The sequence below is a fragment of the Phacochoerus africanus genome, chromosome 16 (assembly GCF_016906955.1).
Source record: "Phacochoerus africanus isolate WHEZ1 chromosome 16, ROS_Pafr_v1, whole genome shotgun sequence".
In the NCBI taxonomy this organism is placed as follows: Eukaryota; Metazoa; Chordata; class Mammalia; order Artiodactyla; family Suidae; genus Phacochoerus; species Phacochoerus africanus.
The window spans coordinates 6,477,309-6,531,676 of NC_062559.1; the positions used below are offsets into that span (position 1 = coordinate 6,477,309).

The 54,368-nt window shown below is 46.1% G+C and overlaps 3 protein-coding genes across 8 annotated transcripts; 2 read left to right on the top strand and 1 right to left on the bottom strand.

Moving 5' to 3' along the window:
- The first annotated feature begins 350 nt into the window (after positions 1-350).
- Positions 351-5,564, top strand: LOC125117597 (GTPase IMAP family member 1-like). Of its 2 annotated transcripts, XM_047763579.1 has the most exons (3): positions 351-473; positions 3,199-3,247; positions 4,281-5,564. In XM_047763579.1, exons 2-3 carry the CDS (start codon positions 3,205-3,207, stop codon positions 5,135-5,137), a joined length of 900 nt encoding a protein of 299 aa, XP_047619535.1. In that variant the 5' UTR covers positions 351-473; positions 3,199-3,204; the 3' UTR covers positions 5,138-5,564. The 2 variants fall into 2 exon arrangements, with proteins under 2 accessions (XP_047619535.1, XP_047619534.1); XM_047763578.1 differs by lacking the exon at positions 351-473 and having other exon boundaries at positions 2,904-3,247.
- An 11,315-nt stretch (positions 5,565-16,879) lies between these two features.
- On the top strand, positions 16,880-25,868 carry LOC125117397 (uncharacterized). Of its 4 annotated transcripts, XR_007132611.1 has the most exons (3): positions 20,135-20,168; positions 22,732-23,029; positions 23,469-25,868. XR_007132611.1 is itself a non-coding variant. In XM_047763238.1 (2 exons), the coding sequence occupies exons 1-2, from the start codon at positions 16,966-16,968 to the stop codon at positions 23,485-23,487; spliced, it is 711 nt and encodes a 236-aa protein (XP_047619194.1). In that variant the 5' UTR covers positions 16,880-16,965; the 3' UTR covers positions 23,488-25,868. The 4 variants fall into 4 exon arrangements, 1 of the variants encoding a protein (XP_047619194.1); XR_007132612.1 differs by lacking the exons at positions 20,135-20,168; positions 22,732-23,029; positions 23,469-25,868 and adding exons at positions 16,880-17,657; positions 19,957-19,984; XM_047763238.1 differs by lacking the exons at positions 20,135-20,168; positions 22,732-23,029 and adding an exon at positions 16,880-17,657.
- On the bottom strand, positions 23,353-37,339 carry GIMAP8 (GTPase, IMAP family member 8). Of its 2 annotated transcripts, none has more exons than XM_047763237.1 (6): positions 37,213-37,339; positions 36,587-36,787; positions 33,645-34,305; positions 31,055-31,100; positions 27,640-28,266; positions 23,353-25,287 (listed from the first exon to the last, which is right to left on the bottom strand). In XM_047763237.1, exons 2-6 carry the CDS (start codon positions 36,652-36,654, stop codon positions 24,623-24,625), a joined length of 2,067 nt encoding a protein of 688 aa, XP_047619193.1. In that variant the 5' UTR covers positions 36,655-36,787; positions 37,213-37,339; the 3' UTR covers positions 23,353-24,622. The 2 variants fall into 2 exon arrangements, with proteins under 2 accessions (XP_047619193.1, XP_047619192.1); XM_047763236.1 differs by lacking the exon at positions 37,213-37,339 and adding an exon at positions 36,902-37,180 and having other exon boundaries at positions 23,354-25,287.
- Positions 37,340-54,368: the final 17,029 nt, after the last annotated feature.

The following is a 54,368-nucleotide window of genomic DNA, read 5'->3' on the forward strand; positions in this document are numbered from 1 at the left end:
TAAGGGTCTATCTATGGACCCCGAAGGCCTTTACTAAGTGAAATAAGTCAGAGGCCAGCAGCCAGCGGCAGCTCCAATTTGAGAAAAAAAAAAAAAAAAAAGGTAAAAAGAGGCCAGAAAGAATATCAGGCTTCTTCCCCTCGGAGGTTATAGCGCCAGTTGGGGATGAGATGCCGGTGCCACAGGAAACTGGAAAACATCACCCAAGCCCAAAGCCCGGGGGGGGGGGGGGGCGGGGGCGGGATGCGCAGTGACAGCATCCAGTGGGGCCCTTAGCTCGGAGGCCAATGCCTCTGTCTCTTTAAGTGATCAGCACAGGGCCCTCCCTCCCCGAGCTCAGAGGTCTGAGAGGCTCAGAGACTTCCTCCCGGTTTGGGAGGAAGAGTCAGCTTCACCTACAGTCGCAAGGCAGGAAGTAGGTCAGGAGCTGCTCAAAGCCAACCTGAGAGCCTGTCACCAATTCTGCAGGAAAGGTGAGCCCACGGGAAAGGGAGCCGTCCTGGGGGCCAGGGTGCGCGTGCGTGCGTGAGGGTGCGCGCGTGCGCGTGACCTGTGAGGAAGGGGAAGAGCTGTGCCTGTCGATGCTCGCCCCCGTGAGTCACTGCATTCTAATGAGCGTGAGAAAGGGACGCGGGATCCAGACACAGTCACTTCACAGGTCCAGGTTTGTAAGGATGTTGAGTTGCAAACAGAGGAAGTTCAGTAGACGTGTATTCCCTACTCCCTGAATAAATAAGAAAGGTGTTTGTTTTCTAGAACTACTGCAGGGAACAAAACACACTTTAGAAAGCAGCAAACCCTCCCCACATGCATATGGAGCAAAGGCCAAATAGATTCCTGGGGAAACAAATCTAACCTCAGAACAAGTTCTGAAGTAGAAATTCTGTCTCTATCTGAGCTGAACCCTCCTAAAACACTCACCCTCCTTAGCACGGGCCACAGTCGCGTCCCGGAGACAACTGAGTTTATCAACACAGTTTCCCACCCCACCGCACGCCCTTGAACATCTGCCCCCCAAGTCCAGGGCTCTATGGGCTGCTGTGCCATCTTAATTTCTACATCTCATTTACGTAATGAAGGGATGGGATTAGGGTTACTGATTCAAACCCTCAGGCCATGGACCAAATGACTTAGAATCATTCGGCATGGCAGATACTTCCTTTTACTAAATACAGATATGTGAATAAAAATCCCTAGGAAATAGACATTTTTAATAAGTCCCTAAAGAATTCCAAAATATGCCAGATTCAGGAAATGCAGGACTAGCGAAATAAACTTTGATCCCTTGGCATTGTAAGAGAAAGGATTCTACAAGTTTTATATTTTCCAATAATACACGTCTTTGTAAGCCCAGATTTCAGCCGTTAAGAACATCAGAAGAACTCTTCAAGTTTCATTCCAAACTTTGGGGGGAGTTCCGAAGGGCTTACGCAAGGGATCCCCTGTAGCTTGTCTTCAGTTCCACCTTTGGCCAGAACATCTTGCTTTAGCTAAATTGTTCCTCTTTGCTTTGCATCTTTTCTCTTCAGAGTGGGGGTGGGGGGCAGAGGTTGCCTTTTGTTATTGAAATACAGTGGATTTACAATGTTGTAATAATTTCCGCTGTATAGCAAAGTGATTCAGATATACATAAGAATACATAATATATATTATAATATAATGTATAATGTATATAATCTTTTCCATTATGGTTTATGTTAGGATATTGAATATAGTTCCCTATGCTATACAATAGGACTTCGTTTATTCTTCCGTTTGTAAAAGGGCATCTACTCACCTCAAACTCCCAGTCTTTCCCTCCCCCTCCCCCTCCCCTTTCTCCCTTGGCAATTCAAGTCTGTTCTTGGTGTCTAAGAGTCAGTTTCTGTTTCATAGATAGATTCATTTGTGTCCTATTTGAGATGCCACATATAAGTTATATCACATGGTGTTTGTCTTTCCCCTTCTGATTTATTTCACTTAGGATGAGAATCTCTAGTTCCAGCCATGCTGCTGCAAATGGAATTATTTCATTCTTTTTTATTTGCTTTGAGTCTCGTTGGTTGTTTCCTCATTTCTGCTCGGGGTCAGTTAAGGGAGGTTGTTGGTTTCCATTTACAAAATAACGCCTCACACGATGTGATTTGCCCGTGGGGTGAACTTCGCTGAAGACTTGGTGGGATGAAGGGGGGTTACTGCAGAAACACAAAGACCTTCGGATTGAGTTCTAGGCACACCTGTCACTAGACCTCTGGCCAAGCTCTGCCTCTGATTTCCTTTGTGTGTGCTGCCAACAGGGGATGATGAGAAGAGGTGGGATTGGAAGTGGCTGGGGACACACAGACAGGACTCTGGAGAAATGGGGGGGGGTGAATGGTCGCGGGAGTGACACCACAGTGGGGGGTGGGAAGGACCCTGAAACCTGCTGTTTGTGGAGCAGCCGAGGGGGGAGAGGATTAGTTGGGAATGAGGCTGGAGAAGCAGTCGGAGGAGAGAGAGGAGGCGCTTGTGTTCGGGTGCTCCTGTGGTCAGGCCACCTTGCCCACAGAGTGGGGGCCTGTATTCGGTAATGTTTGATTGGTTGCAATCCATTCCGTTTGAAAAGCCTTCGATCATCAGGGGTTGGAGGGGAGCTTCCCAGTCTCCCCCTCTTTAGACATATTAGGACCAGCCAAACGCTGGGCTTCTCTGAGAAGCCGTTTGGGAAATATGTCTGTTTTCCAATGTCCAAAACCAAAACGCCCATTTTCTTTTTGTTAGTTCCCAGGCCAACAAGCTTAAGCTGGGTCCCTGACACGCTGAGCAAGGAAGTGTTCTTGTTCTCAGGGTTTTGCAAAGTCTCCCCCAGCTGCTGACTCTTCTGGGAAAATGCAATGGCTCAGCCAATGTCACTGGCATAGTTTTTTCCCCAGAAAAAAACTTCTCTCTAGAGCTTTCTCATTGACACAGAGCAAGTGTTATATCCTCCCGTCTGCTCTTTGCACTCGGAGGTCCTGAAGACAAAACCAGGCTCAGCGAATATTCTCACAGGGTCATATTCCAACCCTGACCTGGCTCCTCCAATGTCTTCCCCAAACTCTGATGCTCGGGGGAGGGCAGGAACTATGACCTTGTCACTGTGGTGTCCCCAGCTCTTTGGAATTAGATTGAAGCATTGTAGGTAGTTATACCTATTTGATGAACGAGTGAATGAACAAATTGTGTTTGGGACTCTTTCAGTTAATCATGAGAAGACAGAAGACAGCACGAAATGAAGAAAATCCCCATGGTAAGAACATACCTCATAATGCGTATCTGCCCCCAGCTGTGAGCTCTGGGTAACAAGGAAGGGGGCTAAGTCAAGACTCAAGAACAGAGAGAAGCCCCAGAGGTTTCTCGATGCTGGGATAAATCAGCAAGGGCCTTGGGGTTGGCATTAGACCGAGATCTCTGTCCCTGCCCTGCTGTGAGATATTAAGTTATTTGTGTCACCTGCACCTCCGTTCCTAACGTAAGACGAAGAAAGTACACCTGCTGTGATCTCCACAGAAGGGGACGTGGATGGCATCGAAGCATGTGCTAGAGGACAGGGGGCTCCCCAGGTCGAAGGTGTCAGGGAACAAGGATGGAGGGTTGAGCATGTATCTCCTTCGGCAGCAGGTTTAAGAGAGAGGAGACAGAGGAGGAGGAGGGCGGAGGAGGAGGGAAGGGGGATGGGGAGGAGGGGGAGGAGGGAGGGCAGGAGAGATGCTCTCCTCTCACCCTCTGCAGCCCTGTGAGGACAGCGCAATGTTCTCTATTGGTCTCGTTTGTGCAGAGGAGCTTTCACACTGAGGCGAAGCCGCTTCCCAGGGGGACACGGCTGGCAGGGGGTGGGGCTGTGATCCAGACCCGGGGCGTGGGACTCCAGAGAGCCCTGGCTGCCAGGCCCACTGCCCCTCCTGCCTTGCTGCGGTGGGAGGGTGTCTGGGAAGGCATGGCCGAGGCCACTGAGGCTGTCGCCTGGGGACCAGCTCTGCGCAGTGTGGCGGATGACCGATGAGGTCAGAGGGCGGGGCGCCTGTGTGACAGAGGGGCGTCCTCCCGAGGAAGCCTCACCGGCTGGGGGCGCCCCTGCAGGGGCAGGTGTGGCGCCAGACAGGGGAGCAATGTGCGAGGAACGCTGTCCCGCTCCCGAGTTGAGGGCTCCTAAAGGTTCGGTCCGAAAAGCCAAAGGCGGGGGGGCCCCTGTTCCCCTTTGTTCCAAAGGAGTCCAGGCGACCCACGTGCCGGGCGGCGCGCGCTGCTTTAAGGCCCGGACTGACAGATCGTTGGTCTCGCAGGTTCTGAGGACCTCCAGGCGGCCCTGCAGGAGCCCAGGCTGCGGCTCCTCCTGGCCGGGAGGACGGGGGCGGGGAAGAGCTCCACGGGAAACAGCATCCTGGGCCGGAAGCACTTTGACTCCAGGCTCAGGGCCACGTCGGTGACCCGAAGCTGTGCCGTGGCGAGCGGCAGGTGGGCGGAGTGGGACGTGGACGTCCTTGACACCCCGGACCTTTTCAGCTCCGAAGTCGCCCGGACAGACCCCGACTGCAAGGAGAGAGGCCGCTGCTACCTGCTCGCAGCCCCCGGGCCCCACGCCCTGCTCCTGGTGACGCAGCTGGGCCGCTTCACGGCCCAGGACCAGCAGGCCTGGAGGGCGGTGAAGGCGCTGTTCGGGGCCGGGGTCTCGGCGCACACGATCGTGGTCTTCACCCGCAAGGAGGACCTGGCGGAGGGCTCCCTGCAGGATTACGTGCGCGACAGCGAGAACCCGGCGCTCAGGCAGCTGGTGGCCGAGTGCGGGGGCCGGGTCTGCGCCTTGAACAACCGCGCCACGGGTCCCGAGCAGGAGGCGCAGGTGACGGAGCTGATGAGGCTGGTGGAGGATCTGGTGAGGGACCGCGGCGGCGCCCCCTACACCAACGACGTGTACCGCCTGGCGCAGGCCCTGGGCGGCGTGAGCCCGGAGGAGAGGCTCCGCAAGGTGGCCGAGCGAGTGGCAGGCCGCCAGCTGAAGCAGCGGTGGGGCTGGCTGCTGGCCAGTCGGTGGAAGTGGCCCCAGGCACTGGGGACGTGGTGGAGCCTGAGCCTGGCGGGGCTGCTGAGCGGGGTGATCCTGCTGTACGGTTCACACTGGCTTTGGGGAGGTCGGTCCTGACCGACAGGCTGTAAATAAGACTTGGACTTAATCAAGTGACACCAGATTCATCCCTGGTGCTCTGCAGTTTCAGCGCCCACATGCTCTCCTCTCTTCCCTCACCTGCCTCTTCTACCAACTTCAGAATCCTGCCAGGTCCCATGTCCCTCCTGAAACATTCCCATGTGACCTGGAGGTCCCCAGGCACTCCCCTTCCTGAAGCCAAACAACCTCTGTGCCTTTGCCTGCTTTCCCCTGACCTCGGACTGCCTTGACTCTCTCCTGTCATTACATCGTCTTGGCGCCTGAGAGCAGGAGAGGAGCATTTGCTCCCCCGCCCCCCACCACTTCAGGCAGGATGGAGGGCAGAACCGTCCCAGAGCAGAGCCCTGAGTCCATACTGGCTTGTTTGAGTTGAACTGGATTGAATAAATGAATGTACAGGAAATCAGGTCATCTTAAAAGACGTCAGTATTTGCCAGTCGTTGTTCACCTGCCTTATATGCCCAGTGAACAAAGATGATACTCTATCATTCCTAACCCCAGCTACAAAACCCATATGCCCCTGCACCCCACACTCAGTTGTGTGTCCGTAAGGGCCACAGAGGTCCTGCAGTACAGCTCCTCCCAAGGAGGCATTTTCTCACTGGCTTAACACACACTCAGGACAAAGCAAGGGTATGCTTTTCAATTCAGGGACACACTTAAAAATTTAAGATATTTAGAAAATTATTTTCTTTTATTGCGATCTCAAAATAAAGGGTGAACAGGTCTTTACGGGATGAAAACTGGTGATTGGCTGGTGGGTTTCCACAACATCTTCTCCTGTCCCGTGCACATCTGGGAGAATCAGCTCTCTGGGCCAGGTGAGGTGAGTCAGGTCAGCCTGTGTTCAGTCCTAAATCTGCCTCCCTATCTCTCCACCCACATTTGCTTGGTCTCCGGCACCCCCACAAACACAAGCTCGTCTCTCATACAGCTGTGTCATCCCAGGTCTCTCCCCTACAGTATCCTCTGTCCACCACCTTCACAGCCAGAGACGCTCGGGTTCTTGAAGACCTCAGATCACTAAAGAGACATGTAAAAAGGGAAAAGAATCTGCAGCAGCTGAACACATATTGGAAAGAGTGGTCCACAAACCCTGCCCAGAAACCATTGCAAACACTAACAGGACCACCGATGCCAAATGCTGAGACTTGACATTTCTTCAGCCACAGAGGTTGCTTTGGTTTAAGGGGTTGTGTGCAGATCCAGCAGAGGCTCTGATGGAGGTTCTTGATTTTGGTCTTGTTCATTTTTCAACATACTCTTGACATCCACAAGCAAGATAATGAGTTTGGATCCTTATCTTGAATGATCTAAAAATGTACAACAGATCAAAGACCTAAATATGAGTCAAAGACTACAAAGCTCTTAAAAGAAAACACAAGTGTAAATATTCATGATCACAGATTAGGCAATAGCTTCTAATATACGACACCAAAAGCACCAAAGAAAAGCAAATTACATTTCATCAAAATGTAAAACTTCTGCTCATCAAAGAACAATATCCAAAAAAGTAAAAGACAGCTTACAGAATGGGAGAAGATATTTGCAAACTATGTATTGGATAAAGATCTAATATCCAGAAAATATGATGGACTCTTACAACTTCACAACAAAAAGATAAATAATCCAATTTTTAAATGAGCAAAACATTTAAATAGGAATTTCTACAAATAAAATACACAAATGGCCAATAAACACATGGAAAGATGAAAAACATTAGTCATTGATATGCATCATTAGGGAAATGAAAGTCAAAACCAGATAAGATATGGAGTTCCCGTCACAGCTCAGCAGTAACAAACCCAACTAGTATCCATGAGGCTGTGGGTTTGATCCCTGGCCTCTCTCAGTGGGTTAAGGATCTGGCATTGCTGTGAGCTGTGGTGTAGGTCACAGACTCAGCTTGGATTCCTGTTGCTGTGGCTGTAGCTGTGGCCAGCAGCGGCAGCTCTCATCCGACTCCTAGCCTGGGAATTTCCATATGCCACAGGTGTGGCCCTTAAAAAAAAAAAAGCGAACAGATAAAAAGAATGGAAACAAAACAACCCAAATGTACATCAATTGATGAATGCATATAAACAAAACATGATATATTCACACAAAGGAATATTATTTAGCCATAAAAAGGAAGGGGGTATAGGAGTTCCCTCATGGCTCAGTGGGTTGGGGATCCAGCATTGTCACTGCCATGGCTCTGGTTACAGCTGTGGTGTGGGTTCCACCCCTGACCCAGGAACTTCCACATTCTGCAGACATGGCCAAAAAATAAAATAAAAAGGGACATTTCTGGGCTTGGTCAACACTCATGACACTGCAAATGAACGATGGAAAAGTAAGGAGAAAATGGCCATTTCCCTTTTTCTCCTACCCATTTCCGAAGCCAATTTCCTTTGTTGTTGAAGCGAAGAAAGGGTTTTCCCTGCCCCACATCTGTGTCCTGGTCCCACCATCCACACACTCCTTTTCCACCTTGAGTGTGATGACTTTGCCCAAGAATGAGCAAAATTGGTCTCTCACCCTTGGCCAGCCTCTACCCACCACGTGTGACAGAGCTCACCCCGTGGGCATGATCAGCTGCGACCGACATTGGTGAAAATTCTGAGAGCAGCTGCCTGGTCGGGGTAGACCTTTCAGGCTATGCCAAGAATCAGCCCCACAGGATGCTGGGAAACTCCGTGGGTCGGATCCCTGAGGAAGCGTGAACAGCATCCGCCCTCCTCTCCCTGCTCAGAGTGATTTTGGGGCTCTGGCTTTGCTTTCAGACAGGAGACAGACTACAATTTCTTTTTTTTTTTTTTTACAAAAGAGAAAACGGAGCCCCAAAAATCTTAGACGGCATATACCAAAACACCCCCTGTGCAGGATCTGGAAGCATAATCTAAGTCTTAGAATTCATCTTCCCTCTGTCCCTTCATGCATTCTTCAGCCACCCCCCCCCACTCAACCCTAAGATTATAGGAAGTGGGGAAATGAAACCACAAGTCAGAGTTTAATGGGAAGAAATCTGAATTATGAAGCAACTTCTCTTCCCCTGTCTGAGCACAATCATAGGGGCAGAAAGGAAATTAAAAAACATTATTGAGTAAGGAATGTTGAAATCTCCAACTATAACTGTGGATTTTTTCTTTTTCTCCATTTATTTCTGTCAGTTTTCACTTCTTGCATTTTGAAGTTCTCTGGGGTTTTTTTTGAGGTTCAGTTGCTTAGGAGGAGCGTCTCACGGCATCGCTGTGTCGTGTTGATGAATTACCCCTTCACCATGAAGAAGGGTCCTCCTTTATTCCTGGTGTAGAGATGGCGTGGTTCTGAGGCCACTTTGACTGATATTATAGCCAATGCAGGTTTCAAAGGCTTCATCTATACTCAGTATATCTTTTTTAACTCTTCTACTTTAAGCTATCTATGTCTTTAGAGTAGGATTTCCTCTAGACAGCATGCAGGTAAGTTTTGCTTTTTTACCCAATCCGTCTTACACTTGCAGAATTTAGACAATTTATGTGAAATATGATTATTGATATGGTTGTGTTTAAATTTGTTATTTTGCTATTTGTTTCTAATAGTCCCTTGTTCTTTTTTTCCCCTTGTTCTCGCTCTTTTTTTTTTTTTTTTCCTGGTGATTTTTTTTTTTTTTTCCAGATTAGGGATAGAACCTAAGCCACAGCAGTGGCAGCACTGAATCTTTAACAAACTAAGCCACCAGGGAACTCCTTCTGGTGAAATTTTAAATTTTCATTTTATTTCCACTATTGCTTTGTCAGCTATGCTTCATTTTATTTGTTTAGCGGCTACCCCACAATTTACAATATGCACTGTTAACGTATCACATCCTACCTTCAGAGACTATTATATCACTTCATGTATCCCAGAAGATCTTTTTTTTTTTTTTTGTCTTTTTGCCATTTCTTGGGTCGCTCCTGCAGCACATGGAGGTTCCTAGGCTAGGGGTCGAATCGGAGCTGTAGCCACTGGCCTACGCCCGTGAAATCAGGAACTTAAAAAGCAGTTCCAAGTGAAGTGCCCAGTGAGGAACCAAGATTGGAATGACTTTTAGAAATCCAGCTTCAGGGGAGTTCCCACTGTGATGTAGTGGGTTAAGAACCCAACTAGTATCCATGAGGATGTGGGTTCCATCCCTGGCCTTGCTCAGTGGGTTAAGGATTTGGTGTTGCCACAAGCTACGGTATAAGTTGTAGATGTGGCTTAGATCCCACCTTGCTGTGGCTGTGGTGTAGGCAGGCAGCTGCAGCTCTGATTTGAAGCCTGGGAATGTCCATATGCTGCAGGTGCAGCCCCCCGAAATTAATACAATACAATAAATAAAATAAAATAAAATAAATCCAGCTATAGGAAACAAACAAGTCATGGAGTTCCCTGGTGGCCAAGCAGTTAAGAATCCAGCATTATCACTGAAGTGGCTTGGGTGTGGTCCCTAGCCCAGGAACTTCTACATGCCACAGGCATGGCCAAAAAAAAAAAAAAAAAAAAGGGACAAACAAGTCACTGCTCTCAAGCTGTGTAAGGAACCACCCCAGAATATGAAACCACAAGACCAAAAAACCAAGCCATTATCATAAAGAGTCGCTAAAAACAAAGGAAGGGAGTTTACATGGTGGCTCAGTGGAAACAAACCCAACAAGTATCTATGAAGACTCAGATTCAATCCCTGGCCTCGCTCAGTGGGTTAAGGATATGGTATTGCCGTGAGCTGTGGTGTAGGTCACACATGTAGCTCGAATCCCACATTGCTGTGACTGTGGTGTAGTAAGCTGGCAGCTGCAGCTGCGATTCAACCCCTAGGCTGGGAACCTCCGTAGGGCACTGGTGCAGCCCTAAAAAGACAAAAAAAAAAAAAAAATTTTCTTTAGAAATTAAGGAAGCATGAGGCCAAAAGCTGAAAAACAGGAAGCACATCACATGATATCTCTCAGGCAACATCATGGGATCCTGAGATGGGGTGTAAAAAATCAAGAACCTAGAAAAGAAACTGAAAGCAAACAACTTGAAATAACAGCAAACAGCAAGGAAAAAAAAAAAAGGAAAAAATTCAAAAAGAGACAAAAGTTCTCCAGGGAGTAGAAGAATTGAGTTTTTAAAATATTCATAGAAAGCAGGTTGGGTACCAGAAATGAGTCCAAATATACCTTCTTCTTCTTCTTTGTTTTTTTTTTTTGGGGGGGGAGTTCTTTTTTAAAAATTATTATTATTTTTTAATAGTTATTTCCCCAATACAATTTTTTTCTACTGTACAGCATGGTGACCCAGTTACACATACATGTGCACATTCTATTTTCGCACATTGTCATGCTCCATCATAAGTGACTAGACAAGAGTTCTGAGTGCTACACAGCAGGATCTCATTGCTAATCCATTCCAAAGGTAGTAGTTTGCATCTATTAACCCCAAGCTCCCCAACCACCCATCTCCCTCCCACTCCCCCTCAGCAACCAAAAGTCTGTTTTCCAAATCCATGATTTTCTTCTCTGTGGGAAGGTTCATTTGTGCTGTATATTACATTCCAGATATAAGTGATATCATATGGTATTTGTCTTTGTCTTTCTGACTTACTTCATTCAGTATGAGAGTCTCTAGTTCTATCCATGTTGCTGCAAATGGCATGATGTCATTCTTTTTTATGGCTGAGTAGTATTCCATTGTGTACATATACTACATCTTCCTAATCCAATCATCTGTCAATGGACGTTTAGGTTGTTTCCATGTCTTGGCTATTGTGAATAGAGCTGCAATGAACATGCGGGTGCATGTGTCTCTTTTAAGTAGAGTTTTGTCCGGATAGATGCCCAAGAGTGGGACTGCGGGGTCATATGGAAGTTCTATGTATAGATTTCTAAGGTATCTCCAAACTGTCCTTCATAGTGGCTGTACCAGTTGACATTCCCACCAACAGTGCAGGAGGGTTCCCTTTTCTCCACAGCCCCTCCAGCATTTGTTATTTGTGGACTTATTAATGATGGCCATTCTGACGGGTGTGAGGTGGTATCTTGTGGTAGTTTTGATTTGCATATCTCTTATAATCAGAGATGTTGAGCATTTTTTCATGTGCTTGTTGCCATCTGTACATCTTCCTTGGAAAAATGTCTCTTCAGGTCTTTTGCCCATTTTTCAATTGGGTTGTTGGCTTTTTTTGCTATTGAGTTGTATAAGTTGCTTGTATATTGTAGAGATTAAGCCCTTGTCGGTTGCATCATTTGAAACTATTTTTTCCCATTCTGTAAGTTGTCTTTTTGTTTTCTTTTTGGTTTCCTTTGCTGTGCAAAATTTCGTCCGTTTGATTAGGCCCCATTGGTTTATTTTTGCTTTTATTTCTGTTGCTTTGGGAGACTGACCTGAGAAAATATTCATAAGGTTGATGTCAGAGAATGTTTTGCCTATGTTTTCTTCTAGGAGTTTGATGGTGTCTTGTCTTAGGTTTAAGTTTTTTTTTTTTTTTGTATTTTTTGCCTTTTCTTGAGCTGCTCCCGTGGCATATGGAGGTTCCCAGGCTAGGGGTTGAATCGGAGCTGTAGCCACTGGCCTATGCCAGAGCCATAGCAACATGGGATTGGAGCCGCGTCTGCGACCTACACCGCAGCTCACAGCAACGCCAGATCCTTAACCCACTGAGCAAGGCCAGGGATTGAACCCGAAACTTCATGGTTCCTAGTCAGATTCGTTAACCACTGTGCCAGGACGGGAACTCCTTATGTTTAAGTTTTTAAGCCATTTTGAGTTTATTATTCTGCATGGTGTGAGGGTGTGTTCTAGTTTCATTGATTTTCATGTAGCTGTCCAGGTTTCCCAGCAATACTTGCTGAAAAGACTGTCCTTTTCCCATTTTATGTTCTTGTCTCCTTTGTCAAAGGTTAATTGACCATAGGTGTCTGGTTTTATTTCTGGGTTCTCTATTCTGTTCCATTGGTCTGTATGTCTGATTTTGTACCAGTACCACACTGTCTTGATGACTGTGGCTTTGTAATAGTGCCTGAAGTCTGGGAGAGTTATGCCTCCTGCTTGGTTTTTGTTCCTCATAATTGCTTTGGCAATTCTGAGTCTTTGGGGTTCCATACAAATTTTTGTATTGTTTGTTGTAGTTCTGTGGAAAATGTCATGGGTAATTTGATAGGGATTGCATTGAATCTGTAGGTTGCTTTGGGTAGTATGGCCATTTTTACAATATTAATTTTTCCCACCCAGGAGCATGGAATATCTTCCCATATCTTTACATCTTCTTTAATTTCCTTGATTAACATTTCATAGGTCTCAGCATATAAGTCCTTTACCTCCTTGTCAGGTGTATTCCCAGGTATTTGATTTTGTGAGGTCCAATTTTAAAAGGTATCGTATTTTTGTATTCCTTTTCTAACATTTCGCATACAAAAATGTGACTGATTTCTGAATGTTAATATTATATCCTGCTACTTTGCTGAATTTGTTGATCAGTTGAAGAAGTTTTTGGGTTGAGTCCTTAGGGTTTTCTATATATAGTATCATGTCATCTGCATACAGTGACAGTTTTACGTCTTCTCTTCCTATTTGGATGCCTTTTATTTCTTTTGTTTGTCTGATTGCCGTGGCTAGGGCTTCCAGCACTATGTTGAATAACAGTGGTGAGAGTGGACATCCTTGTCTTGTTCCAGATTTTAATGGGAAGGCTTTCAGCTTTTCTCCATTGAGTATTATAGTTGCTGTGGGTTCATCATAAATGGTTTTGATTATGTTAAGGTATGTTCCCTCTATACCCACTTTGGTAAGAGTTTTTATCATGAATGGATGTTGGACTTTGTCAAATGCTTTTTCTGCAACTATTGAGATGATCATGTGGTTTTCGACTTTTTGTTAATGTGGTGTATGACATTGATTGATTTGCGTATGTTGAACCATCCTTGTGCACCTGGAATGAATCCCACCTGGTCGTGGTGTATGATCTTTTTTATATGTTGTTGGATTTGGATGGCTAAAATTTTGTTGAGAATTTTTGCGTTTATATCCATCAGAGATATTGGGCTATAGTTTTCTTTTTTGGTGATATCTTCGTCTGGTTTTGGAATTAGGATGGTGGTGGCATCATAGAGTGTCTTTGGGAGTGTTCCTTCTTCTTCAACCTTTTGAAAAGTTTAAGGAGGTTGGGTGTAAGTTCCTTTTCGTATGTTTGGTAGAATTCACCTGTGAAGCCATCTGGTTCTGGACGTTTATTTGTAGGGAGTGTTTTTATAATATATTCAATTTCATTTCTAGTGATCCGTCTGTTCAGCTGATCTATTTCTTCTTGATTCAGTTTTGGCAGGCTGTAAGTCTCTAAAAAGTTGTCCATTTCTTCTAGGTTGTCAAACTTGTTGGCGTATAATTTCGCATAGTATTCTCTCATGGTTTTTTGTACTTCTGTAGTATCCATTGTGACTTCTCCTTTTTCCTATCTTATTTTGCTTATCTGGGTTTTTTCTCTTCTCTTCTTAGTGAGTCTAGCCAGAGGTTTGTCAATTTTGTTTACCTTTTCAAAGAACCAGCTCTTGGTTTTATTGATTTTGTCTATTTTTTTTGTCTCTATTTTATTGATTTCCTCTTTGATGTTTATGATTTCCTTCCTTCTGCTGACTTTAGGTTTTTCTTGTTCTTCTTTTTCTAATTCATTTAGGTGGTGGGTTAAGTTGTCAATTTGAGATTTTTCTTCTTTTTTGAGGAAGGCCTGTATTGCCATGAATTTCCCTCTGAGCACTGCTTTTCAGCATCCCATAGATTTTGAGTGGATGTGTCTTCATTATCATTTGTCTCGAGGCATTTTCTAATTTCTTTCTTGATTTCCTCATTGACCCATTGGTTTTTCAGTAGCATGTTGCTTAGTCTCCACGTAGTAAGTTTTTTCTCATTTCTTTTCCTATGGTTGATTTCTAGTTTCATGCCATGTGGTAAGAGAAGATACTTGAAATAATTTCCACACTCTTAAGTTTGTTGAGGTTAGCTTTGTGCCCCAGGATGTGATCAGTTCTTGAGAATGTCCCATGTGCACTTGAGAAGAATGTATATTCTGATTTTTTTTTTTTTGGATGTCATGTCCTGAAAATGTCAATTAAGTCTAACTTTTCTATTGTGTCCTTTAGGATCTCTGTTGCCTTATTGCTTTTCTGTCTAGAGGCTCTGTCCATTGCTGTGAGTGGGGTGTTAAAGTCTCCTAATGTGATTGTATTCCCATTGATTTCTCCTTTTATGTCTGTTAGTATTAGCTGTAGGTATCTGGGTGCTCCTATATTAGGGGCATAGATATTGATGATTGTAATATCTTCTTCTTGAATGGATCCTTTAACCATTAAATAGTGTCCTTCTTTGTCTTTCTTAATGGCCTTCATTTTAAAGTCTATTTTGTCTGATGTGTGTATTGCTACTCCTGCTTTCCTGTCTGGTCCATTGGTATGAAATATCTTTTCCCACCCCCTCACTTTCAATCTATATGTGTCCTTTGCCCTAAGATGAGTTTCTTGTAGGCAGCAGATTGAAGGTTTTTGCTTTTTTATCCAATCCCCCACTCTGTGTCTTTTGATTGGAGCATTTGGTCCATTGACGTTTAAGGTGATTATTATTATTATTATTTTTTGTCTTTTTGCCTTTTCTAGGGCCGCTCCTGTGGCATATGGAGGTTCCCAAGCTAGGGATCTAATCGGAGCTGCAGCCGCCAGCCTATGCTAGAGCCATAGCAATGCGGGATTCAAGCCATGTCTGAGACCTACACCACAGCTCACGGCAACGCTGGATCCTTAACCCACTGAGCAAGGGCAGGGATCGAACCTGCAACCTCATGGTTCCTAGTCAGATTCGTTAACCACTGTGCCATGACAGGAACTCCAAGGTGATTATTGATAGCTATTTATTTACTGCCATTTTAAACCTTGTTTTCCTGTTGCTTGGATGGTTTCCATTTATTTCATGCTTGAGTACGTTTCATTTTTTTGTGAATGTAATGTTTGGTTTTGGTTTGTAGTTGCCCTGTTTTTTAAGTATGTTAACCCCTTCCTATATCTGCTTACTTTATCCTGATAATCATATAGGCTCAAACCCATCATTAAAAATAAAAAAAAGAATATATTTTTTCTCACGTCCCTTGCCCACATTGTATGATTTTGATGTCTTTTTATTTTTTAATATCTTCATGTTTAGATCTGTATGCTGGCTTATAATTGCTTTCCAATTGTGGTTTCCTCCATCCTAATTCTTTTTTTTCACTTCTTTCTCTCTCTCTTTTAATTTAGAGAAGCCCTTTCAGTATTTCTTTTAGAATGGGCTTAGTATTGCTGTACTCTTTTAGCATTTGTTTGTTGGAGAAATTCTTTATTTCCCCTTCTAATTTAAATGACATTCTTGCTGGATAGAGTATTCTAGGTTGCAAATCTTTTCCTTTCAGCACTTTCAATATATCTTGCCATTCCCTTCTGGCCTGTAGTGTTTCTGTAGAGAAATCAGCTGATAGCCTTATGGGGGTTCCCTTATAAATAACACTTTGGTTTTCTCTTGCTGCCTTGAGAATCCTTTCTTTATCTTTAACTTTTGCCATTTTCATTATACTATGTCTTGGTGTGGACCTGTTTGGGTTCAGCTTGTTTGGGGTCCTCTGTGCTTCCTGTGTCTTGATATCCGTATGCTTTAGATTTGGAAGGTTTTCAGCCACAATTTCTTCACATATATTTTCAATCCCCTTTTCTTCTTCTTTTCCTTCTGGAATTCCTATTATGCGTAGATTGGCCTGCTTTATATTATCCCATGGAGCTCTTACATTGCTTTCATGTTTTGGCATTTGGTTTTCTGTCTGCTGTCCTGACTGGGTGATTTCTATGATTTTATCTTCCACGTCACTAATTCGTTCCTCTGCATTATTCATTCTGCTCTTTATTGCCTCAAGCTCAGTTTGTAGCTCTGCAAATGAATTTTCTAGTTTTTCTTTGTTCCTCCTTGTATTTTCTGGTTCCTTTAATGCAGAATCTGCATTCCTGTTCATATCCTCTCTTAATTCCTTCAGTATTTTCAATACCTCCCTTTTGAACTCAATGTCTGTCAGACTGCAGAGGTCTGTTTCCTTGTTGACTGCTTTAGGGGAATTCTCCTGTTCCTTTAACTGGGAATGGTTTTTGTGCTTCTTCATCTTGCTTGTGTTTTTCTGTGAGTTCGGGGAAGCCAAACTGTAGTCTTGTAAGGCTACTTCTATGAAAGAATACCCCTTTGTATTTTTTGGGGGGGTTACTATTTATTTTTGGTGTGGGAGTTTGAATATTTGCTGTCTCTTTCTTCGGTGTGAGCAGGCTTTTGTTCCCAGGATGCTCAGTGTGTTTTCAGGGAGAAGGAGGCAATGGCTGGGGCCAGCAGTCAGTTCCTGGTGGTTGGGCTCTCAATAGCAGCAAAGACCTGCAGGAAGGTGGCACAGGCTACTCGTAGTTGCAGGGCCCTGGAAAGCGGTAATAACCTTAAGGCAGATCTTCAAGGGGATCAGAGCATTTGGCAGGAGCAACAGCAGGGTGATTCCCAGGTGAGTGAGAGCAACAACGGCTTGTGTTTGATTGCAATGCCCTCCTCTGAGGTGATTGGAACCGCAGGTGGCGCCTGTGCAGGGACCCCTATTGGGAGGAGGCCATGACTATCTCTAGAGTCAGTGATAACTGTGGTGGTTTGCCCCTGCCTGCAGACCACGCAAGAAGCACACTGTCCCACTTAGCCCATGCAGGAGGTGCTGCACCAGTTGCTCCTAGTTGTAGGGTCTTGGGAAGGGACAGTGACCAAGGGTTCGGGGTCCCCCAGAGAGTTTAGCAGTGGCAGCTGCAGGGTGGATGTGTTCCCAGGGGAGTGAGAGCAACAGCATATGGTGCTTGGTTGCAATGCCCTTTTTTTCTTTTTTGGCAACCCCTGGGGGGACTGGGGTCACTGGTGGAGCCTCCATCACAGGCCCCCAGTGGTGGCAAGCCACACCCCCCCCCCCACAGTCCGTCCCTGCCACCTGTGGATCGTGCAAGAGGCACCACGAAGCACTTAGCCCCCTGATGCCCTTAGTCCACACAATAGGTGCCTGGCCACCTGCAGCCAGCACAAGTGCGCAATCTCCCCTCAACAAGCGTGGGAGGGGCGCCTGCGCATGCGCAGCCCCACACAGGAAGTTTCTTACGGCGCCTGCGCCTCCTCCTCTCCCGTCCCCCGATAATGGCGCCGTGCCTCTCCTGCCGGTCTGGATGTTCTCCCGGGTTCCCTCTGCCCTGGTGTTCCCCTCCTTAGCCTGTGGTGGTCCCCTCCTTAGCCCCTGGTGCACTGCTGCTCAGCCCCTCGTGCCACCCCCGTCCTCTCCCTGGACCGACCTCGGAGCCTGCGTCTCAGCGCCCCGCCCCGCCCGCGCGTCTGAGGCTGCGGTGCCCCGGCCTGCGGTTCAGCTGGTCTGTGCGGCTCTCACTCGGCTTTGCTGTCCTCAGTCCAGCGGCTGCGCTTTCTCGCGGACTTGGAGGTCCCACCGACTCAGCCCATCTTTGCTCAGGTAGGAGGCTTCCCAGGAGGTGAGTTCCTTTTCTCCTTCACGGCTGGCTCCCTCTCCGGAGTGCTAGTCCTGGCCCAATTGCTTTTCTTGCTCTTTTTTTCTTTTGTCCTACCCAGTTATGTCAAGACTTTCTTGCCGTTTTTGGAGGTTTAGGTTCTTCTGCCAGAGTTCAGTGGATGTTCTGTGCGCGTCCTTTTACAGGTTGATGTGTGTTTTTGATGTGTTTGTGGGAGAGAGCCCGACGTCTTAGGCCTCCGCCGTCTTTCTCCGCCTCGTATCTTCTTAAACCCGATGGAGGACACTGAACCTTCTTTGGCTCACACTTGATGCTCATCTATAATTTATTTAATATTATGAATATGTGGGGAATGTTTTAATGATTGTTAAAACATTTGGGACTCCAGATTGCTGTTCACAGGGTTTCCCAGCGCTGCCTGGATCTGGATGTAGGTGTTTCCCCAATTCAGTGATGTATATAAATCGCTATTTTTTCCTATTCTTTCTTAATGAGTAGAGGGTGGTGTTTTGTTAATTCAGTAAACTCTCTAATTCTTGCTTAACTGAGTGTAGTGATAATTTTGCTTGCTTAACTGAGTGTAGTTCACTGTTTTGTCAGTGAATCCTACAAACCTATGAAGTAAGGCTTTTGGCAAAACACCTAGTGGTTCAGCGGGTTAAGGGTCTATTGTTATCACTGCTGTGGGGCAAGTTCGATCCCTGGCCCGGGAACTTTGCACACCTCGGGCAGGGCCAAAAAAAAAAAAAAGAATATGAGATTTAAGACAGATCCTTAAAGCTACATGATGAATTGGGCTTGTCATCCACAGTGTGTGTGTGTGTGTGTGTGTGTGTGTGTGTGTGTGTATGTATGATGAAGAGGCGGGGGAACTGGCAGAAATGGGAGAGCTGCTATAAGAAGCAATGCAGGCAGAGGGGCAGGACCCTAAATACAAAAGGGTGTGACTACAGGAGTAAGAATACTGGAGGTTTAAATGGATGCACAACCTGAAGAGCTTTGCTTAAAATACCCAGGAGACTGAAATCTGTGGACAGATGAGAAGCATAAAAGGATAATAGGCAGAATACCATGACAATAGTTCTTCCTCGTTTAGTGAGTGTTTTTATCATAGATGGATATTTTTGCATTTTGTCAAAAATATTTCTGCCTCCATTGAGATGATTATGTGTTTTTTGTCTATCATTCTATTAATATGATGCCACACATTGATTGATATTTATATATTGAACCAATCTGGCGTCTCTGGGATAAATTCAGGAATCTGCTTCTTTCTGTAAGGTGCTGTATACTTTTTGCCAGCATTTTATTGAAGATTTTTATGTCTAAATACAGAGAGGCTATTGGTCTGTAGTTTCCTTTTCTTGCAATTTCTTTGTCTGGATAATACTGACCTCATAGAATAAATTGTGAAATACTTCCTCCTCTCTTAATTATTTTTTAAAGTGTTTGAGAAGTATTGGTATTAATTCTTCTTTAAATGTTGAGGGAGTTCCCTTGTAGCTCAGCAGGTTAAGGATCCAGAGGTGTCACTGCCATTGCTTGGGTTGCTGCTGCAGCATGGGTTCCATCCCTGGCCCAGGAACTTCCACATGCTGTGGGTACAGCCAAAAAGAAAAATAAATAAATGGCTAGTAGAACTCACCAGCAAAGACGTCTAATCTTTCTTAGAGGGCAGTTATTTTAATTACCAGTTTAATCTCTTACAGGTTATAGATATATTCAGATTTTCTTTTTTTTTTTTTTTTTAGGGCCTCACTCGCGGCATATGAAAGTTCCCAGGCTAGGGGTCGAATTGGAGCTGCGGCTGCCGGCTTACACCACAGCCACAGCAACATAGGATCCTTTACCCACTGAGCGAGGCCAGGGACGGAGCCTGCATCCTCATGGTTACTAGTCAGGTTCATTACCACTGAGCCAAAACAGGAAGTCCTATAGTCAGATTTTTATTCCATCTTGAGTCACTTCCAGAAGGTTGTGTCTTTCTAGGAATTTGTCCATTTCATACAAGTTCTATAATCTGTTGGCATACAATTGACCCTAGATTTTCCTTATATCCTTTGTATTTATGTAAGGTTAGTAGCTCTCTAATATCTTTCATTATGTAAGGTTAGTAGGACTGATTTTAGTAATTTTAGCCTTTTATCTCTTTGTAAGACTAGCTAAAGATTTGTTGAGTTTGTTGATACTTTTTCCCCCAAAGGGCCGATTTAGAGTATCATTGGTTTTTCTTCTTTTTTCTTTTTCTTCTCTTCTCTTTTTTTTTTTTTTTTTTTTTTTAAGGGCTGCATTTGTGGCATATGGAGGTTCCCAGGCTAGGGGTTAATCTGAGCTGTAGCCGCCCGCCTACACCACAGCCACAGCAACTCAGGATCCAAGCGCGTCTGCAACCTATACCACAGCTCATGGCAACCTCCACCACAGCTCATGGCAACGCCAGATCCTTAACCCACCGAGCGAGGCCAGGGATGGAACCTGCATCCTCATGGACTGTGGTGAGTTTTGTTACTACTGATCCATGACAGGAACTTCTCATTCATTTTCTTTCCTGCTTTTCTATTGTCTATTTCATTTATTTCTATTCTGATCTTTATTATTTCCTTTCTTCCATTTGCTTTATGTTTAGTAGTTCTTCTCTTTTCTGATTTCTTAAGATGCAAGATTTTATTATTTATTTTTTAATAAAGGCATTTACAGCATTAAATTTCCCTCTAGGCATCATTGCACTAGCTGCATCTCATAAGTTTTGGTATGTTTTAATTTTCATTCATCTTGAAATATTTTCTAAATTCTCTTGGGATTTCTTCTTTGGCCCATTGGTTATTTGGGAATGTGTTGTTTAATTTCCACATTTTTGTGTCAACAAAAATTCAACCCAGGGAGTTCCTGTTGTGGCTCAGCGGGTTAAGAACCCAACATAGTGTCTGTGAAGACACGGGTTTGATCCCTGTCCTCGTTCAGTGGGTTAAAGATCTGGTATGGCCACAAGCTGCAGCATAGGTCACAGATGCGGCTTGGATCTGGCATTGCTGTGGCTGTGGTGTAGGCCAGCAGCTGCAGCTCCAATTCAGTCCCTAGCCTGGGAACTTCTATATGATGTAGGTGCAGCCCTAAAAAGAAGAAGAAGGAAAAAAGAAAAAAATCCACCCATTTTTTAATCAGATGGTTTGGTTGGGTTTTTAAATATATTGAGTTGTAAGGGTTCTTTGTATGTTTTATTAGCCACATCATTTACAAATATCTTCTCCCCTTCAGTAGTTTGTCTTTTCATTTTGTTGATGGTTTCCTTTGCTGTGCAAAAGCTTTAAAGTTTAATTAGGTCCCATTCATTTATTTTTGCTTTTATTTCCCTTGCCTGAGAAGATAGAGATCGAAAAAATATTAAGACTTGGAGTCCCCATCATGGAGCAGCAGAAACAAATCCGAGTAGGAACCATGAGGTTGTGGGTTCGATCCCTGGCTTCGCTCAGTGGGTTAAGGATCTGGTGTTGCTGTGAGTTGTGGTGTAGGTCGCAGACGCGGCTCAGATCTGGCGTGGCTGTGGCTGAGGTGTAGGCTGGTAGCTGTAGCTCCGATTTGACCGCTAGCCTGGGAACCTCCATGTGACGCAGATGCAGCCCTAAAAAGCAAAAAAAAAAAAAAAAAAAAAAAAAATTAAGACTTATATCAGAGTGTGCTCTGCCTATGTTTTCTTCTAGAAGTTTTATGGTTTCTGGTGCTACATTCAGATCTTTGGTCCATTTTGAGTTTAGTTTTTAATATGGTGTGAGCAGATGTTCTAATTTCATTCTTTTACATGTAACTGTCCAGTTTTCCCAACACCACTCATTGAAGAGACTGTCTTTTCCCGACTGGATATTCTTGCCTCTGTTGTTGTAGATTAATTGACCGTATCTGCATGGGTTAATTTTTTTGGCTCTCTATTCTCTTCCTTGCATCTAAGTGTCTGGTTTTGTGCTACCACCGTACTGTTCTGTTTACTGAAACTTTGTAGTAGTGTGTGGGGTCAGCGAAGGTGATACCTCCAGCTTTGTTCTTTTTTCTCAGATTCCTATAGTATTATCTTATAGGGTAGCTCTGCAAGCAATGAATTCTTTCCCCTTATCTTTATCTGGGGATGTTTTATATTTCTTCTTCATTTTTGAAGAACAGTTTTTCTGGATAAAGAATGTGGGATTGACAGTCTTTCAGCACTTTGAATGTATTATCCTATGGGCCACTGGAGTCTATGGTTTTTGATGAGAAATCAGCTGTTAATTTTTTTTTTTTCTTTTTAGGGCTACACCTGTAGCATATGGAGGTTCCCAGGCTAGGGGTCAGATCCAGGCCATGCAGGATCTGAGCCACATCTATGACCTACACCACAGCTCACAGCAACGCCAGATCCTTAATCCACTGAGCAAGGCCAGGGATCAAACCTGCATCCTCATGGATACTAGTCAAATTCATTAACCACTGAGCCACAACGGGAACTCCTCAACTGTTAATCTTGTTGAGGATCTTTATACATGATAGGTCACTTCTCTTCTTGCTTTTTTTCAAGATTCTCTTCCTCTTTGTCTTTTGTTTGTTGGTTGGTTGGTTGGTTGGTTATGTCTGCAACACCTGAAAATTTCCAGGCCAGGGATTGAACCTGTGCCACAGCAGCAACCTGAGCTGCCGAGGTGACAGCACTAGACCCTTAACCCCCTAGGGAACTTCTGTCTTTGTCTTTTGGCAGTTTGATTGTAGTGGGTGTAGGTCTCTTTGAGTTTCTTAGATGTGTTGATTAATGTTTTTCATCAAATTTTGGAAGTTTGCCATGATTATTTCTTCAGTTATTCTTCTTGCTTCTTTCTTCCGTCCTCTGGCAATGTATATGAACATTGCTTAGCCTACACAGTCCCCACCCCATGCAGCGCCATTGTCACCTGCTCCATCATGGGTGGCACTCTGGGATTTGTTCCCGCCTTCAAGCTGAAGGGAAGCTCTGGGAAGAGGCACAGATTGCCTTTTGGATTTGATTCCGTCCATGTTCCTGGCTTTAATACTGGCTACATATATTTGTCCTTGCTGTAGTGTAATGCCCAGAGTGGAAGATTCCTGAGCTGGCAGAGGCCTGGTGAAGTGACCGTCACCTAGTTCAAAGGTGTTCAGACACCAGAGATGCAAAACCTTCACCAGAGTCGAGGGATCTAAACATCTCCATTTCCTCTCCATGGAAGCATGCTCTTCCCCCAAGTCAGAAAAATGGGAAGCAAAAAGGAGAACATGAACTTACAATATAATGCATCTTTATTATTTCATTCGACTGACTATATTTACACACATTTTCCAGGATTTGTCATATGAAGGCTACGTAGACTACAAAGGAATGGTGAGAGTCCCTGCTCTTATAAATGGGTTAATGTCAAGGTAACCTGACACTTGGAAATTTTTAAAAAGCAGATGACACAGTTCATGTCCTCAAAGCATGTATAAAATGGTTGATATTGAAAACATCTTAAAAAAAGGGGAGGGGCATCCTGTTGTGGCTCAGTGGTTAACGAATCCTACTAGGAACCATGAGGTTGCAGGTTTGATCCCTGGATCGGGTGTTTCTGTGAGCTATGGTATAGGTTGCAGATGCAGCTCGGATCCCACGTTGCTGTGGCTCTGGCGTAGGCCAGCAGCTACAGCTCTGATTAGACCCCCTACCCTGGGAACCTCCATGTGCCATGGGTGTGGCCCTAGAAAAGACAAAAAAGACAAAAAAAAAAATCTGACATCCAGCTGGGAGAAAATTCTGGAGTTCTCATCTTGTGTATCACCGGCAGGAGGCAGCTCTCCATGTAACCTGCTCAGCCGTGACTAGGACATCACCATCTCGGAATCAAGGAGCATCTTTAAGTGCAGAGGCTGCACACTGATGAGTGGGGGCAGAGAGGCAGAAAGAAGCGGGAAGGTCAGTGCTACACTGGTCCCAGACGGCCTACTCCTGGACTTCTTAATGTGAGACACAGTAAACCCCTAATGTGTTTAAGCCATTATTATTCAAGTGCTTTCAGCCTTAACCTATTCCTAAGCCTCATGGACAAGACAGAGAGAGAGAAGTTTTCAATAACCTTTTCTAGAGGAAATCTAGAATTTTACTTAGAATTTTAAACTTTTCAAGACTGTCCAATCTTGGCAATTTTACCATGCTTCTCATTATGGTTCTAGTCTATTTCACTGTGAATGATTAGCAATAAAGTCTTTTGAAACTTCCCCAACTCCCTGCAGGGACAGCAAAGGAGGGCAGACTGGGCCCCCCTTTCCACTCAAGCTTGGTACGAGGAAGGAAGGACTGGCTTCCATGTGAGGAAAGGAAAGTCCTGAGTCCTGTCCCAGTGGCGATGGGGTTGGGGTGGGGGCGCTCAGGGCATCGGGCAAGCAGGGCTGGGCAACAGAGAGCCCACATGAGTCCAGTGTCTCGTCTCTACCATGCTCAGGAGTTGGCTGCACACTGTCCTACTCTCATGCATTTGAGTCCCCTGGTTCTTGTGTGATTATCTGTATTCTGACACTAGGTTGGCCTTGTCCTTGGTCCCAGTGTCTCTCCCGATTTCACTCTACCTACACAGGTGAGGTGACTCTTGTGACTTGGCTCTGAAACTTAATACCAGCCTCATCTCAGAAGCTTTTTTTCCAGATTTCCCCACCTTATTATTATTTTTAATTTTCCCACTGTACAGCCCACCTTATTTTTTCTTTCTCCTTTATCAGCTCCTGCTACCGGCCCCAGCCTGATCATTTCTTTACCTCCCAAGCGCTGAAACATCATAAGGTGAAATGCGTGGACCTCTCAAGTCCCCAAAGTCATGGGCCGTCTTCCTAGTCCAGCAGTCCTCCAGTCCTCCCATGCCCCCCACGCCTGCAGCCTGAGCGTATCTTTAACTTCAAGAGACCCCAGGTATTTCCACTTCCTATCGTAACTCATCTTTTAAATTATTCAGTAGTTTGCGGGGCTGAAATACTTCCCACGAAGCATTTTAAATGCATTGCCTACAGTCTCCCACACAGGAGGATATTTGTACCCTCCATGGCACTTGATGAGTTTACTGGCCTTTGTCAACAGGACTCTCGCCTGTTCTTCCCTGGCCTGGCCAGTTTCCTTGTTATTAAAAGCGCAATATTCCCCCTTGCATTTTTCCATTATGTTCCGGAGATACTTGTTCTCTGTGTTTTTGACATAATCTTCGAGCTCCTCAGCCCCGAGGTCTTCTCTCCGGGTGAAGAGCACCATCAGGCATTGCATAGCTTCTGCTCCAAAGATGGCCTCGAGCCCCGCCACGGCCTTTCTGTCCTCTTGAGTGATCCGCCCCAGCTGCAAAACCAGGACCAGGACCGTACTCCCTTCTTTATAGTAGGCCTTACATCTTTTGACCTCCTCCGCTTGCTGGGCTGGCCCTCCCTCAGTCCCCGAGGCCAGGCAGAAGGAGGGCGTGTCCACGACCTCAACGTCCTGCCCCTCCCACGTGGTCTTGCTCTTCTGGCACGTCTTGGTGACGGGCTGCGCTCTCAGCTGAGACCGGAACTCCTGCCTCCCGAGGATGGTGTTCCCGCTGGCGCTCTTCCCCGTCCCACTCCTTCCCGTGAGGATAATGCACAGGCACTCTGTTGAAAGGCAAGCAAGGAAAGACCCGTGACCATGGACTGATCTGCATGCACCTCTCATCTCAAGGCTGTGGCCATTTATTACAGCAGAGGGTGCTCGGAGAGCATCAGAGCTGCCCTCTCACCTGGCCGCTCCATCCCCAAGCACAGGAACAGCTTTGTCCAGATCACACAGCCTGTGAACCCAGAGGCACAGCGCAGACCACAGCCTCTGCCTGGTGCTCACCCACTGAGGCCAGCCCTGTTTCCGTCTCTGCATTTGCTCTACCCCCTTTTCCTGGCACCTCTCTGGATTCCCTGACACCCCATGAGTGCCAGTGGCTTGATCACTCTTCACCTGCTTAGCCCCATGCAGTCCACACACCCCATCTCTGTCTTCTGTTCCTGCTGTAACAGTGTCTTCCCACTGCCAGTGACTGCTAAGTGTAGCAAAAACCCCTTGATGTACGTGGAAAATGACTCCTTAGAATGGACTTTTCGTGACAAAGCAACTACATGTGTCATTAATGGATTAAGCGGTTCCTTCAGTTATACCAGGCTAAAATTCGCTTCTCATTAAAACCACAGTTATCTTTTTTCTATCAAAGTACAGTTGATTTACAATGTCTCTGGTACACAGCAAGGTGAGTCAGTTACCCACATATACATAAATATCTAAAAACCAGATGAATCTTAATTGTGTCTCGTGTCAGTGAGTCAAAGGCACTTCCTGGTTATGACAGCGGATGTCCACTAACACTGCTCTGTGCGAGGTCAGTGACGAGAATAGGGAGCGCCTGTTGGGTTCCTGGGTGCAATCCCTGGCCTCGCTCAGGGGATGAAAGGATCTGGCATTGCTCTGAGCTAGGGTGTAGGTCACAGATGCAGCTTGGATCCGGCATTGCTGTGGCTGTGGTGTAGATGGGCAGCTACAGCTCCGATTGGATCCCCTAGCCTAGGAACCTCCATATGTCGCAGGTGTGGCCCTAAGAAGACAAAATAATAATAATAATGGAGAAAAAATGTCCCTCTAAGTGAAAAGAGAGCTGCACAGAGTTTTTCCAATATGCGTTATCGGAGGATTCCTTATGAGTTTGCGCTTGTATTTTGAGCTCTCTCTCTCTCTCCCAGTCAGGTCTCACAGATCTGACAGTGAATTCTTTACCAAGTTACTGATATCCACCCCAAAACAGAGCGAGAGAGAGGAGAGCCCATCCCGTGCCCTTCCATCCGGGAGAAATTACTGAATTGCTCATCCTGAACCCGCACTCTCACAGTTACACTTACAGGATAAATAAATAGGTTAATCTTCTGACACCCTCATATTTGCACTTTAGTCCCCACTTCCATGCCCTCAGTATGGTCCTCAGGTACCTCTATAGTCTGGTCTAAATCCCCCATCCCCCATCCAGAGACGGGAACCCTTTATCTCCATCAAGACGCACCTTTGTGCCCTCCGTGTAGCATGGCCAGTTCCACCTCTGAGCTTCAAGCTGCTCATGTGCTCTCAGGCGCTTTCTGCTCAGCCATCCAAACTCCACCCACTCTCCGAAGCCCGGTTCACATGGGGCTCCCTCCACACAGCCCCTCCAGACTTCCCCACGCCTGGGCTTCTTTGGGAGGCTCCCCAGCACCTAACTCCCCCTTACAAATGCGAAGAGGTGCACACACAGATAGGCGCCTTTTGGTCTGAGGTTCCTCCCCGGGTGGGGCTGTTTGGAGCAGAAGAGAATGGGATGGGCAGCGCTGGGCCGGGAGGATCTCAGCTCAGGTCAGCAGGACACACGGCCCTGCGGGGGTGGGCACTTCTGCTTAAGCAGCAGACAGGGTAGAGCGGCTGGGCTCGTGAAGCCCACTCAGTGCCGTATGGGGCACCCCCATCAAGAGCATTCAGGCTCACTGTCCTCATCCAGTCAAAACGCCCCTCGCCCAACAGAGGGACGAGCGAAGACCCTAGCGACCGAGGGGTCTGGAGGAAGGGGGAGGAAAGGAAGAAGCGGAGGGAGGGAGAGCTGAGGGAGGAGAGGAGCAAAACCAAGGATCCCGGACTCTCGTCACCAGCACTGAGGAGTGCTGAGCCCTGCGCGGTAGACACACTGTGGGAAAGACAAGGGGCTGGAGAGGGCCACCTCCCTCCCTCGAGACGCTCCCCACCCAGCCCAAGAGCTGGGAGAAGGGTCGGGAGAAGATTCAGGACAGTGCGTGGAAAGTCGCATGACTTCAGTAAAATGTGAGGAAGAACAGAGAAAGGGAGAAGAGTTGGTGCCTAGGAGGGGCCTGTCCTTTTGATCTTCTCTAAGCCCTTCAGAAAGTAAAGTTCTTGCCTCACTGATTTGTTGAGCAGGCATAAGAGGCTTTCTATACATCGTTTACCTTTCCCTGTGAAGGTGCAAGGCCGGTCCCCATTCTGCTGCACCAGGCTCACAATGTCTTGCAGGATCCCGTCCACCTGCCGTTGCTGCTCTTCCCCTGCTGCTCTGTAGTTGAAGATGCTGTATCGGTTTTTACACTCCTGGATGTACTGGTAGAGGGTTTTAGCCCTGATTTTTAAGTATGTCTCTAAATCCTGATTCCCTAGATCTTCTTTCCTGGTGAGGAGGATGATCACGTGGTTTACGAATTTGTCTCCAAACATTCTTCGGAGGGTGTTCAGCACGGCCTCATCTTTCTCATTGAAAGAGCCCAGGGGGATCACCAGCAGGAAGACATGGGGACCTGGAAAGGTGTTGCTCAACAGGTCTCGCGCAACGGCCTTTGGAGAGGAGAAGTCTGGGGTATCAATAACGCAGACTTTCCTCCCTCGCCAGATTCTGCTCTCAGACTTAAACGTCTGGGTCACTGACTCTTCACTATAGCGGGTCTCAAAGACCCACCTCCCCAGAAGGCTGTTTCCGGCTGTGCTTTTTCCAACACCGCGCTTCCCCACGAGCAGGACCTTCAGGGCCCACGGCCCAGGGTTCTGCTCCCATCCTGCGGCCCTCTGCGGCTCCTCCCCCGGCCCTGGGACAAAAGGACAGAGAGTCAGAGTCTCTTCTTGCAGTTGAATACAGACATGTAGACAGGTTTTACGATTTCTTATAAATCTCTTTGGAGATTTCAAGGACCACTTGCCAGTTTTTATCGAGAATGGCAGTAGTGCTCTGAAACAGTAGAATTCTAGTCCTAGGCAGAGCTACCCATCCAAATGAAAGCTCTGGAAAGGGCCATGAACAACTTAAGAGATGTGTAAAGGGGAGTTCCTGCTGTGGTGCAGCGGGTCAAGGATCTGATGGCAGCGGCTCCGGTAGCAGCTGTGGCTTGGATTCAATCCCTGGCCCTCAGGAACTTCCATGTGCCGGAGGTGCGGCCATAAAAAAGAAAGATGCGTAAAGGGCTTGAGATTCCCAGGAACATGAAAATGTTAAACTTGGTCTTCACTGATCGTGAGCCTCAAAATTCCTCTCATTTGGCTACCAGAGGAACCTACTGGGGCATGAAGCCCATGGGTCAAGGTAGAGCTGGGGAAAATGAGTTTAAACTGGATGCAGTTTAAACTCACTTTAAATTCATAAAATAGGATACAGCTCAGCAATTTAACACAAAGGGAAGTACTGATGTGCAGCCTGGATGGACCTCTGAAACAGGCTAAGTGAAAGAAGCCAGACTCAGAACCACGTGCGACGTGATGTCATTATCTGGAGTTCAAGAACACCCCAAATTAATCCATGTTGATAGAAAAGTCTGGAGAGTGGTCCCCTTTGGGGACGGACAGTGAGAGCTTCTAAGAGCATCCGTATCTTTTGGATGGTAGTCACGTGTGTGTGGATACGTAAAAAGCCCCCGAGCTGTATATTTAAGATTTGTACACTTCACTCTATGTAAATGACACCTCAGTAAGTCACCTGTGCCACGAAACTGTCTCTCCACATGTACCCTGTCCCAGTCACTTCTCCCATGATCGCAGGTCAATACCAGACCCACACACTGAGCACATGAGGAGTCAGAAATCACAGAGAGTCTCTGAGTCTGTATCTTCCAGTGTGTATCAGGGCGAATGACCCTCAGTGTCTGAACCGCAAGTCCCCGCGGGGTGGGGGATGAACACGACATTTCAGGAAAGCAGCTGAAATGCTCGGAACACCACGCCTGGTTATGCTGCCTTGGAACAGTTATGACTTTCCCCCCATATCACCCCACAGGAGCCCACAGCCTATAAGAAGTCTTTCCTAACAACCACTTTCTGAGGTGCTCCCTGGCCCCCATGCTGCTCTACACGCCCTCACCGCCACAAGTCAATCAACACAATTGTGTTCAGTACCCAGAGTGTGTCGACTGAAGGGCATCAACAGAATTTTTTTTTTTTGTCTTTTGTTGTTGTTGTTGCTATTGCTATTTCTTGGGCCGCTCCCGCGGCATATGGAGGTTCCCAGGCTAGGGGTTGAATCGGAGCTGTAGCCACCGGCCCACGCCAGAGCCACAGCAACGCGGGATCCGAGCCGAGTCTGCAACCTACACCACAGCTCACGGCAACACCGGATCCTTAACCCACTGAGCGAGGGCAGGGACCGAACCCGCAACCTCATGGTTCCTAGTCGGATTCGTTAACCACTGTGCCACGACGGGAACTCCTATCAACAGAATTTTAACACCCTACTTCTGTCCCAGTTCACCTCTTTCTGGCTACGTTTACTCTTCTGTAAAATGAGAAAAATGGAAGTAACGCCTTGATAGGATTGTGAGGAATGTATCGCGGGGTTGTTATGAGGATTATATGTATATCCTATGCTGTGACAATTGAATAATTTATATATATTAGGTGGATAATGTACATTTCACAGCATAGAATGTCAGCTGCAACTCCTCCCCTTTTTTGAATTGTAATTATAATTATTATTTTGGGGAGTCCCACAAGGACAGAGAAGGTAGCTCTCTTATTCACTGATGAATATTCCATTCTTACACAGAGCTGGCCTGGAAATAACCTGAAAATCCATCAATAAAGAGACAGTTGGGAGTTCCCATTGTGGCTCAGCAGTAACAAACCCGACAAGTATCCATGAGGGCGCAGGTTCGATCCCAGTTCCTGCCCAGTGGGTTAAGGATCTGGCATTGCTACAAGCTGTGGTGTAGGTTGAAAATGCAGCTCGGATCCTGTGTTGCTGTGGCCATGATACAGGCCAGCAGCTGCAACTCCAATTTGATCTCCTAGCCTGGGAACTCCCATATGCCACAGGTGCAGCCCTAAAAAAAAGGAAAAAAAAAAAAGGAAAGAGATGGTTGAATTAGTCGTGTATGCCTGTGGCATGCACCACGTTGCCTCTACTAAACAGAAGGAGGCAGATCTGTATGTACTGACTTAGGCAGTGTGCAGGATGCATTGCTAATGGCCATCAGCACACGGATACTGAGTTCCATCACTGAATTCTGCAGGTGTTATTCCGTTTAGTGTTATCCATGAAGCAGTGGCTTCTGCTTCCCAGAAGGAGTCTAAAATTGGGTAGTGCTGGACCCAAGGCTGGGGAGGAGAAGCTGAGTGAGGAAAGAAGCTGCAAGAGGCAGGCCCAGCTCTGTAATATTTCAGAGAAGGCCAGGGACACCCACACTACGTTCAGAACCTCTGCTGGCACCGCCTCTACTCACAAGAGTTAGTAGTTTCCTGGGGGACAGACAATAGGCACCCATCTGAGCGAGGGCTCTGGGGTGCCTTTTGTTCTGACTTATCTAGATATTTTTTCCACTTCATTTTGATGCATGATGCCTTCAAAAGAATACACATATGAGCTTAACATTTTCTGAAGAATTATCTTACCAGGTGGATGGTCCTCCTTCTGAGCTGTAGCGTCATTCACACAATCCTAGAAGGAAAATAAAGGGGGAAAATGAGGCGCACGGATCTAAAAGCCCATCATTTCACACAGTAAAGGAATGGAGACACAAGTATAGAGTTCAGAGTAACATGATGATTAGGTTGTAGTCAAATCAAGGTCACGGTCATGGTCACGGTCACCACTGGCTTGTGGAGTCCTGTCCATAAGAAAGCCAACCTTGAGACCCCACTGCTGCTGCTTCTGCTGCTGCTGCAACTGATTTCCCAGAAGTGAGAAGGTGGGTTTTGTTCTCACTCAGAGGAGCCTCACAGATGCCAGCCAGCCAAGGCCATTGTTCCCAAAGTTCTTTCTAACTCCCCTTCTCCACAGTCCCTAATAGTAGCAGTAATTCCTTCCAAAGTCTCCCAGAGTTTCTGCTATTCCTGGAGACAATGTAGAGGCTTAAGAAGACCTTCTGGGAGTTCCCGTCGTGGCGCAGTGGTTAACGAATCCGACTAGGAACCATGAGGTTGTGGGTTCGATCCCTGGCCTTGCTCAGTGGGTTAAGGATCCGGTGTTGCCGTGAGCTGTGGTGTAGGTTGCAGACGCGGCTCGGATCCCGCGTTGCTGTGGCTCTGGCGTAGGCCGGTGGCTACAGCTCCGATTGGACCCCTAGCCTGGGAACCTCCATATGCCGCGGGAGCAGCCCAAGAAATAGCAAAAAAGACCAAAAAAAGAGAATAGCTTCTGGACTCCCTGGAAGAAGCAATTGGTCAAGTGATGCCTGTGCTGTTGCATCTGAGGGACGAGGGGGAGAGAGGAGATTGGAAACCAAGTATCTCCAGCATCTTCTTCCCTCACCGCACCCTCAGTTGAGAAATGATGCTTCTCCTAACATGAGACCCCATAAAATCTGGAACCTTCCCCATGCAGGTGGGCAGATGTCAACAACCAAGGATGGGAAGCCAAACGTGTAATTAACACGCCCTTCACCTGCCTGGTGAAGCCTTATGCTCACTCTTCAAATTTAAACTGGCATGCCATCAAAAGAATGTGAAACAAAGATATACAACCTTAATGAACCTGCTCTTCTAAGAAGCCCCCTCTACTTTATTTCAACCTGATCTTTGTGAAACCTCCAAGCCACCCAAGGAAGTTTCTCCCCTACCTTCTCCTTGGCCTTATCCCAAACCCCTGGCATCTTCCATCACTCTCTCCCTGGGTCCTCTCCATTCAGCTCTAATTGTCAGGCTTCTTTCCCCATAGATAGCCAGCTCAAACACTTTGGGGTTTTTTTAATGCAAAAGATTGTTACGATGAAAATGTGTGTGGTCTAAAAATTAATCACTTTTTCATCTCCAAGCCACTAGATAAATATATGTCCTTCTACGTTTTTCTATGTTTATATATGTGAATTCTCCCATATGAATTTATGGAGAGCCTTACTGAGATTTTTTGTTTTCCAATCTGCTTAAAAATATGTCCTGTACCTTTGGGCAAGTGAATACACATAGACTAAGCTCACTTTTTTTTTAAGCACATATGAGTTCCATAGGATGGGCACATACAACCAATTCCACCATTTCTCTATTGACAGACCTTCAGGTTATTTCTGGTTTTACTATTTCAAAATACGCAATGATAAATACTCTTGTATGGAGTTCCCACTGTGGCTCAGTGGTAATGAACCCGACTGGTATCCATGAGGACATGGGTTCGATCCCTGGCCTCCCTCAGTGGGTTAGGGATCCGGTGTTGCCGTGAGCTTTGCTGTAGGTTGCAGATAGGGCTCAGATCCTGCATGGCTGTGGCTGTGGCGTAGGCCGGTGGCTGCAGCTCTGATTCAACCCCCTAGCCTGGGAACCTCCATATGCTGCAGTGCGGCCCTAAAAAGCAAAACAAAAGCAAAACAAAACATTCTTGTATATACATCTTTATATATGCTTTTTTTATTTCTGAGTGACAGGATCCTGAAAGTGAGCATCTTGCTCAGTCCCTGGCTTGTTTGCGTCCTTCATGGCTCCCTAATTTTTTTGAACCTTCTACATGTCTAATAATGATAACAACAGCTAAAAATTAGTGGACAGTTACCCATTTTCAAGTGCTGGCAAACAGCAGTGTAAGCATTTCATTTAATCCTCACAACCATCCCTGAGATGTAGATCATTATGTCTGTTTCGCAGAAGAGGGAACTAAGGTACTGTGGTCCACAAAACAGACGTGAGTTCTATCCTCATGGCTTTGGGGGAGGCAAGCATTGCAGATGCGTTCGTGGGCGTCTATTGATACGATGATGCTATGTGAGGAAAGGGCACCGCCTTCCAGGGCGCCATCAGGACGACTCTCTGAGGACGTGTGTGGAAGCTGTGGCAGGTGGTAAATAAAGGCAGACCTGGTACGAGGTGGGACGGGAGAGGGGAAGGGTCAAGGCAGGGAAAGTCGCAGGTCCAAAGCTCTAGTCCATGGCCATGAGCGTAACTCAAGGACCAAAGGGAAGGCTGGTGAGACCAGTGCGGAGAGAGCAGGGGAGAGGGTGAGGGGCCAGGTCATGCCTGGCAAAGGGCCCTTGGACACCTTCACAAGAACTCTCACCTGGAATCCACTGCCTTCGTTTCTCAAGGTCACGTAGTAGGGTCCTTGGTTCTCATCCACCAAACACTTGACTTTGTAGAGGAGCCCCTTCACCTGGGCATCGCACTCACCCTCACGTGCCTTGTTGTTGAAGGCACAGTATCGGCCACCAAAGTGTTGAACCATCTCTCTAAGAGACCTGTCATTCTCAATGTAATTTTTCAGCGAGTCATCCTGCAAATCGTCCTTCCGAGTGAAGACGATAATGACGTGCCTCCGGGCTTCGGGTCCAAACACCTCCTGGATGCCCTGGACTGTCTTTCTGTCCTCCACCTTATAATGGCCGATGGGAATTACCAGAAGCAGGGCGTGGAGGCTGGGAGCGGAGAGCTCCAAGCAGCGCTCAGTGTTGCGTTGCTTGTCATTGTCACAAGCCATTGAGGAGAAAAGGTCGGGGGTGTCGATGACCACAACCTCCCTCCCCTGCGTGGCCCCCCTCTCCCTCTGGCACGTTTTAGTCACCATCTGATCACTGAATTTTGAGTTAAACACGTATTTGCCCAGAATAGTGTTTCCTGTGGCACTTTTCCCTGAGCCACGTTTCCCTAAGAGAAGCAGCCTCAGTTCCAACACGGAGCCCCCCTGCTCTGCCTCTCTGTCCTGACACAGGCTTCCACTGGTCCTGTTGGGACAAAAAAAGGCAACACGTCAATGTTGAACTCACAAAAACAGACCGGACAGAGGAAGTGCAAGGACGTACCTTCTCTCTCTGACTCTAGCTTTTCCCTAAATATTGAGAAAACCCAAGTCCTACACTCAGACTAGACTGAGACAAGGAATCCTGTTTCCCAGACTCTTCTCTGTGCTCCTGTCTCTGAAATAAGCCCATGTCGGTAAAATGACAAATACTGTTGCTTGGCTCCACATACCCCTTTCTCTATATACGTCACTCACTCTATGAGCTGGAGGAATGCTAGACTCTCTCTGTGACACACAGAACCGTGTTCCCCACAAGGGGTCCTGGGATCTGTGACCGTGTTCGTTACCTTACATGGTAAAAGGGCCTTGTTCATGTGACCAAGGCTCTTGAGATGGAGGGGCAATCTTGGGTCATCCAGGGGCACCCAATATAAGAGGGTCTTAGAAAAGGGAGGTAGGAAAGTCAGAGTGAGAAGGAGATGTGAGAACAGAAGCAGAGGTCAGGGACAGAGAGAGGCTTGCCAGTGCGACGCTGCTGGCCTTAAAGATGGAGGGAGGGGCCGCAAGCCAAGGAGAATGCAGGCATCTCTAGAAGCCAGAAAAGGCCAGAAAATGGATTCTCCATGGGGCCCTCAGTAGGATCACAGCCCTGCCCAACACCTTGATTTTAGGACTTTTGACCTCCAGAAATAGAACGAGCTTGTGAGGGGAGTGCCCATTGTGGCTCAGCTGTAAATGAACCTGACTAGTATCCATGAGGACGCAGGTTCGATTCCTGGCCTCGCTCAGTGGGTTAAGGATCCGGCGTTGCCATGAACTGTGGTGTAGGTCACAGATGAGGTTCGGATCTGGTGTTGCTGTGGCGTAGGCTGGTGGCTACAGCTCTGATTTGACCCCTAGCCGGGGAACCTTCATATGCTGCAGGTGCAGGCCTAAAAAGCAGAAAAAAAAAAATGAGTCTGTGAATTCTTAGTAACTAAGGTTGTGGCGATTTGTAACCACAACAAAAGAAAACCAATTACGTGCTCTCCCAGCTTCCCTTCCAAAGAAGGGTGTCCTTGTGAGCCAGTTCTCCCTGATGATAATTTAGGGAATGCTTGCTTGGGCCTTCTGAGAATGCTATTGTTTTCCCCATGGTAGGGACAGACTTAAATTGAGAGCTCCTTACATCACCCTTCCCTCTTCTTCATGCATGACATTTCAATGTGACTGCTGGAACGGCAGCTGATATCACAGGGCGATGAGGTAAAAAGTAAGAAGAAAAAAAGTCAATATGTATCATCAAGCTAGGACAGCAAAGTGGGAGTTTCCTAGTGGCTCAGTGGGTTAAAGATCCAGCGTAGTCACTGCAGTGGTTTGGATCACTGCTCTGGCGTGGGTTTGATTCCTGGTACAGGAACTTCCATATGGTTCAGGAGTGGCCGAAAAAGAAAAAAAAAAAAAAGAGAGACATGCACCCCCATGTTCACTGCAGCGCTATTCACAACAGCCAAGACAGGGAAACAAATGTCCCTGACAGATGAATGGATTAAGATGACCTGGTACCTATACACAATGGAATACTCCTCAGCCGTCAAAAAGAATGAAACAATGCCATTCATAGCAACGTGGATGCAACTAGAGATTTTCATACTAAGTGAAGTAAGTCAGAAAGAGACGGACAAATACTATATGATATCACTTATATGTGGAATCTAAAATATGGCACAAATGAACCTATCTACAAAACAGAAACAGATTCACAGACATGGAGAACAGACTTCTGGTTGCTGGGGTTAGGGTGGGGGGAGTGGGAAGGACTGGGAATTAAAGATTGATGGACGCGAACTATTACATCTGCAATGCATGGACAACAAGGGCCTACTGTACAGCATAAGAAACTGCCCCCCCCTCCCCGCGCGCTGACTTCCCTGGGCTGGGGGCGGGGGGCGGGGGGAGCGCCCAGTGTCACAGCCCAGGAGTCCGGGGATCTCTGGGGAGTGGACCCGCCCCCTCCTTTTTTCTTCGGGCCTTCATCTCAACCCTGGGGGGAGGGCAGCCCCTCCCAGACTCGCTTCTTCCTAGAAAGGCAGGTGCGACTCCCCAGGGATGCGACCTCTGTCTCCGCCCCTCAGCCCCCCGCTGGGGAGACCGGCGCTGGAGAAGGAGGGACACCCCAGAAATCAAGCCCTCCAGGTGGCTGTCTCCGCGCCCTGGGTGTCTGCCTTTCCCAGCCTCCTGCCCACGCGTGTAGGCACAGAACCCGCCACGGCGCACACACGTACCTCGGTCCTGTCCCCGGGCCCGTCCCAGTTTCAGGACCTCTTCGTTCCGCCCGCGTCCATCTCTCCATCGCTCGGCTGGGCGGCAGCAGCTGCTGGAGCCCCTCAGGCCCACGGGCGCCGCAAAGAGGCTGGAGGAGACGGCAGGGGAGAGGAGAGCAGGGCGGGACCAGCCTCGCGGGGTCAGGGTCTTCCTGAGTGTTTCTGAGGAGGAAGAGAACCAGATTTGCACTGCAGTAGGAAGGGGAAGTTGAGAACTGATGCCAAGATCGCAGGGTGAGGGCGGTCGGGGGTCAGGGCGGGACCGCCCCCACCTACCCCGCGGGCGGGCGGCGGAGGAAGGCTGGTGAGAGGTGGCGCAGAGGCTCCGCTGGGGCTCAGGGGACCGGGCAGCGCCCTGGCCGAGCCTGGGGAGGGTCCCTCGAGAAGGATCTCTGTGCCTGTGCCGAGCACACGAGAGGACCTGCAGGTTGCTTCTTGTTCTGAGAACAGTCTGGGGCCTCTCAAGGCTCCAGCGGCGGGAGGGGGAGCGCCCGCAGCAGGTGCTTCTTCTCCTGCGGGTCCTCGCCTCCACCTCTCAGCCCGGTCCTTTCCCAAGTTGGGAGTGAAAACAGGAGCGCTCTGTTTACCTCCTCGCCCCCACTGCCCGAAGCAGAAGCAGCCGTAGAGCTTCTGCGAACAGCTCCTCACCGCCTTGGGGGGGGGGCCCTCGCTGAAATCCCCCTCCGGAGTCACCCCGGGGGGCCTCGGACCAGCACTGCTTCCCAGGCTAAAGATTTCCTTCCCGGGGCAAGTGCGCATTTGAAATACTTGAACTTTGATGCTTTCGAAGGGTTCATAAAACGAAACTCTTTGGGGGAGCCATAAGCCTTAAAAGCTTTCTGTTTCAGAAGGAAGTTAAACACCAAGACCTTATTTTATTTTCCAGTGGTTACAACACTTAACATTGAATTTGCCATCTTAGCCATTTTTAGGTGCACAGCTCAGCAGTGGCAGGTACAGTCACATGGTGCAAAAAGCTCCAGAATTTTCCATCCCGCAGCCTCAAGCACTGGACCCCGTCAATAAGAGTCCTCCTCCCCAGTCCCTGGTAACCATCCGCTACTCTCTGTTTCTAGGATTTTGATGACTTGAGGTACTTTAGACCGCGTTTGCCCTTTTGAGGCTGGCTTTTTCTGCTTTTTTATGTCTTCCATAGGCTGGGTCTTTGAAATGTCTGAGGTGGGACTGAGCTTCCAGAGACATCCACCCCCACCCCCTGGGGAAGGAGGAGCTGTGGGGGCCCCCACGGCTGCTCCGTCCTGTGTGGTCCCCCCACCCCCAACCAATGGGCTGGTCTTCAAGGGCTAGGGTGACACAGCCAGACTTGGAGGGGAAACGGACAAAGGTTCTGCTATCCCCCGCCCCACTTACCCCCTTTGTAATGAGGACCCGGAGCCAGGAAGAATCCCCATCCTCTACAGGGCACTAGGTCAATTCATGTAAAATTAACTCATTGAAACAAGCATGAGTTCCCGATGTGGCTCAGCGATAACGACTAGACATGAGGATGTGAATTCACTCCCTGGCCTTGCTCAGTGGGATAATGATCCAGCATTGCTGTGGCTGTGGTGTAGGCTGGCAGCTGTAGCTTCCATTCAACCCCTAGCCTGGGAACTTCCGTATGCTGCGGGTGCAACCCTAAGAAAAGAAAAGAAAAAAGACAAAAAAAGAGAAAAAAAGAAAAGAAAAGAAAAAAAAACAACACAACAAAAACCAGACAAAATCCTGCCACTCAATCAGTCAACCATCCCCTCTTGTGTCACTCTCAGAAGTGGAGGTCAGTTCAGGGCAGGGTCACAGGCCCAGTGGGATGTCATTTCTCCCAAAACAGAGGAGATAGTAAACTGGCTTCAAGAAATACTTGCTCCTTCTTAGAAGACAGGTGAAGCTTTGGGGAGCACTCAGGAAATCCTAGAGCTTCAAATGATTTAGCAAGTTGACTATTTGCTGAGTCGGCCGTTTGTAAAAAAAAAAAAAAGATCCATCAGCTTTTGGAGAATTGACTCTGGGGACTGCCACAGATTCTGGTTGGGCCCTGATCTGGGGAAGGATGGGGCTTCCCTGCCCCCTAGTGGCTCTGTGGGTAATGACAAGGACAGCAAAACCACTCCCCTGGGGGCTGGCTGCAGGGTTTCTGCCAGTAAAACACCCCTCCTCACCTCTCCTTCCCAGATTCTCACAGGGGGTGGGAGGGAGAGGGGCTGGATTTCCAGAAATGGAATAAGCCAGGAAGGCGCAAGTTCTGCAGGTAAGGAGGAAACTCCCAGAACCAGACACAGAGGACCAAAGACTCCAGACACATCCCCGACTTAAGGAGCTCAATCGAAAGACAGGAAAAGAGACTAAACCTACAGATGTGGAAGTGTACATGCACTGCCATAGAGATGGGTTCAGGTGAGCAAAGAGGAAGCCTGTCAACCCTGCAAAGTGGAGAAACAACCAAGTGGGAAGCAAACTTATCAACAAGCCCAGAAACCAGCTGTTTACTGCGGCAGGTTCTGACAGTACTGGAGGAGCTTAGCAGGCACAGTGGAGGAAGAAGCTACACTGGGGAGCTGAAGCCTACCTGCAGTCTTGAAAGGCATATAGAAATGCAGAGGGACAATGGCAAATGCCACAAGCATCCAGGGTGATGACAGCAGTCTGGGCATGTGGGGGAAAGGGGATCAGGCTGGGGACCAGTTAAAGGCTACTGCCATAGTCCAAGCTAGAAACGAGGCCATGAACTAAAATAGTGACTGTGAAAATGGAGTGGAAGAAGGAACAATTCATGATACATTTAGGAGATAGAAACAGCACAAAATTAAGAAAGACTCCCTCAGGGTTGCTATGGCAAGCGTTCGAGTTGCCACATCAAAGGGAGTGCTACTCACAGCGTTGACATTTCTTATTTTGGGAAAAAAATGTATATGTTGTTTTATTTCAAAGATAGGACATGTGTGTTTACTACAGTTTTTGGCAGATGGCAGTAAAAGTGTCGTTAACTAAATTTGTCCATTTTGACAGCTTCCTGATGGAATTCAGAGTCCTTGTTTGTTACATATTTACTATTAAGAAATAATGTGCTGGAGTTCTCTTGTGGTGAAGTGGGTTAAGAATCTGGCATTGTCACTGCTGCGGCTCAGGTCACTGCTGTGGCACAGGTTCGATCCCTGGCCTGGGAACTTCTGCATGTAGCAGGTGCAGCCAGAAAGGAAAAAAAAAAGAGGAAAAAAAAGAATATGCCTATTTATAAACACTTAAGAAGAGACACCATTTTTTCATTCATGTGAAGGCTAGTGGTCTCCCAGGGCTGACACCTTGTGGGGTGTCTGGGATCATAGCATTTTCTAGTGGGCTTTGTGGAGAGGGGGTGTGAGAGGCTGGGGTTTGGGGATCAAAACAAGCCCTTCAGTTTGGGGACCCTGCGACTGAGACCCTGGAGGCAGGGTGGAGACAGAAATCCAGAAGGTTATGACGGAGCCCTCTTTCCCATGTTATGCATGCCCACCCTCCCCATGAAAACGACTAAAGTGAAACAGGATGAAGATGTTTAAACCTTTTAAAAACGTCCAAGAAGCCAGTGGCAATAAGGAAGTATAAGTCAAAGCAAAAACCTGGACCTGTGAGGCATGCTTTTCCCCAAGAGCAGGCAGCCACCCCTACAAGAGGAGAACCTGGGTGTGGAAGCCTCTTAGGCAGAGGGCAAGAAATTGAAGGGGGGCGGGCGGGGGAAGTGAGGGGGCGTGGCATGGGGAGGGGAAGTGAGGGGCGTGGCATGGGGAGGGGAAGTGAGGGGCGGGGCATGGGGAGGGGCGGGGCGATATCAAACCACCTGCGCAGACAAAGGCAGCGAGGCAAGGAAGGCTGTTCTGGCTCTGATAACCCACTCACAACCGTAGACTCAACCACGCAAAACAAAACACACACTCACAACCACACACCACACGCTCACATCCACACACAACACAATAAACCACACAGCAGCCAAAGCACCCACAATCGAAACACATACAACACCCTCAACCCCACAGCTCACTCACAACCACACACTCCCAACCCCAGGAACACACACACCTATCACACAAAACACAACACACACTTACAGCACAAAACAAACCCTCACATCCACCTTACAAACACAAAATACACTCAAGAAACACACAGCCAAATAAACCACACATCATGGCACACACAAACATAAGAACACACGCCACACACTCAGAGCCACACAACCCACAGGACACTCACAGCCATAAAGCATGCAAGAGACAACAAACATTCACCACACACGACACAGTACACACTCACAACCACAAACCACAAAAACACACTTGCCACCACACAAAACACAACACACACAAATCCATACAACACAAAACACACATAGGCTCACAACACTCACCACAAACACACAACCACACAACACAAAACCCACTCACAACTACAGAACACACCCAGTCAAAAACACGTAACACATTCACCACAAAGAAAACATACACTCAAAACCACACAACAAAAACAACATACTCCCACAACCACACACACCCCAATGAACCACACACAACACACTCACAACCATCACACACACAACCCTCACAACCACACCACACACTCACTACTGCACACGCCCAAACACACCAAACGCAACACACACTCAGCACAAAACACACTCTCACCCGCAGAAAACACACACAACATACACTCAAAAAACACACACCACAATAAACCACACATCACAACATACTCATAAGGTCACACACTACACACTCACAGCCCCAAAACACACACAACCCACTCACAACCACACAACACAAACTCACAGTCATAAATCACATTCAGAACCACACACACCTCACACAACACAGCACACACTCTCAAGCACACAAAAGACCACTCACTCAAACGTTAAAACACACAACACACACGCACAACCTCGCAACACACTTATCATACTCACAACCACAAAAAAAACAGCACCTAGAGAGAGAGGGCGATAATCGCCTGATGGCAATCTTGCTAATGACTGAAACCATGTGGGAAGTTTCCTACTTGCATAGAATTTTCTACTCGGAGAATGAACACCAGCCCCAGTTGTGTTTTGCTCCAGTAAGCAATACTTGTCTTTTTCTCACCTAGGTCTGTGTATACGTAGGGTGAATGAGCTGCTCAGCTAGCAAGTGCTCTGTGTGCCCTAGTATTTTCAGGGAGCTTCAGTAGCTTGAAACCTACACAAAACCTGTTTTCCTTTGTAGAGAAGCCTGACGGGATATGAAAATGCCTTCTTTTCCCAAGCGGGGTCAAGCAGCGCCCAGCAAGCTAGGGAGAAAATCTGATGGCAATCTCACAAAATCCACGAAAGAAGAGGCTGGAAACTTCAACGTGCAAAGGACATTCTACTCTGTGAACAAACACCAGCTGCAATGGTGATTTGCTCTGGAAAGGCACCCTTGCCTTTTTCCCTCCCAGGCCTCTATTATTCCTAGGGCAAATGAACCCCTCGGCTGCCAAACACTCTGTATGCCCTAGTTTTTTGCAGGGGGCTTCGGTAGCTTGAAACCCACTAAAAACATGTTCTCTTTGTGGAGAAGCCTCATTTGATATGAAAATGCCTTCTTTTCAAGAGTGGGGAAAAGCAGCACCTAATGAGTTAGGGCGATAATCGCCTGATGGCAGTTCCACAAACTCCACAAAACAAGAGGCTGGAAGCTTCCTACATGCAAAGTATATTCTACTCAGTGAATGAACTCTAGCCCCAGTTGGGGTTTGCTCCAGAAAACAACCCTTTCCTTTTTCTTTCCTAGGCCTGTGCATTACTTAGGGCAAATGATCTGCTCTGCTCCCGTGTGCTCTGTGTGCGGTAGCTCTTTGCAGGGGGCTTCACTAGCTTGAAATCCACTGGAAACTTGTTTTTCTTGGTGGGGAAGCCTGATTCAGTATAAAATGCCTTCTTTTCACACGGTGAGAAATGCAGCACATAGCGAGTTAGGGATATATAATCACCTGATGGCAATCTCACAAACTCCACAAGAGTCTGGAAGCTTCCTACTTGCATAATGTATTCTACTCAGTGAATGAACACCAGCTCCAATGGTGGTTTGCTCCAAGCAACAACCCTTGACGTTTTCCCATCTAGGCCTGTTTTATCCTTGGGGCAAATGAGCCCCTCAGCTGCCATATGGTCTGTGTGCACGAGTTCTTTGCCAGGGCCTTCAGTACCTTGAGACCCACGCCAAACGTGCTCTCTTTTCTATGGCAGCCTGATTAGGTAGGAAAGTCACCGTTTTTACCAATGGGGAAAGGCAGCACTTTGCAGTGCTAGGGACACCATCACCCCATGACATTCTGACAAATGACACAAAGCAAGAGGCTTGAAGCTTCCTACTGGCAAAGTATATTCCTCTCAGTGAAAGTACACTAGCCACAATGTTGGCTTGCAATGAAAAGCAACCCTTGCCTTTTTCCCACCTTGTCCTCTGTTCTAACAAGGGTGATTAATCCACTCCCCTGCAAAATGCTCTGTTTGAACTAGCTGTTGGCAGGGTGCTTCAGTAGTTTGAAACCAACTCCAAACATTTTCTCTTTTCTAGAGAATCCAGATTTCATAGGAAAAGGCACTCTTTTTACAAACGGGGAAAAGGAGCATGTAGCAAGGCCAGGGCAAACATTGCCCCAGAGCAGTCTCACTAATGACGCATAACAAGAGGCTTGAAGCTTCCGACTTGCAAAAGTATATTCCACTCAGTGAAAGAACAGCAGCCACAATGGTGCTTTGCAATGCAAAGCAATTCTTGCCTTTTCCCCACCTAGGACTCTAATAAATAGGCAATTGATCCATTCCCCTGCCAAATGCTCTGGGAGCACTAGATGTTCCCAGTGGGGTTCATTGGCTTGAAACAGCACTACCAACATGTTCTCTGTGCTGGAGAAGCCAGATTTGGTAGGAAAAGTTGCTCTTTTCATAAATAGTGTAAAGGAACGAATCACAAGCTACTGCAACTACCGATCGAGATCAACCTAACCTATGACACAAAGCAAGAGTGTTGAAGCATCCCACTGGCAAAGTATATTCCAGTGAAAGAACACCAGCCACAATGTTAGTTTGCAATGATAAGCAACCCTTGTCTGTTTTCCACCAGGCCACTGTTAGGCATAGAGCAATAAAACAGCTTGGCTGCAAGATGCTCCTGTTGCACTAGGTGTTTACAGGGGGCTTCAGTAGCTTGAAACCCACTCCAAACCTGTTCTCCTTTTGAGAGAAGCCTGATTTGGTAGGAAAACGAGCTCTTTTCCCAAAAGGGGAAAAGCCGCACATAGCTCTGCTGGGTCTATCATCACCCCATTGCCATCTCACAACTTACACACAGCAAGAGGCTGGAGACTTCCTACTGGCAAAGTAGATTCCACGGACTGAAAGAACACCAGCTGCGATACTGCTTTTCAAGGAAAAGCAAACCTTGCCTTTTTCCAACCTAGGTTGCTGTTTTAACTAGGGAGATGGAACAGCTGGGCTGCGAAATGCTTTGTGTGCACTAGCTGTTTGCAGGGGGCTCCAGTAGGTTGAAACCCACTCCAAACATGCTTTCCTTTCTAGAGAAGCCTGATTTGGTAGGAAAAGGTGCTCTTTTCACAATCGGGGCAAAGAAGCACGTGGCAAAACCAGGATGATCATCGCCTCATACCAATCTCAGGGATGACAAAACCCAAGAGGCTGGAGAATTCCCACTGGCTAAGTATATCCCATTTAATGAACTCACAGGAACCCAAAGAGTGCTTTGCAATGAAAAGCAACCTTTGCCTTTTTCCCACCTAGGCCTCCATTTTCAGTAGGCGGATTGAACTGCTAAAGGCTGCAAATTCGTCAGTGTGCACTAGGTGATTGCAGGTGGCTTCAGTAGCTTGAAACCCTCTCCATATGTGTTCTCCTTTCTAGAGAGGAGAGATTTGGTAGGAAGATGTGCTCTTTTCACGAACGGGGAAAAGCAGCATGTAGCGATGCTATGGTAATATTCCCCCATTGCAATCTCACAAATGACACAAAACAAGAGGTTGGAAACTTCCTGCTGGCAAAGTATATTCCACTCAGTGAAAGCATACCAGCTGCAGTTGTGCTTTGCAATGAAAACCAATCCTTGCCTTTTTCCCACCTAGACCTCTGTTCTAACTAGGGTGATTGATCAGCCCCCCCCCCCCCAAATGGTCTGTGTGTACTAGCAATTCACACTGGGGTTCAGAGCTTCAAACCCACTCCAACATGTGGGAGATGTCTGTTTTGGTACGAGAAGTTGCTCTTTTCACGAACAGGGAAAAGCAGTGCATTGTGAGCTATTGAGACAACTGCCCAAGAGCAATTTCACAAATGACACAAAGCAAGAGTGTTGAAGCTTCCTACTGGCAATGTATATTCCACTCAGTGAAAGAACACTGGCCAAAATGTTGGTTTGCAATGAAAAACAACCCTTGCCTTTTTACCACGTAGGCCTCTGTTCTAATGAGGGAGATTGAACAGCAGGGCTGCAAAATGCTCTGTGTGAACAGACTGTGGACTAGGGTGCTTCAGTAGCTTGAAACCCACTCCAAACGTGTTTTCCTTTCTAGAGAAGCCTGATTTTGTAGGAACAGGCACTCTTTTCACAAACTGGGAAAAGCAGCACATAGCAATGCTACGGTGATCATTGCCCAATACCAATCTCACAAATGACACAAAACAAGAGGCTGGAAGCTTCCTACTGGCAAAGTATATTCTACTCAGTGAAAACACACTTGATGCAGTGGTGCTTTGCATTGCAAAGCCACCCTTGCTTTTTTCCCACCTAGGCCTCTGCTCTAACTAGGACGATTGATCTGCTCACTGCCAAAAGCTCTGTGTGCACTAGCAGGTTGCAGTGGGGTTCACTGGCTTGAAATCTGCTCAAAACCTACTCTAGAGAAGGCTGATTTAGTATGAAAAGTTGCTCTTTTCACAAACAGGGAAAAGCAGTGCATCACGAGCTATTGCAATAACTGCCCCACAGCAATCTCACAAATGACACAAAGCAAGAGTGTTGAAGCTTCCTTCTGGCAAAACATATGCCACTCAGTGCAGGAAAACTTGCCACAATGTTGGTTTGCAATGAAAAGCAATCCTTGCCTTTTTCCCACCTTGGCCTCTGTTTTAAAGGGCAATCGGGAGTTCCCGTCATGGTGCAGTGGTTAACGAATCCGACTAGGAACCATGAGGTTGTGGGTTCGGTCCCTGCCCTTGCTCAGTGGGTTAACAATTCGGCGTTGCCGTGAGCTGTGGTGTAGGTTGCAGACGCGGCTCAGATCCCGTGTTGCTGTGGCTCTGGCGTAGGCCGGTGGCTGCAGCTGCGATTCAGCCCCTAGCCTGGGAACCTCCATATGCCGTGGGAGCGGCCCTCCATGTGCAGTGGGATTTGGTGGCTTGAAACCCACTCCAAACATGTCCTCCATGCTGGAGAAGATGGATTTGATAGGAAAAGTTGCTCTTCACAAACTGGGAAAGGCAGTGCATCACAAACTATTGTGATTACCAACCAAGAGAAACCTCACAAATGATACAAAGCAAAAGTGTTGAAGCTTCCTACTGGCAAAGTATATTCCACTCACTGAAAGAACACTAGCCACAATCTGGCTTACATTGAAAAGCAACCATTCCTTTTTTCCCTCTAGGCCTCTGGTATAACTAGGGCAATGGATCAACTCCCCTGCCAAATGCCTTGTGTGCACTAGATGTTTGCAGTGGGGTTCAGTGGCTTGAAACCCACTTCGAACATGTTCCTCTGTCAAGAGAAGCTTGATTTGGTAGGAAAAGTTTCTCTTTTTTTAATTTTATTTTTATTTTTTTTGTCTTTTTTTTTTTTGCTATTTCTTTGGGTCTCTCCCGTGGCATATGGAGGTTCCCAGGCTAGGGGTCAAATCGGAGCTGTAGCCACCGGCCTACGCCAGGGCCACAGCAACGCAGGATCCGAGCTGCGTCTGCAACCTACACCACAGCTCACGGCAACGCCGGATCGTTAACCCACTGAGCAAGGGCAGGGACCGAACCCACAACCTCATGGTTCCTAGTCGGATTCGTTAACCACTGCGCCACGACGAGAGCTCCCAGAAAAGTTTCTCTTAAACAGAGAAAAAGCATTGCATCACAAGCTATTTCAAAAACATCCAACAGCAATCTCACAAATGACAGAAAGCAAGAGTGTTGAAGCTTCCTATTGGTGAACTATACTGCACTCAGTGAAAGACCACTAGCCACAATGTTGGCTTGCAGTGAAAAGTAACCCTTGCCTTTATCCCACCTAGGCCTCTGGTATAACTAGGGTCAATGACCTGCTCGGCTACAAAATGCTCTGAGTGCACTAGGTATTTGCAGGGTACTTCAGTAGCTTGGACCCCACTCCACCTTTTGAAAGAATCCCCATTTCATAGGAAAAGGTGCTCTTTTCCCAAATGGAGAAAAGGCGTACATAGCGATGCCAGGGTGATCACCTCCCCATAGCCATCTCATGAGTAACACAATTATGCTGAGAACTATAAAACATTAATCAAGGAAATTAATGAGGATTCAAAGACATGGAAAGATATTCCATGCTTCTGGATTAGAAGAATTAATCTTGTTAACATGGCCTTACTACACAAAGCAATCCACAGATTCAATGCAATCCCTATCAAATTACCCATGACATTTTTCACAGAACTAGAACAAACAATCCAAAAATTTGTATGGAACCACAAATGACCCATATTTTCCAAAGCAATCCTGAGGGGGAAAAAAAACCAAGCAGGAGGCATAACTCTCCCAGACTTCAGACAATACTACAGAGCTGCAGTAATCAAGACAGTGTGGCATTGGTACAAAAATAGACATACAGACCAATGGAACAGAATAGAGAACCCAGAAATAAACCTGGACACCTATGGTCAATTAATCTTCAACAAAGGAAGCAAGACTATAAAATGGGGGGAAAAGACAGTCTCTCAGTAAGTGGTGCTGGGAAAAGTGGACAGCCGCATGTAAGTCAATGGAAATAAACACACCCTCACACCACGCACAAAAACAAACTCAAAATGGCTCAAAGCCTTAAATGTAAGACAAAACACTGTAAAACTCCTTAAAGAAAACATAGGCAAAACATTCTCTGATATCAGTGGTACAAATGTTTTCCTCAGTCAGTTGCCCAAGGCAATAGAAATAAAAACAAAAATAAACCAATGTAACTTATTCAAACTTCAAGATTTTGCACAGCAAAGGAAACCATAAAAAAAATTAAAAAAAGGACAACTTACAGTGTGGGAGAAAATAGTTTCAAATAATGCAACTGATGAGAGCTTAATCTCCAAATATACAAACAACACATAGAACTCACCAGTAAAAAAACAAACAACCCAATTGAAAAATGGGCAGAAGTCCTAAATAGACAGCTCTCCAAAGAAGATATGTGGATGGCCAACAGGCACATGAAAAAATGCTCAACATCACTAATTATTAGAGAAATGCAAATCAAAACTATAATAATGTACTACTTCACCCAGTCAGAATGACTATTGTTAATAAGACTACAAATAACAAATGCTAGAGAAGGTGTGGAGAAAAGGGAACCCTCCTTCACTGTTGGTGGGAATGTAGATTGGTACAACCACTATGGAAAATGGTATGGAATTTCCTCAGAAACCTAAATATAGAACTACCATGTGATCCAGCAATACCATTTCTGGGCATATATCCAGACAAAACTGCAACTCAAAAAGATACATGCTATTGTGTCTCAGTGGTAATGAATCTGGCTAGTATCCATGAGGATGTGGGTTCAATCCCTGGCCATGCTCAGTGGGTTAAGGATCTGACATTGCCATGAGCTGCGGTGTAGGTTGCAGATATGGCTCGAATCTGGCATTGCTGTTGTCCATTGCTGTGGCTGTGACATTGGCTGGCAGCTACAACTCTGATTTGACTCCTAGCCTTGGAATGTCCATATGCCACAGGTACAGGCCTAAAAGAAAAAAAAAAAACAAGCTACATGCACCCTCTGTTCATTGCATAACTATTCGCAATAGCCAAGACATGGAAACAACCTAAAAGTCCATGGACAGATGAATGGATTAAGAATGTGTGATACATATATGCAATGGAATGCTACTAAATCATAAAAAAGAACAAGATAAAGCCACTTGAAGCAGCATGGATGGAACTAGAGATTCTCATACTATGTAAACTAAGTCAGAAAGTGAAAGACAGATACCGTATGATACCATTTATTTGTGGAATCTAAAAAATGGCACAGATGAACCTGTCTACAGAACAGAAACAGACTCACAGACATGGACAGCAGACTTATGGTTGCCACATTGGAGGGGTGGTGACTGGGATGGACTGGGAGTTCAGGGTTAGTAGATGCAAACTGTTACATTTAGAATGGATAGATAATGAGGCCCTGCTGTATAGCATAGGAAACAATACCCAATCACTTATGATGGAACATGCTGAAAGATAATACAAGAATGAGAGTGCGTATAGATTGGGTCACTTTGCTATATAGCAGAAATTGACAGAACACTGGAAATCAACTATAATAAAAAAAAAGTTTTAAAGAAATGAAAGGCATTAGAATACACACACAAAAGAAAGAAAATAAACTTGTAGTTTACCAAAGGAGAGAGGGAAAGAAGGTGGGAAAAATTGGGAGTATAGGATTAACAAAGTACTATATATAAAATAGATAAGCAACAAGGATACAATGTATAGCACAGGAATTATACCCATTATCTTGTAATAACCTATGATGGATTATAATCTGCAAAAATACAGAGTTACTGAATCACCATGCTGTATACCTGAAACAAACGCAATATTGTAATCATCAAATCATAGCTATATTGAAATCATCATAAAGCTGGTGTTGCAGGGAACGCAACTAAAACGAGATCTCATGAAAGATAAATACCTGTAAAGAGCCAGGGATGTGAGTTCTGACTTAACATGAGTGTGGGAAGAATATGAGGCCACCATACTTGCCTGTAAAAATTGCTGCATCAGATCGTTAAAGACTGAAAGAGAGAGAACTATGGGCACTCAATGGCTAGGAGCCACAGAGAGAAGAGGAATTCACACGAGTTCTCAGAGTTGTCTCCTATACTTCTCACAGTCCTCAGGAATGTTTGGAGGAGGTTGAGAAACCAGAGAAATCCTTTGGAGTGCAGGTCTTAGGTGAAGGCAGCCACAGCTGCTGCCGTAAGCGGAAAACCCACCCCCCCACCATGTCTGCCTCTGTTATGGAACAAAGGCATGAAACCACTGGGGTAAGGGCAGCAAATCCTGTTTTTCTCAGAGACAGAAGAAGACCTGCTGCTGATGAGAGGGAACAGAAACAAACAAATAAAGCAACAAAAACAAATTTCTAGCTCTGGAATTTCCATGAGGTAGGAGATCTTCTAGGTGTAGATCACGAGTCATCTGAGGAATGGGAAGACCAGCTCTGAAACACTGGGACAAAGGATGTGTCAGATTGAAATAGAATGAGGACAGCAGAGAATGAACCCTCACCTTCCATCAGCAGTCTAGGAACTGAGGAACTGAGGAAAAAGTAGTGACAATTTGCCTTGTGGGAGAGGATCACAATTAGCCTAATTGTGTACCAGGAAGAAAAGGAACTGAAATTGATGACCAACTAGCTAGGCTCTGCCTCATGCATTGGATTTTGACCTAGTCAGGCTACAGTTGAGGGCACATATTTTTTCAGAAATCTACCATATAAGAGAGATATTTAGAATATCCAAACCCCGTGGAAGAAAGTCTGAAATCATGCTCATGATTAAATGTTGGAGAGCATTTAGCTTCATCACTTCCTACTTCCATTGCCATGTTGGGAGAAGAAAGCAGTAGCAGCATCTGGGCTTTACCATTAACAGACCAGACCAAAGAAAATTATCCAGATCGAAGATCCCGTTGGCTTAGAAATGGGTTTGCTCTTGATCCAAGGTGCCTGCATGCCAGCTCCCACTGGAGCTTAAAGCAAGAGAAAACTCTCCAGGTGCTACATCTGCAGTACGAACTGTTCTGCTACTTGGCCGTTAAAGCCCCACATTTCCATTGGCACTTGAAGTTTCTACAACAGACTGAAATGCTAAACAGAGCCTTTGGGAATCTTGGATTGGAGAATTAAAGTGGTGGCCTATAGGGTTTTAGAGGAAAAAAAAAAAAAAACCGCTTCTTCAGGAAGACATCTGTTCTTTTGAAAAACATCTCTTGTTTGCTGCTGGGTCATAGTTGTAACTGAATTCCTGTCCATCAGAAACCAGGTCACCATGCACCCAGAGCTGTACATTAAAGCCTGCTTAGAGGAACATATATTAATATAGTATATATGGGACCAGGCGGAGAAGTTTCTGAAGACCCAAGGAACTGTCACACACAGTTGTCTTATATTCACACTATGTCTACTCCTCCCACCCTGCCACTGAGACTTCAACACACAATTACGTATTCCTAGGAATCACTAGGCCTTCTTAACGGACAAGATGTGGGTGACCCTGAGAAAACCGTGGAGAAAGGGTTTCTCCTAAAGGGAAGAATTTTAAACAACACCGTTCACCATCACTTTGCCTGGAAGGAAAATGATCAGTGCCAGGATCGGCACTGATTTAAACCATGCCTAATCTTTTAGCAGGACATAAAGATGAATTTTACAGGACTGTGACCATAGAGCTTTAGATAAGAAATAGGAGTAAATTCATGGGTGTCCTGTGTGATTGCTCATGACAAAGAAAGTTCCCAGTTTTCATGTGGGCAACAATCCTGGCTTTAGAGGTCACTCAGCCTCACTTCCCAAGCACACCAGTAATTATGGCAGCAAAGATGGTGATTCTCCATGAGGGCAACAACTTTGACTCCATCTAGCCAAGCCTCATTCATTTACTACCATTACTGGCCATCCATTTTGCCAACAGCAGAACCAACCCTAAACCTCCAGGAGGACACAGCACTCAGACTGTGGTCTCTAAATACCAATTGCCACCAAAAGGTACCAGAGCATCTTAGAGGTATAATTCCCATTATTAAGGCAGGGAATGTAAAAGATAGGACTGTAACACTGTACTCACCAGAATGTAAGGAAGCTATAGAAGACTATGTGTGTGGAGGGGGGACCTACATAGCCAATTTTATTAGGCTCTTTGATAGAGTAATATGTCTCTAAAGATGTGTAGGTCCTAACACGCATAACTTGTGGATATTCTACCTTACATGTTAAAAGGAACTTGCACGTGCATTTATATTAAGGATCTTAAAATGGGGACATTATCCTGGACGATCTTTGTGATTTCGTTTCAATCACCAGGGTTCTTATAAGAGCAAGTCGAGAGGATCAGAGTCAAAAGAGAAAAGGTATGATGATGGAAGCAGAGAATCAGCATTGAGAGGGTTTAAGATGCTGTGCTGCTGGCCTTCAAGGTGAAAGGAGCCATGAGCCAAGGAATGAAGGCTGCCTTGGGAAGCTGGGAAGCAAGAAACCTGATTCTTCCCTAGCCCGCCAACAAAAATGCAGCCTGTGGACACAGAGATTTTGTCCATGAAGCTTCTTTCAGACTTATGATCTTCAGAAGCTTTTAAGCCACAAAATTTGTGATGATATGTTACAATAGCAGAAGAAAATAAAAATAGACTCACCCCTTCAGGAAATATGGGACAATTTGAACATCAATAAGAATGTAACTGCAATGAATTAATATTTCAAATAAGCTTAAATTGATGAATTCATAAGGATTAAAAAAAAAACCTTTAATACAGTTGTGTGAAAAAGATGGTAAAAAAAAAAGAGAGAAAAAAGGTAAAAAAAAAATTATCCAGCCCCTCCTAATGAACTCTGACTCAGAAAGCTGAAATAGCTGTGAGGAAGAAGTTTCTATTTATAAACATATGCCATCATTCAGGGCCTGTGTTTCCTTATTGATTTTCTGTCTGGTTGATCTGTCCATTGCTGTAAGTGGGGTGTTAAAGTCCCCCACTATGATTGTGTTATTGTTGATTTGTCCTTTTAAGGTTGTTAGCAGTTACCTTATATATTGTGAACCTATGTTGGGTGCGTAGATATTTAAAATTGTTATATCTTCTTGGATTGATCCTTTGATCATTATGTAATGACCTTCTTTGTCCCTTAAAATAGCCTTCATTTTAAAGTCTATTTTGTCCGATATGAGTATTGCTACTTCAGCTTTCTTTTGATCCCCGTTTGCATGGAGTACTTTCTTCCATCCTCTCACTTTCAATTTGTATGTGTCCCTAGAAGTGAAGTGGGTCTCTTGAAGACAGCATATATATATATATGGATCTTGTTTTTGTATCCATTCCGCCAGTCTCTGTCTTTTGGGTGCGGCGTTTAGTCCATTCACATTTAAGGTAATTATTGATATGTATGTTCTTACTGCCGTGTTATTCATTGCTTTGGATTTGTTTTTGTTGCTCTTTTTTCTTTCCTTCTTCTCTTGTTCTTTTCTGCCTAGAGAAGTTCCTTTAGTATTTGTTGTAGGGCTGGTTTAGTGCTGCTGAATTCTCTCAGCTTTTGCTTCTCTGTGAAGGTTTTGTTTGATTTCTCCTTCAAATCTGAATGAGAGCCTTGCTGGGTAGAGTCATCTTGGTTGGAGGTGTTTTCCTTTCATCACGTTAAGTATCTCATGCCACTCCCTTCTGGCCTGCAGAGTTTCTGCTGAAAAATCTGCCGATAACCTTATCGGGGTTCCCTTGTATGTTATTTGTTTCTTTCCCCTAGCTGCTTTCAAGATTTTCTCTTTGTCTTTAATTTTGGTCAGTTTGATTAATATGTGTCTCGGGGTGTTCCCCCTTGGGTTTATTTTATATGGTACTCGTTGTTCTTCCTGGATTTGAGTGAGTGATTCCTTTCCCATGTTAGGGAACTTTTCAGCTATTATCTCTTGGAATATTTTTTTCTGTCCCCTTCTCTCTCTCTTCTCCTTCTGGCACCCCTATAATATGGATGTTGGTGCATTTAATGTTGTCCCAGAGTTCTCTGAGACTCTGCCAGATAATAAAGATAAAGATATGGTGGAATATTACCTCCTTGAAATCACTAATAAATAAATGAAGCTGGGCCAGTAGTTTTCTACCAGGGGTAATTTTGCCATCCCAGGGAACATTTAATGATGTCGGGAGACTTTTCTAATGATCAAAATTGGAGACAGTGGAGAGGAATGCAACTTCCATCCAGTGGGAAGAAGTTAGGAATATTGCAAAACATCCTACAATGCACTGAATAGCCCCAGAAGAAAGAATTGTCCAGCCCAAAATGTCAATGGACATTTTTTGCTACTGAGAAACTCTGAGCTTGGAAATTAATAACTGCAATAAACCCTAGAAAAAAGAAAGCAAACACTGTATACCTTTTTATAGAAGTATATGCCACCTTCTAGAAAATATTCTTGTCAGAAGACTAAAGCACACTTAAATCTGATCAAGCCTCTACATCTATCAGGAGACACAGGGTCAGTGGAACGCTCAAAACTACACTGACAGGATGTTGTTCAAAAAATCAGATACATAGAAATCAACTGGGACGAACAATCCTATTTTATTCAAATATAATTTCAAGAGAAAAGAAATAAAATTGAGGGTGAAATTATAGCCTAAATGGTTCTTCGGAGACATAGTAGACAATTACAATGGATGGAATTTATTTGGATTCTTATTTGAACAAATTTTAAGTTTTAAAAGTGTTGGAATTTTCTTTTCAGAAAACCTCAGTGATTGTTTTTATGG

Coding starts and splice junctions, on each gene's coding strand:
- LOC125117597 (XM_047763578.1), top strand. CDS start 3,169: ATGAACAAATTGTGTTTGGGACTCTTTCAGTTAATCATGAGAAGACAG. Junction 3,248..4,280: donor AAATGAAGAAAATCCCCATG/GTAAGAACATAC, acceptor TTGGTCTCGCAG/GTTCTGAGGACCTCCAGGCG.
- LOC125117397 (XM_047763238.1), top strand. CDS start 16,966: ATGTGTTCCCAGGGGAGTGAGAGCAACAGCATATGGTGCTTGGTTGCA.
- GIMAP8 (XM_047763237.1), bottom strand. CDS start 36,654: ATGGAGAGATGGACGCGGGCGGAACGAAGAGGTCCTGAAACTGGGACG. Junction 34,306..36,586: donor GGCCCGGGGACAGGACCGAG/GTACGTGTGTGC, acceptor TTGTCCCAACAG/GACCAGTGGAAGCCTGTGTC. Junction 28,267..31,054: donor GAAGGAGGACCATCCACCTG/GTAAGATAATTC, acceptor CTTTTGTCCCAG/GGCCGGGGGAGGAGCCGCAG.